Here is a 72,089-nt window from a genome sequence, read left to right as displayed (position 1 = left end):
GCCTTCTCTTTCAAGTCCAATAGCCTAAAACTTCCAAAACCATAAAATAAATGGACTCTTCTACAAAAGCTGTTTTATGGTATTTTTGGCATAGTGATTGATGCAAAGTCTAATATGAGTCTCCATTGTTTATTGTGCGTTATGTATACAAAACTTTATTTCATTTTATCCTGCCACTAATTAGTTCTCTGAGATGGACTGTATAAACTGGGTTATGGTTTGATCTACAATGCCATCTACCAATTCATGTTTTAAGCGTTTCTCCTCCAGGGGTGGTCCTGCATTGGCAGGCTATGGAACTTTTAGAAGGTAGAGCCTTGTTAGTAGAAGTAGGTGACTATAGATGGACCTTTAAAGGTTATAGGCTGGGCCCCAGTTCCTACTCACTGTCAGCTTTATGGTCCACTATGATGTGAACAGTCTGTACCATGTGATGAGCTGAACTTCTCCATTGTGCCTTCCACACCCATAACAACTGAAATCCACCAAAACTTGAGACAAAAATAGACCTTTTCTCATTAAGTTGCTTTTATCAAATGTGTAGGCACAGTGATGTGACAGTAGCTAGTACAAATCAGATGCATTTTATATTTCGTTATCTTCTGTACATAGGAAAGCATATGTCGCATTGCCAGTGTGTTTCCTAATCCTCTAGGAAGTCCAGGTCATGGCTTAGTTTCACGCTGTTAATGTGAACAATCCTGGTCCTTGTCCCTCATTTCTATATACAACACAACAATTTCTTTTGGAAAACACCTGTCTCCGGCCATGTGCCCTGGATAACTATGAGGGTTCCTACATCTGGCTGACCAGGAAATTCGCATATCTTCCTAAGCACTGTGATTACCTGAGGGCAGGCAGCTGAAACCAGCATGGTAGTCTGTCATGCCAGTCCATGAGCTGCAGTTACAGGTAAACAAATGCTTATTCTGGTGACCAGGAATTGGGAAGCATTAAGCAGCCCCTTTACCTTCATATATGATAACTTTAACTGCAGGAGGTTGGCCTAGGGTCTTGAGAAAAAGATTCTTAAACACCTTAGGTGCACTTCTGAAGCCATTTTTAATTGAGATAATACGTAATAGATGAGACACTCGTCTACAGTAAACACTGAAGCTATGATTTAACACAAGTAAAGTCTAGTGCCTTCTGGCCCAAACCAGTCCTTCTCAGTCTCACGGTGCCCAGCCAGGCCTGCTAGACCTAGACCATCAGTCCCAGTTGCCCCCTAACCAGGCTGTAGCATATGTCTTCATAAATTAGAACTAAGTGTGTGGTGAGAGGCTAAGAGCAGATCTCGGCCCTTTCCACAAAGAGAAGCTTCACTGTGGCGAACATCAGATTTGTGATGATTCCCTCCTGGTGGGATTGGCCTGGATATAGAAACCAAGTTTTTCAGGCTCCAGTTAAATACTTCAGCGGCGAGAGTGGGGACCCCAAGTTGCAGGGGCGTTTTATTTTTGCACTGCAGAATGTCTGGGATTAGGTGAGCCGCACCTTCGTGGCCAGAAGCCGCAGAGGCTAATGAAAGCTGAAATGAGCCCGGCGCTGGCATGCTGGGAGAGGGGAAATGGATGGACTTGGGAGAGTGGCTGCTGCAGGGAGCCTCACCCAGGCAGCCACCGCTAATTGTATGAGCAATAATGCTGGCCCAGTGGGAGGGCTGGATGCTGGGCAGACATCGTGTTGCCTGAATGCGACCGTACTGACTTTTTAAACTTCTCACTTGGTCAATGAGTCCTAGCTGGTACAAGGACAGGACAAGGCTGAAGTGGATTTACATAAATCATAGAGCAAATTCTATTAGAAAGTTCCAGAAGGCTGTGACTGCTAAGGACATGAGGACACTCTTAAAGGACCAGCAGGCAGAATTCCCTCAGCTTCCTACCATGTAGGTACCAGGTTTCTGGAATGATTTAAGTTTGCCTCTAAATGTATGAACTTCCCTTTCCCTGTGTTTCTTTGAACTGAGGCCTCTCTTGCTGAACCACGTTAGTGAGAAGTAATAGAGACAGAGTAACACATTTTTAATGATGTGAAACAGAGCTTTAATCACCACAGTTATTTACAAAATAATGTCTTCCTCGCATTTGGCTTAATAGCACTTTGTCCACAGCTTTCATCAAAACAACTACCCATCTGACTTATTGGGGGATTGTATTAAATGTCAGAGGCTCTCCCCAGACTCATAAACGGCTTTCTCACCAATCAGAATTTTAATTTTGAATGGGGAAATAATAAATACAATAATTATTGAACACTGTGACATTAACTGATAAGAAAACCTGCTTCCCTTGAATTATCAATTTCACATTGGCATAAAAAATAGATTAGTGACAATTTAATCCCGCATCTGGTGACCTTTAAGTAATGCTGTTAACACTTGGCGGCTTTGTCTCGAGAATGTCACCAGCCCTTCCAGAAGAAACAACACCTCACTACTTCATTTTAGAGCTGTCTCCAAAGTTTGCTCATGTTTTGTAACCGGTAATGAACCTACAGGAGCATGAAAACCCAGATGTATCAGGCAACTTACTTTGCCCGCAGTGATTTTTAAACTAATCCTATCATACTCTGTGATGCAGGAGGCAGAAACTCAGAGAGCCGAGAAGGAGAAATGGTCTTACCCAGAGAACAACACACCAATTGGTTAGCCAATACCAAATGGTCAGCCCTGAAAATATATATACAAAGTAACATTACACGGACTGAGCAGGTTGTGTCTAAGTATTTAAGAATGGAGATACACGGGCTGGTGAGACGGCTCAGAGGTTAAGAGCATTGACTGCTCTTCCAAAGGTCCTGAGTTCAATTCCCAGCAACCACATGGTAGCTCACAACCATCTGTAATGAGATCCAATGCCCTTAGGCAAGCATGCAGGCGAACACTGTATATATAATAAATAAATCTTGAAGAAAAAGAATGTGTGTACATAGATACACATGTATATATGTGACAACAATTCATGAAAAAAAAAGAGGCCACGAATTTGAAAGAAAGCAAGGAGGGATATATTGGCAGGTTTGGAAAAAGGAAAGGAAGGGGGAAATTTTATATATATATATATATATATATATATATATATATATATATATATATATTCAGAAAATAAAAACTTTAAATTTTTAAAAGTTTGTATGACAATAACATACTTTATGTCCATGGGGACATATGTTCCATATGGTGCTCTCTTAGTGAGCAGCTACATTGGTACCAGCACTGGGGACCCAGTTGGCTGAATCATTGAGCCTATTAATGAGTCTTTCTCTCTATTCAACTTCTCTGTATCTAGACTCCTATCTATAGAAGTATGTATACATACAGAAATAAATATATTCTAGACTCCTATTATAGAAGTATTTATACATATAGAAATAAATGCATCCTAGATTCCTATTATAGAAGTATTTATACATTGGAACAAAAGACTGTTCGTTGTAACATTGCTTGTAACACCAAACACATCAAAATGTGTGGCTAACCTCAATTTCCATCAAAAGAAGAAAGACTGAATACATCAATGTATCCTGTAGCCACTGAAAAGGGAGCTGCTTAATGTACTGACATGGTGATTTGTGCTCTATTTTACATGAAGAAAGCATTTCACAGGACCACACACACTTCCATTTTAATGTGTCAGTGGAGATGATCAGAAGACCACCAACCTCCTAGGAGTATTGGAGGGTTGCATTAGTCAGGGTTCTCTAGAGTAAGCAAACTTATAGAATGAATGAATATATGTGGTAGGGGGGAGCATTTATTAGAGTAACTTACAGGCTAATCCAACAATGGCTGACTGTGAACAGAAAGTCCAAGAATCCAGTAGTGGCTCCGGCCCCAAGGCTGGATGTTTCAGCTAGATTCCAGTATACACTGGAATCCTGAAGAAATAGGCGGTAATGACAGTGGAAGAAAGGACTTTCAGGCAAGGTGCCATTAAACAAAGGGCAAAAGCTTCCTTCTTCCACGTCCTGATGCAGTCTTCCAGCAGAACATGTGGCCCAGATTAAAGACCTGTCTTCCCGACTCAAGATCTGGATTAAAGGTGTGTGTCTTTCTACCTCGATGGTCCAGATTAGAAGTGGATCTACCTACTTCAAATTAAACAAAAATCCCTCACTGGTGTGCCCTTCGTTTTTGGATTTTAGTTCATTCCAGATGCAGTCAAGTTGATAAACAAGAATAGCCATCACAAGGGTGGCTTGCGTTCATGGAGCATTCAGAAACAGATCCTAGGCGGGATTCCTTTCGCATCGTCTGAGCGAATGCTCTCTCTGGGCTGTTCTTATAGGAAGAGGATGCTCTGTTTGGAGAGAAAGAATCTCACCTTTCCCGCCACCCAATGCCCATTTGCTCCTTTTCTCCTCCCTGCATCCCTCGGTGTGTGGGGCCAGGGAGGAAGGGATGAGGGGGAGAGAGAAAATGCTTGCGTGTTCTTGTGCGAGCAGGTGCACATACTCAGGGTGGTAGATGCCATGTGCAAACCCAAGAGCACCCTTAGCTCTTACTTCTCGGGTGCTGGCCCTTTTCTATTTTTGTACAGGCACTCTCAGTGACCAGAAGCTCGCTGACTCATCTAGGCTGGCTTGCCAGGGAGCCCCAAGGAACCACCTGACTCTGCCTCCCCAGTGCTGGGACTGCAAGCATGCATGCCCACACCCAGAGTTTTTCAGATATAATATTGTGTTTACTCTTCGAGAATGTCATACATGCGAAAGATCTGTTTCGATCATAGTCACCCCACACACCCCGGGCTCCAAATCCTCCCTATGTTCACAGTCAGCCACTCCCCTCCCCATGCCGTCCCTCCTTCCCAACTTCAGGTTTTCACTTTTATTTGCATATAACTCACGGAGTCCAGTTAACGATGGCAATATACACGTTGCACATCTGGCTTTTTTAACATGGGTTCTGGAGATTGAACTCAGGGCCTCGTCTTTATAAGGAAAGCACTTTACCAGCTCAGCTGTTGCTCTACCTGCCTTTTCTTCCTCCTCTTTGAAATCAAACTCCGTGAGCCTTTTGTTTGTGCTCCCTGTCTGGCTCCTCCCCAAAGTCCTTGCCAATCAGATTTCAGCTCACTTTCCCAGTAGGTCATATCTGTTCCCTCATCTGATTGGACCAGAATCCAACCACTTCCCAATGCTTGCCATGAAACAGCCTCCCCCAAGCCCTGCCCCCTGAGTCAGGCCAGGTCATTCAGCATCTCTTACCTCAGTGACTCCAGATCCTACAGACTTACAGATCTCTTGTGTCCACCTCTTCTCCAGAGTCCATTCTCAATAGAGCGGCTGAAGTGATCTTTTCAAGTATGATAGGGGTCAAGTTTCTTCTTGGCATATACACCTTGGAGTGACTTGTCACTTTTCTCAACAGAAAACCAGAGTCCTCACAGGGACACACCAGGACCAACGAGATCAAATCATTTCTCTCAGCCAACAGTTACCGATCTCACTCCTTGTTCCTCTGCCTGCCTGCCAACGCTTGCTTACTCTACACAGCCCGGCTGCCTTTGTGGTTATCCCTGTATCAGATAGAGTCATTGGACCCTCTGCTCTGACTCAGCCTGGAATCCACAGCCCATGTCCTGTTTATTATTAAGCACACCGTTGTGCCATAGGTCAAAGCACCAGTATTACCCTCCTGGCATGCATCCCTTTGTCCTTCTTCTGCAGCATTTATCAGTAGTAATTAGTATTGCAATTTACGTATCTGCTGCATCAAACGCTTTTTTTCGACCTGCACCCTTCCCACTAAGCTATCAACACCTTAAGGGTGGAAATTTTGGCTTATCTTGCTCAGGGATGAATCCCAAGAACACTGACTATATGTAGCCATGGTAGATGTTCAATAAACATTCGCTGGACAAATGGAATGACAGGACATCATCAACTGATGTAATTTATTAGGCACTAATCATAAGTACCAATCAGCACTTCCCATACATTATTCCATTTAATTCTTTCATCAAGAAAAGTCAGAAGGGAGGGGGCCAAGGGTGGAGGGTGAGATATTTGAATTCCCATTCCAAAGCCAAAGAACAGCTCACCAAGGCCACTGTCTACCAAGGCAGAATGAATAGGAGGAGGGACAGGAAGCTGAGAGCCGGTCTGTCCACCTGCACAAGATGAGGTCTTAGCTGCTCCTCTAAATGAACTGTCCCAGTCCAAACCCACAAATGCACTCCGCACCCTGAGTCATTGCCCGGACTCCCACAGTACCAACTACCTAGAGGAAGGTCACTAAACCGAGCAGTTTAACTTTATATACATAAAAATTAAATGTGGCTCTGGGTGGAACACCTCTGCAGCCATAAGTCTTTAGGTTCCCTTCAAGCTTGGTGACTTTATTATTAAGTTCCAAATAACCTTTTGCTTTTGGGAGTAGTGTTTTGGTTTGTTTGTTTTTGCTGTGAGGGACTGTCTCTCTCCCTTTGGCCCAACTTAGTAGCTTTAGTCATAAACAGCAATCAGTGAAACGTGGGGGTTTTATGAGATAGTTAATTCTGGTTTGGACTTCTCTGTTATTCTGGAAATTTTTTTGCTGTCAGCACATTCACTTTGAGATCTACAAATACCATTTTGTTCCAACGGCTTCTATTTTATGGGGGAGATTAATATTCATTGGGTCATTGCTAGAAAGAATATGCTATCTTAAATTTAGCATAATAGGTAAAAGAATAATAATTTTTCCTCTTATGAACTAAACAAGCTCTGACTTGTTTAACTAAGTAGAGTAGCTGGGATCTAGGAAATAAGATTAAGCTCCAATACAAGCTTTAAAAAAAAAAAAACTCTCGGATTTTTTAAGCCCTTTTCTAGAAACAGCAGTGCTAGCAGAGGTTAAACCCTCTACTAGCCATCCTGATTTATAAGCTCACAGAAGTTCCCTTCTCATGGAAGAGTCTCTGGGTATTACACACACACCCTGAGCCGGGCCGCTGCCTTAACACCATTTGAACTTCCTCCACCTCCCCCCCCCCCCCCAGTTCAAATTTACTTTTCCCCAACATAATTTTTTTATTAATTATTTAGAAATTTCATACAATGCACCCCACACTCACTTCCCATTCCTCTCAGGTCCTGCCTCCCACCTTTGTGCCCTCAAAAACAAGTCCAATTATGTTACCCATATACTCATTGGGGCATGGTCAAACTCCCAGTAAACCGGCCCTTTAAAGATAGCTGAGTCCGTCTCCAACCTCCACCACAGGCCATTCACTGTGAAAATTGTGACAAGATACACTTCAGCATCCCTGTCACAATATTGAAGGATTCTGTTCAATAAAATAACTTCCTGTCTGGACTGTTTGTGTTGCGAAGTTTTGTTTTGTTGGTTTTTTTTTTTGGGGGGGGGGGTGCGTGGAGAGAGGGGGCACAGAAGACTTCAGTGTCTCTCATCCTCAGTTAGGAGTCTGCAGTCATTGACACCAGTGCAAACGAAACTACCCCCACCCCAAGCAGCCTGGGGCAACATGGACCACAAACACCAACATGATTTCCGGCAGCAGCGTGAATCACAGATATCATCAACATGATTTCCGGCAGCAGCGTGAATCACAGATACCAGCATGGTTTTTGGGGGGGCATCATGGGCCACAAACTACAAGGTGGTTTCCAGTGGCATCTCAGATGGCAGAAGTCTTTCGAGGAAACTTAACCCAGAAAAGGAGCCGTTCTTCATCCTCGATATCGTATTGTTGCTCAAAGTCAGGGTGATCCCGCAGTTGGGCAGCGAGTCTGGGGACTGGACCTTCAAGAGCTCCAGGCTACTCCAGACCACGTTGCCCTCAGGCCGGCCAACCTACAGGTACTCCAGGCACAACCATCACATTTGCAGCTTGAAGGCAGTACTGCGGGCCCCTTGCTCTTCTCCCCGCCCCCGCACCGCGCCTCCCCCCCCCCCCCCCCCCCCCCCGTAACACCAAGCCCGTGGACTGAGCACAGCACCAGCAGCAGGTCGTGTGGTGGTGGCCTGAGCCTCTGCCCCCAGGTCTGGCCCTACTCAGCAACCAAATGCTCCTTTGTCCACTCTCGTGCCTGTCACCACCCACCACAGCTCTAGTTCCGCTTCTCTCCGCCCATCCTGTTTTTTCCCTGGCCCCATATGGACTTCTAACGGCCATCGTCTACATCTCTTGACGAAGAAATTGCTTTGAGCTTGCTTGAGCCTCTTCATTGCAAAACCACAAGCCGGAAGTCTCAAATACATAACCCACCCCAAGCAGCCCTCGGGGAGGAATGGTAGGAGCTGGTGCATTCATGTCCCAGCTCCCTCCCTCGTCAGATTGCTCTATGCATGCATCTCTCTAGCAGCACCGGAGAAGCTGCAGCATCTCACTTTGGGAACTGACCTAACCACTTTTAGTGACTGCCTTCCATTCCTAAATTCATTCTCCACCCCTAACCAGTGTTGCCTGGGATGACTCAAGTGATCCTCTGAGAGATCTGTATATATGGCACCCCAAAATACACCCCTTTTTGGAAGAATATTGAGTTGAAGACAATTCAGCTGAACAGATATGAGAGAGCTCTCTGCACTCTTGAAGATACCTGTAGATCCTCAGCTTAGAGATGGTTCTGGAGAAATGTACATTAAGGAGCTCTACTAACTAGCTTTATCCCTGTTATTTCTCCCCCCCCCCAAAAAAAATGCTATCCCTAGGGACACAATTTAATTTTCCTTTATCTTGTGTCTCCTCTAAAACTGTTCCATTCTTTGTTAAAGATGCCACATGGACTAGATTCCGAAGCCAGTTTTTGAGAGCCCATTCCCTGGATAGGTCATAGGTGTACTCCATAAATTTGGGTTTGTTTTCCATTGTTTGTCTCCGAGTCTAGCCCGATGAGGAACCTACAAACATTGAAAAATTAAAAACTGTTTTTCTTCCTCTACCCTTTGAAGCCTTCTATCAAGATCTGCTTCTGCAGGAACCCAACAAGGACAGGTTGCCTTCATTTCGGCTGTAGCTATGGTCAGCCAGGATAGTTATTTTCCATATCTGCTTCAGCAAATGGTTATTGAGCAGTTCTTAGGGAACAGATATTGAAACTGTCACTGGGAAAGCAACAGTGACCAAATTAAATTCCCTGTCTTTGTAGATTTACATCCTTGTAGGGGGAGATGACAAAACATGGAAAAATACATTGTGAGGGAGATTTGGGTAAGTGAGGGAAATAGAGCTAAGTGACAGAGTAGAGCATGCCTGTGGCTGAGGTTTACAATTTCCAATAGGTAGCTGGTCAGCAGTGCTGGAGTAAGACAGTAAAATGTAAACAAAGACCTAAGGTGAGCTGCCAGCAAACCAGCCAACAGCGTAAGGCTATGCCGAAGGAATACATGCAGAAGAGACCCACCCAGAAGTGTTTCAGAAGCATCAAGATCATTGGGACCTACAGTGAAGTGAGGAAAGAGAAACATCCAGAAGATGAGTCATTTCCGTATTTTACAATTATGATTATTTGATGTTGTTCTTGTCATTGCTACTATTTAATTGTTTCTTTGGTTTCATCATTTTATTTTGAAAATTACAGAAAAGCAGAATGATTTGCCATGAGCACATGCAAACTCGCCACCTGGGCTCTGTGATCTTGCTATAATTCAAACGTCTATCCTTATATCCATCCCAGTCAGTATTCATCCATCAAGTCCTCTTTTCAATTTGCTTCAAAATAAATTGCAGACTTCTCAGACGTGCAGGCATGATAGAGATACTGTTGTTAAACCTGACAGTGTTGGAAGGTAGATGCTGGATCCCCATGGGACAGTTGAGGAAATGGACTTGGAGACATCAATTAACTCAGTTAAGGCAGTAATATAGAGCTGTGACCTAGCGGTGATTCTAACCCAGGTTTGTTCCATGACAGTATTCAAATCTTTTCTCTTCTTCTTTGTCTTCATTTTCATCTATGTCTTCATCTTCATCTTCTTCTCAGATAGGGTCTCTACATGCAGCCAAAGCATTACAGGCATATACACAATGACCCCGCAGAGCTTATATTATCTCCTCTACTAACTACAACTCACACCTCTAGCCAACACATTCATGTGGAACTGCAGACAAGGAGATGGCAAGTAGATCCGCTCTTCTCTGAAAGGAGTTGGTTCCCTCTACTAGGCTTCTGTGTCGTCTGAAAGGATAAGATCCAGTGATGCAAATGTTCACTAACAGGTCTTTGGATGGCGATGCAGAGGGAGGGAGGCCCTGTTTGCAACATTTGCCAGTTTCTGCATGTATACATACATTCTCTATGACCAATTCCAAGCTCCTAGACTGAAGTCAGATTGTCTGCCCTTGGGAGCTCCAGAAGCCATACCCAAAGCACTCCGTCAAAACTGCTGCTGCTGCACTGTGGATAGCAAGGGTCGAGGTTACACATCACATAAAAGATGGATATCCTATCTGAAAGGCACGCCTTCCTCTCCCCGCTCCTTGAACTGCTCTAACTGGCATGTCCTCTTGCCTTTGAGCATCTCCCAGAGCTCCTCCTGGAAGGGTACTGCCTACACCTTTCTTTCCTCCATGGAATCCGAGGACTTCTTCTACTCTGAATACACTCCACTTTCTTCGATCAAATTCCCTTCATGTCCTTTCCCTGGGGATTCCTTCTGGGCTTTTCCCCCTCATGCCTCTAAGATGACGTCTCTGGTCCCATCATAGAAATTCCCGATCACTTCCCAGAGTCACCTGAGGCCATCACGTTGACTTTGGTAGGGAACCCCAGCTTCCAGGAACATTGCCAATGGTGAGGACATATCACAATCATCTCTGACAGAATCAGCACAAATGAAGTCTGACATTTACGACTTTAAAGCATTTTTTTATAATATAGCAAAGCCCATTACCGTGCAACAAAGAAGAGCTAATTGTTAAGAATTAATAATGAGAAATAAGCGTAGATAATGGTTTAGCTGACACTGTCATATTTTAGTACAATATGTTCTGAAATATTTGCTCCTTTGGGTTGTGAATGTGCTATTTTTGTCACTAATGGCCCAATAGAAGCCGAGCAGAAATGAGAAGTTTTCTTGAGGAAACTTCAGCATTCTGAGATTTCTCTGATAAGGGGAAAGGGTCAATGTGCCTGTAGTTTCGAGGCTTCATTAAAATTCTGCTTCCGTACTGTATAATGTGAGTAATATTAATTTTCTAAACATTCATGTACAGCAGCTGCTAACTAATTTCCATAACAGTGTTCTGATTCTACAGGCATTTTTAAAAGGGGAAAGGAGATGACGACAGCTGACTTTTTGTCTGCCAAGAAGAACGGCTCATGCTAACCCACTCCTGAATCACTGCCGACCAAAGGACCAGAGGATGGCAAGAGGATGGCTGATTCCCTGGGCCAGGCACATCTACAGTTCAATGGGCTGCCTTCGACCCCAGAGCTGCTGTCCCTCTGGGCTCACTCACTGGGGAACAACCTTCCTCTAATGCTTCCATAATAGCCCAGTTCATGGGTCCTGGACTAACTAATGCTCGTGGCATTTGTGCATCCCTAGAAACGCAAGACAGCTGCTTCCCCTCCTTTCCTGGTCCATGCCACTGAAGTTCCAACAAAACAGGGGCTTGCTAAATCTGCCCAGGGTATGTCAGGGAGGGCAGGAGACTTGGGAAACCGTAGCCCCTTGTGTTTCAGAGATGAGAGAAGAATGAAATGCCCAGCTTCAGTGTCAGAAGGCAATTTCTATTTTCTCAGGCTGGACTTCTCCTCCTGGCCTCTGCTAAAATTAAACATCAACTAATACCATGGACTTGAATGCTATTAAATCTCCCTTTAATACTCTCCAGCTACCCTGTCCTTTCAGGGATGGTGTTTGGTTTTGCAGTCATTCACCCTTACCGTCTCCTCATACTTTGTCTGCACCTGTCTCAACAACTTAACGCTTCTCCTTCCCGAGCAATCTCACCATGCCAGGCTGCTGGTCCCTCCCCTATGTAAACCAGATCTACTCAGTCCTCCAAGCCTTGGCTCAAACAGTCATTTCTAGCCTAACTAGCCCACTCCTCTTCAATTCCATACAGTTTTCTTCTCTATGTCACCCTAATTTCATGGACATAATTAAAATTAAGTACGTCAATTTTTAAATGATGTCAGCCATTTTTCCATATGCGCAATCTTGATAGGTGTCTTACTGTTGGTTAGATTGTCAATTGTTGAGTTAGTTTTAGATATTTGTGTTTGCTTATCTGTGATGACTAAAAAAATAGCCAGTCTTGTGTACGCACTGTGCTTATAAGATTAAAGGTACTCAATAAATCCTTGCCTAGTGGGATTTTCTCTCAAAATGGCACCTCCCCAAGAATATGTAGATATCGGGGATCGTGAATTTTATCAACTCATATGTACTCAAATTACAGTAGCTTAAGTAAAACTAAGTTATTTATGTCTTTTTTCTACAGTTGTTACTCCAAACAATGCCTATTTGTAATGATCACTTAGCATTTATATAGATTAACAAGCACATTGGTCAAGGTTCTCCCGAATAACAGAACCACCCAGATACATATTTATATATAAACCTAGAAAGAGACTTACTATAATGAGTTAGATAGCGTAATTATGGAGGTTGAGAAGTTTTTCAGTATGCCCTCTGTATCCTGGAGACCCGGGAAAGCCAGTAGTGTCTTTCAGTCTAAGTGTGAAGGTTTCAGAATGAGGAAAAACTAATCATGTAAATTCCAGTTTGAGTGCAAAGGTCTAGGGACCAGAACCATCAATGGTGAAACTTCCCATCCAAGAGCAGCAGACCGACGCCCTGACTCTCCCACTCAAACACATAAGACAGAAGCTTCCTTACTTCTTCTACCTGTTTGCTCCACCAAGACCTACAACAACTGGATGATGCAACCCATGGTGGGAGAGCAATCTGCCTTACTCAATCTACTGATTCTAATGCCTGTCTCATCTGGAAATCCCATCAGTTAAACATGCAGAAATAATGAGTAACCGAATGCCCAAGAACCCCTTAATTCAGACGAGTCAACACATAAAATTAATCATCACAAGTATTTTAAGTAGGTCAATGTTATTCCCTACCAACAATCCTACACGTTGTATATTGTCATCATCTCCATTTTATAAGTTATGATTTAAAGAAGGAGTGAGTTGGAGCCATTTGGCTTAAACTATAAAAAAAGAAAAGAAAAGAAAAGCTAGTGGGTACAGAGCTATGTCTGAATGTGTCTAAAATCTGTGCATCTCTCATCCTGCCCACTAATGCTTAGCACGGCAAGGCTACCCCTACTAGCCTCATTTCATAAAGGAGTTCAAAGACAGACTCAGGACTTGAGCCAAAAACTCTACTGATCTTTTATACATCCTTCTCTGCAGCATGCCTCTCCTCTGATCGTTTTCTCCAGAGTGCATGGGCAAAGCTACTTAAGTTCAACCACCATAAACAAATCTCGAGTGAGCGAGCATCGATACCGCAGAGAGGACATAACAGGGTTTCCCACAAAGCTCAGCAGGAGCCCAGGAAAAGTGGCATCTACTTTCACGCATGACATCACGCCCTCTCCTCTCCTCTCCTTCTCTGCCTTTCTGACTCCTTTCTACCCTCATCCTATGGCCAGCTACTCTGACTCTGTCGTTATGCCATCTTGCGTTTTCCTTCTCATATTTTAAGGTTCTCACAGCCAGTCTCCAGAGTCTCTGCCTTCTCAAACTGTCAAAATTATCCAAGACAAAACCAAAATTGAAGTGATAAGCAGAAATGAGTTGAACCCCCAATTGAAAACTCTACATGTGAACAGTCAGAAACGCAAAATTACTGTTCTCTGACTACTACCATAGAAGATACTCTTTTCCTTCACTTGAAGTATGGCGCTAGCCTCGATGTACTTTGACATAACCATCACGGGCATTCTACACACACTAGTCCTTGAAAGCCAACTAAGTAACTGATGACAAGCTAATATTAGCATCAGAGCTCCATGTTTATCAAAAGTCACAAGACTAGTTCCCAAATCACGAAAGTAAGAGAGATGCTTCATAATATTTGCTGAAATCTCCGTAAGAATCAGCTGTTGTCTGACGGTGGCAGGTTCTTTTATTTCCTGACTATCATATTTAATACACAGAATTTGAACACCCATACAAAGAGCACACAGGCTGTAAGTGGAAAGGAGTCCAGAGCTAAAGCCTGGGGCCTCCTGGACAGCTACATTCAAAAGATCAAGCATACTCTTGGCTGAGAACATCCCTCCAACAGAGGTGAACTGACTTCAAAAAGATTATGGAAGCTGAGTGGTCGTGGCGGCGGCGGCAGCGGCAGCGGCAGCGGCGGCGCACGCCTTTAATCCCAGCACTCGGGAGGCAGAGGCAGGCAGATCTCTGTGAGTTCGAGGCCAGCCTGGGCTACCAAGTGAGTTCCAGGAAAGGCGCAAAGCTACACAGAGAAACCCTGTCTCGAAAAAAAAAAAAAAAAAGAATATAGAGGAAACAATCCTAGGCATTCTGTAATACCCTCAGTGCATCAAGTTTCCCCCCCAGCAGTTGCCTAGAGTAGATAATATTCATTTGCTCAATGAATAAATAATTTTGAAGACAAAAACATTTAAAGGTTACAAAATATTATATGGCACTTCAGTGATATTTTCCACATTTTAAAAACCTTTGTGCTCGCCGGGCGTTGGTGGCGCACGCCTTTAATCCCAGCACTCGGGAGGCAGAGCCAGGCGGATCTCTGTGAGTTCGAGGCCAGCCTGGGCTACCAAGTGAGCTCCAGGAAAGGCGCAAAGCTACACAGAGAAACCCTGTCTCGAAAACCAAAAAAAAAAAAAAAAAAAAAAAAAAAAAAAAAAAAAAAAAAACCTTTGTGCTCAAGGTTATTAAGCATTCATGAATACCTACATAGAAGTATTAAGGTGCCAATTAAATGCATTCTTTAAATTTCAATTAACAAAAGAATTTTGAGAATGTATTATGGCCCTGGGAATAACCATAGACTTTAGAGGATGCTAAAGTAAACTGGAGGTGGTCCCCACCATCCAGATAACCTGATGACAGTCCTTTCAGCAGCCAAGGAAGCAATCTATCTTGGCTGGCCAAAGGAACAGGTCTCGCTCAACACCATACCCCCAGAACCCCTTGTGGGGCCTTAAATTACACCGTGACAGATGAATTCCTTCAGGTCCTGAGGGTTAATTGAGTCTCTTAGCAAAGGTCAAATACTCCTACGAGGAGTACCTTCTTCAGCCATTAGCACCTGAAATTGGACCCAAGCTTTAGACCCCCAACTTGAAAGCGCACACTAGACAGGGAAAAGAAGGGACGGTGCAGGGGAGGGAGGCTCTTCAGACAGGGGAAGGGAGAGAAGGGGACCTCAGAGCATCACTGATTCACACTGCCTTTGCCATCTCGTCATCCCCATGTCTCACAGAATGGTACAGAAAGTTCATACACGGCAGTACGCCCAAGCCCCCACCTGCCTCTTCAATACCTCGTCAGGCCTTCCTAGCTGGGTTGCTAAGTGTAACACCTGCATTTCCCACCCTGCCTCTGCTTTCTGAGCCAGTTTTCATAATAGTGGGCAACACTTGCTTCGTACTTAGGTTGAGCCCACCAGTGTCCTACAAGAATTATCTCCATTAAGCCTCACAATCACTCTATTCCCATGGTACAGCTGAGAATACTAAAGGCCATAGAAATTAAGTAACTTGTGCCAATCATCCAGCTTTAAATTTCAGAAGCAGAATTTGAATTTAAGTCTAACTCTTTATTTAATACTAAAATAGCTTCTAACTCCGTTGAAATTTTTGCCAATAGTCCCGATAGGTTGGCCCAAGAATCAAGGATCTGGGTTCAAAGTCTGGTTGAGTCTGGTCCTTCACATTCTCATCTCTGAAATGGAGTTAATAAAATCTTCTTCACAGAGTTTGCCTGAGGGTCAGATGAGTTCACGTAGAAAGTGTTTGACACAGATAAGTATTCCCTAAACAGTAGCTGTCAGCGATGAACTCTTTGCATGTGCTCTTTCTCTTCTGGTAATGTTCCTGCTGGCCTCTACGTGGGTCACGGAAGCCTCTACTTCCCGCCCAAGACAGCATCCTCTTGGAAACAGTATTCAAATCTACTAGGAACAAATGTGCACATGATGGGGGGGGGGGGTGACTGGGATTTTAAAACCTCTCAAGTGACTCTAGGGTAGAAAGTTGCTGCAAATGAAGAACTTTTAGAAAGAGCCGAGGCCAAGGGCTTCCTAGAAGTGTTGCAGCTAAGAAATGGATATGTAAATAGCACTGTTGTACGTTCTCGGACCCAAGTCATGTATTTCCGAGTTTAGATTCTGCTCTTTGGGACACTTCATAGTAGACCTCACTTCCTTTTAGGACCCTTCTTTTCGGACTATTCCTAAAAGTCCAGCCTGACTCTGACCTCTGGCTTCGGCACTTGACCCCTTTAGTGGCCAAAGCCTAGCTTGCATGATAGAAGACCTGTGACCTGCTGGGACGTAACCTTGTCTCTGGTGCTCTCTTCAGTTCGAGGCTGTAGCAGTCCTCCAGTGCCCTGCTTCTTCCTCATGGCTGACCCTCCAGCATGAACCCTGGCAAGCAGAGCCGATGCCCCCCCTTTAGCCACCCAAAGAGCATGCACAGACCAGCTTGATTTTGCTCGTTCTGGATAGTTCCGTGCCAACTTGACACAAGCTAGAGTCATCTGAGAAGAGGGAGCCTCAATTGAGAAAATGCCTCCATAAGATGGGACTGTAGGCAAACCTATCTGTAGGGCATTTTCTTAATGATTGATGAGGAGGGCGGGGTCATCCCTGGGCTAGTGTTGTGGGTTCTATAGGAAAGCAGGCTGAGAAAGCCGTGGAGAAAAAGCCAGTAAGCAGCACCCTCCATGGCCTCTGCATCAGCTCCTGCCTCCAGGTTCCTGCCCTGCTGGAGTTCCTGTCCTGACTTCCTTCCGTGATGAGCAGTGATGTGGAAGTGTAAGCCCAATAAACCCTTTCCTCTCCAACTTGCTTTTGGTCATGGTGTTTCATCACAGCAGTAGAAACCCTATTTACATCACGTCAAGTAGAGTCCCCTTTAAATCCTGAGCTGAAGCAAGTTTCTTAGCAGCAGGGGCACAGACTCTTAGGAAAACACACACACACACACACACACACACACACACACACACACACACACACCTACTAGACGGTGTTTATGATTTCTGATTACCCACTAACAATTGCACATCCTGTCTTAGCCCCCCTGAGTTCAGCTGACAGGGCCATTAGCCTGCCCCAGATGGACCTGCTACCCTCCCCTGCCCCCTCTCCAGATTTTTTAATTCTTCATTCATTATTTACAAAAGGATGAAATACCCACAGAGAAAAACTACCTCGCTACTCACCCCCTATCCTGAGTTGGGACTCCAAGGAGTTAATAAATTATCTGGATACAAATCAAAGCCCTGCCTCTTTCTCCTGAGAAGTGAAATGTCCTCCTTCATACACTTGTCACTCAAAGGGGCTGAGCACGTCCTCCCCGAGCTTGGCAGCATTTCATTCTGAGACAGAAAACAAACAGGATGAATTTCTGCTCCTGAGATAATTTTGGCGATGTGTACAGGCCACGGAAAATGAGGGTGTTATGACTTTAGTGCTGTGATAATATACGGCAGTAATTATATTAACAAGGGAAATTACATCCCTCTTCAGCAATTTCTCTCCTACCACCCACATGAATAGTGGGCAGCTGAAAAAAAAATGCTGAAACGGTATTAGTAAAATAGGGGAGATGATATTTGCTGAATTTAGAACCTGGTTTAATCACTTTTTAAAGATGTATTGAGTTCCTACTATGTGTTGGGCACCGTGAGTGCACAGTGGGAAATAACAGAACACGGGGGCCCCCAACCTTGAGGTGCTTGCTGCATAATCATAGAAACAGGAAACACACATAAATCACTGTGCTGCCGTGTAGGCAGTGAGCCGAGATCCGGGAGAGACACGGGGTTCTGCAAGGATTAAAGAGTGGGGGCTATCACTGCTAGGTGAAACTATGATGAAACTCTGGCCTCCTAGAGCACAAGTGGGCCCCTGAAGGTGATAAATAAGTAACATGGTTTCCAACATTGAGATGAGCACAGACAATTAACACCAGAAATTCTGCCTGCTCACCTAGCCCTGAGGAACAACCGTCCACTGCCCTCCAGAGCCAAATGGCCACAAAAAGCAAATCTCATATCCCTGAGCTCCTGGAAGCCGTTAGCTAAGAACTTATAAATGTGTGGATTAATGGACTATAAACAGAGATTAAATGCGTGGACAAAACTCCATTATTCATGTTGAAGTTTTATTGGACCCAAATTCGAAATGATGGCACCGTTCACTTCTCCCAACTTGATCAACTTCCTTTCTGCTCTTCGAATGTGCTGAAGATATCATTTCAAGAGAAATCAACACAGGTCAGAGCCTGAAGGAGCTGAGTCTCAAAAAGGATTGGAAGACGTGTTCAAAACAATAGCAAAGATGAGCTACTGTTTTACTCCCATGATCTGAAGAAAAAAGAAGTGCTCAGTTTAGAGGTGTGTGACGCCTTGGCGGATAGAGTGCTCCCCCGCTTGCCAAAGTGAGTTTGGCTCCCGGGACAGACAAGAAGGTAGCAGGAGAAAAGCAGACCACAGAGTCATCTTCTGACCACCACACACACTCACTCAAAGACACACACACACACACATCTCACACTATACACACACACTGCACACATGCACACACACACACCACACCCCACACATACACCACATACACATGCACACACACCACACACATGCATATACACCATACATAGCACACACACACCACATACACACACCACACGTGCACCACAAACACACACACACACACCACTTACCACACATACAGCACACAACACACACACACAATCACACACACATACACACGCACAGCAATTTTTTGTAATTTTAGAGTGTGTTTGCTTTAGAATCAGCACTGGCTACATTCCTAGTTTTCAGCCTATTTTCATACCAAAAATAAAAATTAAAAATAAAGGTTCTTGGCAGAGTTTCAGTTATTTTATGAGGAAAGCAATTTGTTGGTGGTTTGGTTTGATTTTTTTTTTTTTTTTTGGTTTGATTTGGTTTGGTCTGGTCTGGCTTTACAGTGCTGGAGAGCAAACCTACAACTAGGCAAGTACTCTAGCACCATCCCAGCCCCTGCAGGTTAATAGTTCATCTGTAAGTTGTTCAAATTGCAGGGTTTTTGCAAAGACTAGATGGTATAACATCATGGGATCACTAGTCTTATGTCCACGTTGGCAGAGACTAGATGATAGAGCATCACAGAAGCATTTGGCCTGATGAATCTGCTGAATAAGTCATGATGGGGTTACCATGAGAAAACCATCGAGAAAAGCACAGTTATCCTCAAAGAAATAGATTGGCTTGACTTAGAGGAACTATGGAGGTTTAACACTTGAGCTGAGGCTAGCTCAGGGCTGGCTGTGTGTGGTCTGCCTTGGCTTAGTGAGATGGGATCAGCAAGATGATGAAATGTGACATTGGGTTTTTAGGAGGCTAAAAAGTCTATGTGTCAAAATATTTGGCGATCTGATTCACTCTGGTCAAACCATAGGCTTAACACATGTGGAACCCCCAATACCAAACGGTCTAGTCGAACAACTCATTCTACCAGGAGCTGAGAACAATGGACAGGAGAGCCCCAAAACACTGGCACAGCATTTATGCTTTTAAACATCCAAGAACAATCCGTATACCCATTGACGTAAACTTTATGGAAGGTAATTCAGAAAGGAAAACGCAATAACCAAGGCGGCTTTACTCTGGAGTCGAAGGGAATGCCAGGGTTAAGGATTATGAAACCTACTAAGGAAATTCGAGAAATGGAAAGAGAAGCATCACCATCCCCACAGATGCCAGGAGCTCATTGCACAAAGGTAATCTCTAGTCCTAATTCAAAAGAATGATAGAATATTAATAGATATCTCATTAGTCTGATAAATACATAAACATATGTCAGTCTAAAGTTGATATCACAATGGATGGAAATTCCAGAAGAATTCCATTATATTCAGGAACAAGTTTGTTTGTGCCGTAATACTTCATATCACCCAGCTAACCAGTACAATTAGGTAAATGAATAGATTGAAAATTATAAAACTACCATGATTTGTAAGTAACCCACAAAAATCAATCATTGAGAAATTATTATAAATGCTAAGAGAATTTAGCAAGGAAATGCTAACAAAAAAATTACATGGAATCAGTAGCCTTCATGCAATCACAGAACAATTACAAGAAATAATGGGAGGGGCTGGAGAGGTGGCTGAGCAAAGGTGCTTGTCACCAAGTCTGACAACCTGAGTTGTGGGCCCCAGAACCCACAAAGTAGAGGGAAAGAACCAACTCCTAAAAGCTGTCCTCCGACCTCCACACACATGCACACAGACATACCTTCATATACACACACATATACACATACATACACACAGACATACATACATACACACATATACACATACATACACACACATATACACATACACACAGACAGACAGACATACACACATATATACACATACATACACACACATATATACACATACATACACACATACATACATACACACACATATACACATACATACACACACATATACACATACATACACACATACATACACACATACACATACATACACACACATATACACATACATACACACACATATACACATACATACACACACATATACACATACATACACACACATATACACATACATACACACAGACATACATACATACACACACATATACACAGACATACACACACATATACACATACATACATACATACACAGATATATACATACATACACACACATACACACACATATACACATACATACACACACATACACACACATATACACATACATACACACACATACATACATACACACACACATATACACACACATATACACACATGCATACACACATATGCACACACATACACACATATGCACACACACATACATACACAAACACACACATACACACACATATGCATACAGACATACACACACACATACACACACACCAATTAAAAAACTGTAAAAAAAAAAGTAAGAATGTAAGAAAATAATTTTATTTATAAAAACAAATATGAGGACTGGAGAGATGGCCCAGTGGTTAAGAGCAGTCGCTACTCGTGCAGAGGACCCAGGTCTGGTTCCCAGCACCCACATGGTGGCTCACAACCATCCATAACTCCAGTCCCGGGGGTTGTACCTCTTACACAGGCACCAGGTAGGCACATGATACACAAATATAAGTCTAGTCAAAACACTCACACTCACTAAATAAATCTAACAAAAAATAAAACACAAATATATATCACTCCAAGAAAAGCAATTTTGTAGTATATGTGAAAAAATGTGAATATCTGTTGGTCTTCTCATTGATCCTGTAGATAAAATGAACATTCAGTTATTCACTGAGTATGATCACTTTGGCGTGTGCAAAGGAGGCCATTTTTGACTGAGAGGGCTTTATTGACACATACCAAGTGGATTCATTGAAGAGCACAAGGGGACCTTTATCATACAAGATCTGACAGACAACCCAGCACTGTGACCATCAACTCACAGAGGTCATATCACTCAGGTCCCAGGGGGAAACTTCTCCACACTGGTTACCCCATACCATCAAAATGAAAGACAGTTCCGTCCAAATATTTTAGAGAGTTCGAGTGTGCCACTGGAGGTCAGAAATGACCCCTGCTTCAAAGAGCGGGAACGATGGAGGCTGTGAGGTACTAGTGTGAGGGTGAAGATAATCAACTCCTGGATCGCAGGGGGTCCGTAGGCAGATCTCTGGATTCTTACTTCACTGTAAAACTGACCGTACATCTCTTGGTTTTTGTTTATGAGGGGATTGTAACGTTCAAATCCTGATGGTATCTACAGCTCTTGCTGGGGAACAGTCTAGATGTGCTGCCCACAAACAATATTACTTCATGGTATTCCCAATTTTACTGGAAACAGTTTGACTGTTGGGGAGTTGAAAACCAGACCCAAACATCTTTGCTTTCATTGTAAATTGTATTTTGTTTAAATTAAGGTATTTGGTAATGTAAATACATTATCTAATGTTTAATTAAATAGTGAGATTGTATTACGTTTGGAGAAAAATGTAAGAAATTTAGCTAATTTAAGCTTCTCTCTCTCTCTCTCTCTCTCTCTCTGTGTGTGTGTGTGTGTGTGTGTGTGTGTGTGTGTGTGTGTTAATATTCACATGGCACGCAGGTATGTTGTAAAAATTCCTTCCCTGGGGAGACCTAAATGTCTACTCCTTCCTCAAAAGTACCACTAACAAACCAAAGTATGATTCCAACAGTTTACCCTGGGGATCCAATGAGTTTATTGAGCTTTCTTATGGAGCATGAGTGAGGGGTTACAGGGGTGACCCCAAAGCAGCCACATTGCAAAGTCTTTACCCGGCATGGATGATGCTCCCCTATAACCACATAGATGGAACACTTGTCAATGAATCTTCCTTGGCCTATGTACGCTATCACCTCCAGAGACCAAGCCCACATGCCACGGGGGCAGAATTGCATTGAAGTGGATGGGAACATCATCGTTAATGTCAGGTGAGCACACAATGACCTTCCCCCCTTCCTCCCTCTTTCTCTGAGAAAACATTACAGGCCTGCTTTGGTGGCCTCTTATAAGCAGGCACTGCCAATCTAATGGAAACAGTGGCTGTTTCACTTGGAGAACCAGTTGTACAACAAGTTGCACGTGTGGGGGGGTGCAAATGCATGTGGGGGTGCAAATGCATGTGGGGGTGCAAATGCATGTGGGGGTGCAAATGCATGTGGTCACCAAAGGACATCATCAAGTGTTCTTCCTCAGGCATCATCTACTTTATTTTTTTTTAAGACAGGGTCTCTCACGGGCCCAGTAGGCTAGGCTGTCTGAACAGTGAGACCAGAGACTTCACCTCTCTGTGTTGTCTCCATTGCTGGAATTACAAGGTGTGCCACCATGCCTGGCTTGGCGTGTGTCTGAGATCAAACTTGGGTCTTCATGCTTATGAAGCAAGCACTTTACCAACTGAAACATCTCCCCAGTCCCAGCTTTTGGTGTTAAGGATTATTAAAATTGTTCTTTTTCTTTTGTACTTAGATTGGTATAAAGGAAAAGTAATTTTTAAAATATATGGATCAATTTGAATTAACCATTATTCTATGTATATTACATTTTAATGAAAATGCATACAAATTTCTGATCCTTTAAGTATAATTGCATTTTAATTCTAAAATCATTACTGTCTATATTATGTAAAATTCTTGACTATAATAGCATAATTAGTAATTCTCTAAAAATGAGAATATATATTTGTAGAATATCTATAAAACAATTATTAATTATGTGCTTTATTTTGTTAGTAATCCAAATATTGGTAATGGGGTTTTTTTGTATTTTTTTTATCAGAATGTCCATGTACAAAAATAAGTACATTCAATTTTGGGGGGAGGCTGAGACAGTATCTTACTCTGTACCCCTGGCCTGCCTCAGAATCACAGAGATCCTCCTGCCTCTGCCTCCTGAGTACTGAGATTAAAGGTATGTGCCACCATGCCTGGATAAAGTCAATCTTTGATACTTACTAACTTTAAGTGATATGAAAAGCACAGTTTTACTTTCTTTTTTCCCTCTTCTTGTTATAGAACTATGTTTGTCAAAATAAATACAGGAAGGAGTAGGACCTATTTTGGTTAACTGTTTGTGAGCTGATTTTAATGTCTAAATGACTAGACATGTCATGTATAAACACCATTTAGACTCTTGCCTGTGCAATTACTGCAGAAGCATCTGGTACAGCTCTGTGCAAAACAGAGGAAAAAAAATAAACTCGACCAGATCCTAAGTGTCCATTAACATGCCAATCACTAAATGCATTATGTATAAAATGCTGTATTCATTTTATCTTCTGTAGAAACACTATAACCTTAGTGGGCTTAAACAACAATCATCTCTAACAGGAGGCGGTCCAAGATGGAGATGCAGGTGAGAATCTTATGAGCACTCTCCTCCTGAGCCTTAGATTGCCTTCTTCTTCTCCCCATGCCTCACGTGCAGAAGGAGCTCAAGTTCTCCTGTCTCTTTTTGTAAGGGCACTAATGCCACTCATGAGATCTCCATTCCCGTGACCGAAACACTTTCCAAAGGCCCCACCTTCCATTACCATGACATTGAGAGTGAGGGTTGGGATGTAAGACTTTTAGTGGGACAAAAAATATTCTGTGTATAATATTCTTTTAAGGATCAATGTTATTTGTGTGAAGATATGAGTGTGAAATCCCTAGAAAGATCCACATAAAACTTGTAGCAGCAGTTGCCCCTGTGAAACGAGATTTCCTTAAGGATACAGACTGCAGATTCCCTAACACCAGAAGATTGGCCCTAAACACTAAAAGAAATAAATAAGCATATTGACTGATCGAATCAAAAGGAGAAAATTAGATGAGTATAATTATACGAATTAGCTTTTTGTGTATGTTAAATTTTGAAACATATGTATTTCCCTGATTTGTGAGAGGACCCAGTACATTTTAATATTCTGAATTTCATATTATCATCTTGGAATCAAATAGCATTAAATTTTCCTATTAATTCTTCTGTTCCATGTGCTGAAATTGGAAGTATAAATAGACCATATATATACATACATACATACATACATACATACATACATACATACGTACATACATAATTATTGTTTTATAATCACATTTTATCATACACACAGTGTGGCTTCTTCAAGGTAAGTATAGAAGAAGTCATTATCTGTAGTTTACAGATTATGTGTAATTTATAGAACTGGTGCTGAGGTGTCTTCATGTTCCATATCCTACACAACTGTTACAAAGCCATGTTCACGGTCAACTGTTTCCATCACTCTATGGATCCAACAATAGACCCATTTCTTTATGTGTGCAGTAGTCATCCATTAATGACCCAGCATCCACTGAGTAGAGTTTGGGACTGGTTTGAGAGTCATCATTTTATGTAGAAAAACAGGAAATGTATTTTGCCTTCTCTCTTGTTTATCTTAAAGTCTCCTGGGCTTTGTAATAAACTGTGTTATGTAATTGTCGCAAAATGCAATAGATTTGCCTGAAAATCATTTTCTTAGGTGAAGAAACTGTCACACACAAGAAAAGCTCACGCCTTTGTTTTTATTTTTATCCCTTTCAATCCACTCTCCTGTGTCTTTTTATTTTAAAATGTTCTTTCTGTGTGATCGCATTATCACATCTTTCTTAGTTCCATCATCTTTTCAGCTCTCTGATCTTTTGTGCGCCACTTTTATATCCTTCCCCAGGCCTTCTTCATGTTTTGTCTCTCTTGTTTCATTTCCATGAGAGCATCTCTTGTCTTACTCTTTGTTCTGAGGCCTGACCTTCCACCAAGGAAATGGAAAGCAGGGGAGCATCTCAGTCACTCAGCAGTGGAGGGGTCAGCATCTAGCAAAGGAGGGAACATTTTAAAAAAAAAAAAAAAACACAGGGCAAGAGCCTGATTCTCCTTTTTTTTTTTAACTCCAAGGTATAACACCTTAGAATATGAAAAATAATGACATTTACACAAGCCCCTATATAAAAACATGACTTGCCAAACAGAAATGCCAAAGAAGACAGACTCCTTTAATTAGAACCCTGGCTCAGTGTCCAGTAGCCTGAGTCAAATTGACTTTGAAGGCGTGAGTCAGAGCATCGTCCTGTAGGAAGCCAAATCTGACAAATGAACTCTGTCTGTCTTGAAACCACCTCCCTTGTAATTGAGATTCAGAATTCTGCTTGAGGTTTGTTAATGTTGATTTAGATGAAGCAGACCGAACTCCTTGATGATATCAATTCAATAAGTCAGTAAGGGTGGACACGAAGTGACTCTCTACACAAAGATCGACGGTCGATATTAGAAATTTTGACAAATGGTTTTCCGCATCTCTCTTTAATAGGCACTTTTGTGTTCCAGATCTAACTGTTGATTTGCCCTCTTTCCTGGTTTGATTTATCTTGCACCTGCCTGCCTCCCTACAGGCACTGCCTGGCTCTTTCGTCCATCTATAATTCTGCCCCACAACCCTAAGAGCAGCTACAGATCAAAAAAAAAAAAAAACGAACAATTAAAATAAGAAACGGGTCTTCCTGGGTGGGAACATGTATATTTTATAGTGTTTTTGTTACCTTTGCAGTGAACCAAACTAAATCTGAAATTTTATCTCACAAAGACGTCAAGAGAAAAAGCAGAGCCATGGTGGGAGTGGTGTGTGTGTGTGTGTGTGTGTGTGTGTGTGTGTGTGTGTGTGTGTGTGTGTCCCATGAGTGTACATGCATGTATGTAGGATTAAATGTGCCTGTATATCTGTATTTGTATTGTGCCATGGGAAAATAAAAAGGATGGAAATCAGTAAATTGGTTTTTATCCATCTAGCACTAAATGTCTAGTTATTTGCAAATAATAAGATTGTCCTTTCATTTAAAAGATGAAAACTGAAATACTAGAGATGCAGGAGATGGGGTGAGCTGGCTCCCCCATTGCCCTGCACTCCTCTGCTCATCTGTTTCTTTTCCTTCTCTCATCTTCCAGCCTCTCACCCTCACTTCCTTTTCCTGCCTGGTATTTGGTATGTGTTCTGCTCTGCTCAGTTTAATCTCTCCAAAGGTCACACTCGGTGTCTGGCTGTGTCTCTACCCCATACCTGCTGGATTGGCTGGATTACTTTTAGATGATCTGCACCCACTCCAGCTTCTACCAGCTGCTTCTCCTCCTCCCCACCTCCTCGTGCTGAGGTCTGGCTCTAGGTAAGAGACAGAGACCAAGCCCTGGCCAGAGCAGTTCCTTCATCATTCCAGACTTCACCCATTTTCCATGCTTGAGCCTCTCATACACAGTCATCCCATCTGGATCTCACTGAAAACGCTGGTTCCCTGCAAACCGGTAAAGTAGGTCAGATGTATGAGCTCTGCCACACTTACTTCTTGTTCATCCTGTCCCCTCCTGATGGGTCCCTCACACTCTGGACTTTCTGTCTCCTTCTGTAGGGGTCCCCACACTCTGGACTTCCTGTCCCCTCCTGCAGGGGTCCCCACACTCTGGACTTCCCATCCTTTCCTGCAGGGGTCTCCCACACTCTGGACTTCCCATCCTTTCCTGCAGGGGTCTCCCACACTCTGGACTTCCTGTCCCCTCCTACAGGGGTCCCCACACTCTGGACTTTCTGTCCCCTCCTGCAGGGGTCCCCACACTCTGGACTTCCCATCCTTTCCTGCAGGGGTCTCCCACACTCTGGACTTCCTGTCCCCTCCTACAGGGGTCCCCACACTCTGGACTTCCTTTTCCCTCCTGCAGGGGTCCCCACACTCTGGACTTCCTTTACCCTCCTGCAGGGTCCCCACACTCTGGACTTCCCATCCTTTCCTGCAGGGGTCTCCCACACTCTGGACTTCCTGTCCCCTCCTACAGGGGTCCCCACACTCTGGACTTCCTTTTCCCTCCTGCAGGGGTCCCCACACTCTGGACTTCCTTTACCCTCCTGCAGGGTCCCCACACTCTGGACTTCCCATCCTTTCCTGCAGGGGTCTCCCACACTCTGGACTTCCTGTCCCCTCCTACAGGGGTCCCCACACTCTGGACTTTCTGTCCCCTCCTGCAGGGGTCCCCACACTCTGGACTTCCCATCCTTTCCTGCAGGGGTCTCCCACACTCTGGACTTCCTGTCCCCTCCTACAGGGGTCCCCACACTCTGGACTTCCTTTTCCCTCCTGCAGGGGTCCCCACACTCTGGACTTCCCATCCTTTCCTGCAGGGTCCCCACACTCTGGACTTCCTGTCCCCTCCTACAGGGGTCCCCACACTCTGGACTTTCTGTCCCCTCCTGCAGGGGTCCCCACACTCTGGACTTCCCATCCTTTCCTGCAGGGGTCTCCCACACTCTGGACTTCCCATCCTTTCCTGCAGGGGTCTCCCACACTCTGGACTTCCTGTCCCCTCCTACAGGGGTCCCCACACTCTGGACTTTCTGTCCCCTCCTGCAGGGGTCCCCACACTCTGGACTTCCCATCCTTTCCTGCAGGGGTCTCCCACACTCTGGACTTCCTGTCCCCTCCTACAGGGGTCCCCACACTCTGGACTTCCTTTTCCCTCCTGCAGGGGTCCCCACACTCTGGACTTCCTTTACCCTCCTGCAGGGTCCCCACACTCTGGACTTCCCATCCTTTCCTGCAGGGGTCTCCCACACTCTGGACTTCCTGTCCCCTCCTACAGGGGTCCCCACACTCTGGACTTCCTTTTCCCTCCTGCAGGGGTCCCCACACTCTGGACTTCCTTTACCCTCCTGCAGGGTCCCCACACTCTGGACTTCCCATCCTTTCCTGCAGGGGTCTCCCACACTCTGGACTTCCTGTCCCCTCCTACAGGGGTCCCCACACTCTGGACTTTCTGTCCCCTCCTGCAGGGGTCCCCACACTCTGGACTTCCCATCCTTTCCTGCAGGGGTCTCCCACACTCTGGACTTCCTGTCCCCTCCTACAGGGGTCCCCACACTCTGGACTTCCTTTTCCCTCCTGCAGGGGTCCCCACACTCTGGACTTCCTTTACCCTCCTGCAGGGTCCCCACACTCTGAACTTCCCGTCCACTCCTGCAGGGGTCCCCACACTCTGGACTTCTGTCCCCTCCTGCAGGGGTCCCCACACTCTGGACTTCCTGTCCCCTCCTACAGGGGTCCCCACACTCTGGACTTCCTTTTCCCTCCTGCAGGGGTCCCCACACTCTGGACTTCCTTTACCCTCCTGCAGGGTCCCCACACTCTGAACTTCCCGTCCACTCCTGCAGGGGTCCCCACACTCTGGACTTCTGTCCCCTCCTGCAGGGGTCCCCACACTCTGGACTTCCCGTCCACTCCTGCAGGGGTCCCCACATTCTGGACTTCCTGCCCCCTCCTGCAGGGGTCCCCCATACTCTGGGTTTTCTAGCTCTTTCCTTTAAGCCTATCTCTCCAAAGATCTGTAGTCAATGTTCCTTTTCCCAATGAGTCATTTCTAAGGGAAATCTGGTAGGAAAATTCCATCAAAATGTTACTCACGAACAATAAAAATGTAATATTTCATCCCCTATGGAATGAGCTTGGCAATTTGTGTTTCTGTGTTCCGCTGTTATACATCGTGCGGGCAGCACTGGAAAGTTAATCAGCTGTAACTAGTTTGACACACTTGTAAACAGTTACCTGCTCTCTTCCATGCTAGCTTCCATGAGACTTAACAGCATTTTTAAAAAGCAAGGAAGCCAACATTTCCCAAGATTTTTCTATGTGCCATATACAAGCTTAATATTGCCTCCTTTTTAAGCAATGGAAAGCTAGGATGCCTGCCTAAGGTGAAAAGCCAAGCCATATGGACCACTCCAGGATAACCTCAAGGCTCTTTGTCTACAATAACACCCCCGCTGCTTGGGAACAGAACCAGAGAAGTTAACTTTCTCAGGGATTTCCAAGCATCCAACTGTACTGTGTGTTGTCAAGACAAAAGAATGGCATTGAGAAACATCTTGGAGTGGACACGGAGATGCTGACAGAGCATAAAATCTGGTCAGGGATAGGGCCAAAACACTCAGATGGGACTCTGTCTTGAAGGCTTGATAGCTCATCCTCTGAATCTCAGACCAGACATAAAAGATATTGTGAACTAATCATTCTAGAATAAGATACGGGCTTTGAGAGACAGAACCCTGAATTGGGGTGACATTGTCCTCTGGACAAGAGCTGGTGGTGAAAGACTACTTCAGAAGACAGTGTTGTTAGAACGGAGTGGCCATGTAGATCTGGAGAGAAAAGGAGAGAAGGGGATCACAAATGTGCTTTTTCCTTGGTGATATTCTTATGCCCCACATACTTTTGTAATTCAAAGGAAGCTATCATATTAAACTGGAGTGCCTAGAGCAGATCCCCATGTTAAATTTACAAAAGTAGAGGGCTGGCAAAATTATGCCTAACTTGACTGGTAATGCATTTGGCAAATATAATTTTTGATCAGAAAAATATTGCACCCCACACAATTAAGGTATAATATATCTCCAAGAAACAGCGAGAATTCTGACTCTCATTTCTCCTCTCTTTTCCTACCTCAAGAGGTATTGCTAACAGAAACAGTCTTTGTAGGTCTTGCTTATTTCTACTGCAATTTGATTTAAGAAATCATTTGAAAGACAAATATTTCCACAGTAAATATTCCCAACTGCCATCTTTGGAAGGAGTAATTTGATCACTGGTACTATGTTGAATTGCATTACAATTGGTTTCTTCAAATAATGTCTATTACCTACTTTTTTTAAAAGGAAAAAGAAATCATAAAGTAATGTTTAGGTAATCTGCTTTGCAAAAAAAAAAAAATCCTGATATCAGGCTGCGGTGCAGCTGTATTTATGGAGACATGGAAGGGTATGATGAGTTCTCAAGTTTTGATGTTTATTAAAGCGTTTATTGGAATCTCATAGAGCAATAACAAATGATCTAATAAAACAAATAAGATTAAGCAGTTCCAGTAAACAAAATTATAATAAAACTCTAGAAGAGTAGAAGCAAGTCATTTTTATTTGTTTAATTCCCACAAAAATCATATTAATATTTCCAAATCTTATAAGAGGTTTTGGGATTCAAAACCCATTTGCGCCTGGGCATAACTGTTGGAGTCATGATTCATGCTGTTCATGAATTCATTTATTGGACTACTTAACATGTTAGCAAACTTTTGAAAAGAAAATAACTTTTCCTGGCATGAAATAAAGAAGGAAACAGTGAAAATGCATGGGATAAGGTGGTACCGTTTTAAGAGAAATAAAAAGCAAGTAAACAAATTCAAACTAAAGAGAGAAAGTACTGTTAGTTGAGTTCAGAAAAAAAATAATGACCTGAAGGCAGAAAAATGGTTATTGAAGGAATGAGACATTACAATGTATTTCTAGCACCTTCCTTTTTTTTCAGATATTTTTAAAGGGAGTGAGTGGAAACAGAGCAGAGGTAGGCGGCCAAGCCATCAACAGCCTCAGGAAATCCCATATCTAAGGTGACCCAGAAGCAGTAAAATGATGACCGTGTCCAAAACAAGAACCGGGATCATGGAGCATTGAGCTTGAAAGAGCCGGAGCCAGATGGACAGTTCAAGAGACATCGCAGATGCAGAGGGATGGAGCCATGTCCTCAAGCAACAGACATCTCAGTGGGCTTCTCTGCACCCAGATAGCACTGGAGACAGATGTTCATTCAATACACTGATGCTGTGAGAAGTTCCCCCGGAATCTCAGACTTGGCCCTACACCGATAGAGCCTCTACTGCCCTGACACAGCGGATACTGGACATTAAAACTGAGACGTAAGAAAACAAAGGCCACTCTATTTCTTGCTCCCCTCGACAGCTGACTGGGACCCACACCTGATACATAAGGAGATGTTTGCCCCAAAGGATTGTGTGCCACACAGCCGGTTGTGTGGTGTCTCAGAAGCCACTGCTGATTTTAGAGCAAGAGAGATGGAGTTTTAAAGAGTCCCACAGAAGGCTTTCAATAGTCTGGATGGATGTGGGCAGGCTGGTAGGCAAGAAGAGAAGGTGACTGCTGCTAAGCCACAGACCAAGGAGATTTCTTGAGACCTGAGAAGGTGCTGAGAAAAGGCAGCAAGCAGGAGAACATGTTTTCTCTTTTTTCTCCATCCTCTGGCCCTTACAATATTTCCATTCCTTCTTTCACAACGTTCCCTGAACCTTGTATATATAGTAGTGTTTTCTAGGTATCCTTTGAGACTGGCTCTGAATTTTACTACTAGCCAGAGACTGAGCTCTGAGTTTTACCCAGGAGCCTCCTGGTACCCAAATATGAAGAAAAATATAAATGCATGGCTCAAAGATTTTAATGTTTTACTTTTCATTTCAGTGTTGAAGATCAAACCCAGTGTACCAGGCTTTTTCTTTTGGGTCACCAACAAGCTCCCGAATCATGACACAGAAACTTACTAGTTTTGAATGTTCGGCCTAGTTTAGGCTCATTTCTGGCTTGCTCTTTTAATGTAAATTAAACTGTTTCTCTTTATCTACCTTTTGCTCAGGGCTTTTCACTTTTCTTTCTGTCTATCTCATTTCCACTGCTTCTCATGTCTGGCTGGCAGCCTGGCTTCTTGCTCCGGGTGTCTCCCATGTTCTCCTCCTCCTTCTTACTCATTCCTCCTCCCACTCTTCCTCCCAAGCCTAAATTTATCCTCCTACTTATTCTCTCTGCCTGCCAGCCCCACATATCCTTTCTCTGCCTAGCTACTGGCCATTCAGCTTTTTATTAGACCAATCAGGTGTCTTAAGCAGGCAAGGTGAAATAGATGCAATGTATCTTTACATAATTAAACACATGTCTTTACACCGTTAACCAACTACAGCATAAATAAAAGTAACACACCTTTCCACAGTTAAAGTAATATTCTGCAGCATAAACAAATGTAACACATCTTTGCCTAGTTGAAATAATATTCTACAACAACACCCAGGGCCTCGTACATGCTAGGTAAATATTTTGCCACTGAACTACATACCCAGCTAGACCCAAAGCTAAAAATAAAAGAAAGAAAGAAAGAAAGAAAGAAAGAAAGAAAGAAAGAAAGAAAGAAAGGAAGGAAGGAAGGAAGGAAGGAAGGAAGGAAGGAAGGAAGGAAGGAAGGAAGGAAGGAAGGAAGAAAAAAGCAACACATACTAGTTCTTGCAGACACCGACCAAGAATTAAGAAAACATTATTTTGTCCCTATTCCATGAATATTGCTCAAAAGATGCAAAGCTCTCTGTAACAGAAATGCATCTTTTCTGCTGTTTTTTTTTTCTTTTTCTTTTTTTTTTTTTTGTAGAAAATAAAGGGAAGAGTTCCATAAGTTCCTTTTGTTAAAACCTTAGATCTCAATGTTGCCATCTGTCTCTACCACAGTTAGGAACTCAATGTTTGACTATGACTTCTGAAGAATAGATCACATGACTCACTTCAGAATCCAAGTTCCTACCCTGTCCAGGAGCAGTACATGTGAGGGCTTCATAAATGTGTATTCAACAGTAAGTGGAATCGTGGAATTACTTGTGATGGAGAGAATGTGCTGGAAGGAAATAATAAGCTCCAGGTATGTGAACTTGGGTGATCTGTCTTATTTAGTTCTGGCTGCTACAGCAAAATGCCACAGACTATGTAGCTTAAAACAGTGACATTTATTTCTCACATTTAATTCTGAAGTCCAAGCTCAATGTACCTGGAGACTTTCTTGGTAGGGGGCCTCTCTCTGACTGGTAGATGCCTGTCTTATTGCTATATCCTTGCATGGTGAAAAGGGAACTCTAGTATCTCTTCCTCTTCTCCTAAGGGCACTGGTCCTATCATAGGGGTTCCACCATGGTGACCTCATCCATATTTAACTCCCTTTCAAAGCTCTCAGCTAATAATGTATTATGAGAGCTTGGGACTTTGACGTGTGATTTTGTTTTGTTTTGTTAAGTTCTGTTCTATTCTTGAGACATGCTCTAATGCAGCCCAAGGTGGCCTTAAATTCACTATGTGATTGAAGGCAACCTTGAAATCACTGGTCCTAACACTTAGGAGATGGAGGCATGTGCCACCATGACTGGATTTCAACATATGAATTTGCAGGATCATAAAAAGTATATGGTCCACAATAGCATCTAACTTAAGCTATCAATAAAACCTAAAAAAGAGGCTTTCTAAGTAGATGGCTGTTCTGCAGCTATTTCTTCCTTTCTGAAATATTCCCTGGTAGAGGGAAGCTCTTAAGACTCAGGAAGCACATAAAAAGAAGTATCAGGAAGCTCCTGAAACTTATAGGATTCACTAGTCCCGCCTCTCCAAGGTTATATAAACAGTCACAATTGCTGGAGGGAGGATACTCTGACTCAAGGAACTGACTGTGATGATTCAAGGAATTCCCTTTTAAGAGCAATCACCCACCAGGCTGTGGTGTCACGCACTTTTAAACACAGCACTCAGGAGGCAGAGGTAGGCAGATCTCTGTGAGTTCGAGACCAGCCTGGTCTATACAGCAAGATCCAGGACAGGCTCCAAAGCTACACAGTGAAACCCTGTCTCAAAAAACAAACAAAAAAAAAAGCAATCACCCATGTCTGGGGTGAACTTTTCAGTGGTACAGCTTCCTTATAGTTATCCATGTCCCTGTAAGTAACCCCTCAACCATATTCCTATAAGTAACCCCAGTTAAACCTATTGGTTTATTAAGCTAGGACTGAATGGACTTACTTCTTTGGTCTGTTTTGATTGCCTTACCTGGGGTGAATAGATGTTTGCCCATGTTGTCCCAGTAACAATCGCACAACAACAGCTCTTCTAGACCACACTAAATAGGGGCATGTTTTATCTACAATTTCTTCTCTATGGGTGTAGGAATGATTTATTATTTTTCACTAGGCTATGAACTATGACTATTTCCCTGCATTTTTGGATGTTCTTCTTCATATGACTCTTGGGCTTGTTGGTAAAATAAGAAAACACTATTTGTCTTAAAAAATGAAACCAAGTCACTAATCTAATAACTGAATGTGCAAAAGTTTCAACTTGCAAACTTACATTAATTACATGCCATGGTTATGCACTGATCAGAATGGGTATCAGCAGTCAACAAACACCATGATCAGCTGTGTGTACTAGGGAAATATGTGTGGGGTACCAATGGATGGAAAACCCAAGCTCCTCAAGAGCTTTTTGTTGGGTGACATTGAACTAAACATTAGGCTATCATCCTGTAATATATGTAAGGGCAGGAACTGGATTTTGTCCATTTGGTCTCACTCTTAGTACCTAGCACAGCATCTGGTAAGAACTTCTCTAACTAAATCATCTTCTCCTCCTCTAACATTGTGAATTTTTAAAATCATATTATTTACTTTGCAAACATCATCTGAAAAAATGTTAAATAACATTCTCATACACTATTTGATTATTAAAAACTTCGATCCTTGAAGAAAAGAAAAGATACTTCAGTCATTCCCATTATGTGTCAAATTGTAGTAATGGTAAATGGCAGATAGTGAATGAATCAACAAAATAAATAAATTTGATTTTATTCACAAAGAGCTTTCTAGAAAAAGAGCTATAGGGCTGTCTTTGCTCAGGTAGTAATTAATTTTTAACTGTTTAAACCACCTACGTAGCCAATGTAGATATGCAGTTTCATTCAGATTTTCCCAATACAATTAAATGTTGGGACTAATGAGGCAGTGACAATATTTCCTTATACAAACAATTTTTCAATTATACAGGACAGTGGCATCTAATGACTGCCACCAACACAAAATCACTGGGTGGCCAACTTCTATTTTATGCAGTGAGGTTAGCAATTATTCTGTAACACTTAATTTCCTGTTACTAATGCTTTCCCAGAAGCACTTAAGCATGATGGCCTTATGAATATAGTTATTAGTGGAACCGCATTTGGTGTTTGGATTCTTTCGGAAATCTGATAAAAATAATATTCTTTCAAAGGTTACTGTCCAGATAAGAAGTCATTTTACCAGCAGGCCTGAGCTTCAGCCAGCTGTCATTAAGAGTGTCTCGTTAGCCAGTGAAGGACTTTGCAGCTGGGTCAGGGCTGTGGAAGTCTGGGGCAAGGTTGCTAAGGTAACGAATCTGTCCAAAGACTTCTCTCAGCTTCACCCTTTCATCTTGTTAAATTTATATAAGCAAAGCACTGTGAGAAGAATGCTAATATACCAGATGACAGGGACAATTGTGTAGAGATATTTCCAAGCTTGATAGGTATGTGTTTCAGCTCTTTTCTAAAGCTACAACAACATTATGTGGGCTCGGTGATGTTCATGGAAATGAGTTAAATTATCCTGGGTCCATCTACTGTTTACATTAGCATGTGAAATGCATGGTGCTACAAAGCGGGATTTAATTCAACAATACACATTGATTGAGTGCCTGCTTGGTACCTGAATTCATTTTTCACCGTAATATGCGAGTCTAAGAAGAATTAAATTCTAAAGAAAATGAAGCTTAGACTGCCTTCCAGAGAGTTGAGATTCAGTGAGGTAGAGTAACTTCCGTTTTTTTGGGGGGGGGAGTGGCAGAAAAGGTGGTATATACTTTAAAATACACAGGGCAACAAAAGCTGTGTCAAAAAGACGCAGCCACCTGGAACAGTTCTCTCTGGTCTGGATGGGACAATTGGAACATTAAAAAAATATAATAATAATGACAACAATGTATCAGTGCATATTAAACATGTAAAAGTCCATGAGTTCATAACTATACTTAAAAGACACTGGCTTCTAGGGGAGATTACTATCTAAGACCATTATTGAAATTTACAAATAGTGGCAAATTTCAAGATATTTACAAATATCTTTTTTTTCTATATGACTCACAGTTCTTTATAATCAAATAAAATACAGTTTGTGAGAGTAGGCTCCTCAAAACTTTTTTCAGATGATGTTTACAAAAGAAATGATGAGGCTTTAAAAAAAAATCACTATTTTAGTTGCTAGGGAGATGGCTCAGCCTGTAAAATTCTTGATACACAAATGGAAGGCTCTGATTTGCATCCCTAGCACCTGAGAGGAAATCTGGGCATCACAGTACATGCCTGTAATCACAACACTGAACAGACAAAGACAGGGTGGCCCCTGAGGCTGGTTGGCCAGCCTAGCCAAGTCAGTGAGCTCCAGGTTCTTTGCAAGACTATGTCTCAAAATATAAGATGGAGAGAGACTGAGGAAAATACCAACATCTACCTCTGGGCTCTGAAAACAGGTACATATGCACTAACATGCACACATACGCGCATACACACACACACACACACACACACACACACACACACACACACACACACAAACCCTCACCAATTTGCAACTCATAATGAAATGATGAGTCTTAACAAAACGTACCAATGAATGTCAAAACTAGCCAGAGAAATGTCCATGGGGAAAGTGACAAGATAATGTTGACAGCTCCTGAACTTTCTAATCAATCACAACGTCATTGGAGATGTAACCATCGGACACCAGATACTTCTTGGTATTAATACTTTGTGGAAGAGCACACATCACCTAGGAAATAGCTTTGCCTGAAAACGCTGAACCTGACTTGAAAAACCAGTTTTCTAGCCCCAACTACAAAGGGTAGAAGAGGAAGCTAGACAGCAACACAACCTAGAAACTGGGACATTTTAAAGACAAATGACCCAGTTTCTCTAATGAAGCTATAGTAGAAGAAAAACCCTAGGAATAAAACTACTTTGGAATCAAAGCTTTAAGAGACATAACAGTCCGGTACGATGGATGGAACTTGTTTGGATTCTGAGTTGGATAAATCAAATTAAGACAAAATATTTGAAAGAAGGAGGAAATAATATATAACGGATTCACAGGATATAAAATCATTTGCTATTTGTGCACTCTATGATAAAATGGGTTGGTTATGTTCAGTGTGCAGACGTGCACACTGAAGTATCTGCACATGAAATTAAATGGTGGCAGAGTTTGCTTTAAAATACCAGGAGAAAAGCCAGGAAAAGACTCAATGAAGTTTGGCTAAGTATTTGCAACTGTGGAAAGTGTGGAGTCAAGACACCTGTGGGAAACTGTGTTGGGATGACAGTGCTGGGTCAGCCCAGATTACAACTGTGTAGCTGGAATTACAGTGCTGTGGCCTTTAATGCCAAGAGAACCAGTAGGCCCTGTCTACGGTTGATGTAAAATGTGTGTGCCTCTAACAAGGGTCTGTGTAAACAGAACATCCAAACTGACAAGATAAAAAGTTTAAAGTCATGCTCTCCTTACTCAGTTTCTAAGGACTGTCTGAACTCTAAAACTCATCTTGAGCTAGAGATGTGAATAGCGGAAGTGTTTGGCATGCTGAAAAACACTGTCCCCATGGAAGCATCCATGATTTGGAAACTTACTGGGTACACCTTGAACTATGAGTAGTAACTCTAAGAGTCCTTTGCTGCCTGCTACTTTGGGAACCTACCAAGCAACCATGAGAGATACTCAGGTTTCTACAAATAAACAAGAAGCAGTAGTCTACAAGGCCAAATCCACTCTTCTTATAAAGGTAAAATGAAATTATAAAATACATATTCATGACTTGTTATATAAGAACACAAGAGCTTTTAAAGAATTAATTTGCCAGGTGGTGGTGGCACACACCTTTAATCCCAGCACTTGGGAAGCAGAGCCAGGTGGATCTCTATGAGTTTGAGGCCAACCTGGTCTACAGAGCGAGATCCAGAACAGGCACCAAAACTACACAGAGAAACCCTGTCTCAAAAAAAAAAAAAAAAACCAAAATAAAAAGAAAAAAAGAAAGAAAGAAAGAATTCATGTGTATAATGACTATGCTAATATATAATGTTCTAATAAATCAACAAAAAGATGAACACCCTGTTAGCAAAGTACACAAAATTAACTGGAAGAAATAAAAATAACCAGTTGTTCATCAGGAAGGCCCCACATGCACAGGATGTTGCTATTGATCTTGGTTGTACACCAGAACTAACCATATTACTAAAGATACCACATGCCTTAGTTGTTTTACTTAAGAAATCAGGCTGGCAGTCAGCAGGTAAGAGTCCTACAGGCAAGCTGTTCCACCATCATGGTTACCCATGGATTCTGTAGCCTACAAGACCCATTCCATCACTAAAACCCACCGAGCCTATTATCCCCCCACTCACCAACCATCCCCTGCAACATCCGCAACCCCTAGAGGCACAAGCACCACCTGCACCAATTGGAAGAAGAGGTAAATGACTGGTCCCCCAGCTAAATTGCTCCAATCTCTAAGCCCTAAGCCCCAATGCACATCCCCATGCCTCTTCCCCATCCCATCTCAGCCCCAGCAGCCAGCCAGCAAGTAAAAGTCCTGTGGGCAGGCGCTCCACCACCGCTGCCACTCATTGGACTCTGTACCCTACAAGACCCACTCCGCTGCCCAACCCCACTGAACCCATCATCCTCCCCCTGGCCAAACATCCCCCCCCAACATCAACAACCTCTAGAGGCACAAGCACCACATGCACCAATTGGAAGAGCAGACTCCTGGTGAATAACCATCTCCAGCAACATCAGCAGACCCTGCAGGCACAAGCCTCACCCACACCAGTTGGAAGAACAGACACAGGCAAAACCTACATCAGTTGGAAGAACAGATCCAAAAGGCAGAAGTAAAGCCCACACCAGCCAGAATAACTGGATGATACACTGGGTCTAGGCACCAAAACACCCACAAACCTCAACTGAGACAACCCTACTCAACCTGACAACCAGCCAATCATGAGAATCCTTGGCCATTCAAGCCAACAAACAATGAAGGAGCAAAAGACCCATTCAACAAAGACATCACAAGAATCAACACCTGTTCCTACTATTATTCCAAACCCAGATGGGTAAATGGCAGTATAAGAATACATTCAGTGCAGGCGGTGGTGGCGCATGCCTTTAATTCCAGCACTGGGGAGGCAGAGCCAGGTGCATCTCTGTGAGTTCAAGCCCAGCCTGGTCTACAGAGCAAGATCCAGGACAGGCACCAAAACTACACAGAGGAACCCTGTCTCAAAAAAAAAAAAAAAAAAAAAAAAAGAATACATTCAGCAACATAAAGTGCAATATTGCACCACCAGAACCTTGTGGTTCTACAACTGCAAGACCTGAACATCTCAACACAGATGAAGCAGAAGATAACTACCTTAAAAATAACTTTATGAAGTTATTTAATAAAGATAATAGAGGTCCTTAAAGAAGAAATGAAAAACTCCCTTAAATAAATTGAGGAAAAGACAAACAAAAAATTGAAAGAAATCAATAAATCCCTTAAAGAAAGCCAAGAAAAAGAAATCAAACAGGTGAAGCAAACAGTTCAAGACTTGAAAATTGAAATAGAGGCAATAAAGAAAACAAACCATGGGAATTCTAGAAATGGAAAATCTGGGTAAACGAACAGGAACTACAGGTGCAAGCATAACCAACAGACCACAAGAGATGGAAGGGAAAATCTCAGGCATTAAAGATATGACAGAGGAAGTAGATTCATCAGTCAAAGAAAATGTTAAATACAATAAATTCTTAACACAAAACATCCAGGATATCTGGGACACCATGAAAAGACCAAACCTAAGAATAATAGGGATAGAAGAAGGAGAAGAATACCAGCTCAAAGACACAGAAAATATTTTCAACAAAATCATAGAAGAAAACTTTCCCAACCTAAAGAAGGACATGACTATAAAGATACAAGATGCTTACAGAATACCAAATAGACTATATCAAAAAAAGAAGTCCCCAACATAATAATCAAAACACTAAACATGCAGAATAAAGAAGGAATATTAAGAGCTGCAAAGGAAAAAGGCCAAGTAACATATAAAGGCAGACCTTCCAGAATTACACCCTAATTCTCAATGGAGACTCTGAAAGCCAGAAAGTCCTGGACAGATAATTTGCAGACAATAAGAGACCACGAATGCCAACCTAGACTACTATAACCAACAAAACTTTAAATCACCATAGAGAAAACAAAATATTCCATGAAAAAAAAACAGATTTAAAACAATACCTATCCACAAATCTAGCCCTACAGAGAGTACTAGATCCTCTGGATTTCCTCAGTGTCTGTTGTTATCTCTTTTGATTAATTTTAGTTTCAAGTCTGTTTTGTTAGATACTAGGATAGCTACACTAGCTTGTTTCTTAGGTCCATTTGATTGGAAAATCTTTTCCCAACCTTTTACTCTGAGGTAATGTCTGTCTTTGAAGTTGAAATGTGTTTCTTAAGTGCTGCACAAGGATAGATCCTGTTTCTTTATCCATTCTGTTAGTCTGTGTCTTTTTATAGGCTAATTGAGTCCATGGATATTAAGAGATATTAATGACCAGTGATTGTTAATTCCTGTTATTTTTGGTCTTGGTGGTGGTAGTGGTAGGGTACCACCTTCTTTGTGTTTCCCTCTTTGGGATTTGCTGTTGTGAGATTATCTATTACCTGTGTTTTCATGGATGTAGTAACTTCCTTGGGTTGGAGTTCTCCATCTAGTACCAAAAAAAACCAAAAGCTGACAGCCAACATCAAATTAAAAAGGGGAGAAACTCAAAGCAATTCCACTAAAATCAGGAACAAGACAAGGTTGTCCATTCTCTTCATATCTATTCAATATAGTACTCAAAGTTCTAGCTAGAGCAATCAGATAACAAAGGGAGATCAAGAGGATAAAAATTGGAAAAAAAGAAGTCAAACTTTCTCTATTTAAAGATGACATGATAGTATACATAAGGGACCAAAAAAAATTCTACTAGGGAACTCCTACAGCTGATAAACACCTTTAGTAACATGGTGGGATACAAAATTAACTTAAAAAATCAGTAGCTCTCCTATATGCAAATGATAAACAGGCTGAGAAAGAAATCAGAAAAACAACACCCTTTACAACAGCCACAAATAATATAAAATATCATGGATTAACTCTAACCAAACAAGTGAAAGATCTGTACGACAAGAACTTTAAGTCTCTGAAGAAAGAAATTGAAGAAGACGTCAGAAAATGGAAAGATCTCCCATGCACTTGGATAGATAGGATTAACATAGGAAAAATGGCAATCACACCAAAAGCAAGGTACAGATTCAATGCAATCCCCATCAAAATCCCAACACAGTTTTTCACAGACCTCGAAAAAACAATACTCAACTCATATGGAAAAACAAAAAATCCAGGATAGCTAAGACAATCCTGTACAATAAAGGAACTTCTGGAGGTATCACTATTCTTGACTTCAAGCCCTACTATAGAAATTATAAAAACAGTCTGATATTGGCATAAAAACAGACAGATGGATCAATGGAATCGAATTGAAGACCCTGACATAAATCCACACAGCTATGAGCACCTGATTTTTGACAAGGACGCCAAAAATAAACAATGGAAAAAAGAAAGTATCTTCAACAAATAGTGCTGCCATAACTGGATGTTGACATGTAGAAGAATGCAAAGAGATCCATATCTCTCACCCTGCATAAAACTCAAGTCCAAGTGGATCAAAGACCTCAACATAAATCCAGTTGCACTGAAGCTGATAGAGGAGGAAGTAGGAAATAGCCTTAAACACATAGGCACAGGAGACTACTTCCTGAATACAACACTAATAGCTTAGACATTGAGGTTGACAATTAATAAATGGGACCTCCTGAAACTGAGAAGTTTCTGTAAGGCAAAGGACACTGTCAATAAGACAAAACAGCAGCCTAAAGAATGGGAAAAGATTTTCACAAATCCCACATCTGACAGAGGGCTGATCTCCAAAATATATAAAGAACTCAAGAAGCTAGACATCAAAAAACCAAATAATACAATTTAAAAATGGGGTATAGATTTAAACAGAGAATTCTCAACAGAAAAATCTCAAATGGCTGAGATACACTTAAAGAATTGCTCAGCATTCTTTTTTTTTTTTTTCTTTTTTTTTTTGGTTTTTTTTTTTGGTTTTTTTCGAGACAGGGTTTCTCTGTGTAGCTTTGCGCCTTTTCCTGGAACTCGCTTTGGAGACCAGGCTGGCCTCGAACTCACAGAGATCCGCCTGTCTCTGCCTCCCGAGTGCTGGGATTAAAAGCGTGCGCCACCACCGCCCAGCTGCTCAGCATTCTTTAAGACATTGTTCCTTAGCTATAAGGGAAATGTAAGTCAAAACAACTCTGAGATATCATCTTACACCTGTCAGAATGCCTAAGATCAAAAAACATTAATGATAGCTTATGTTGGAGAGAATGTGGAGTAAGGGGAACACTCCTCCACTGTTGGTGGGAGTGCAAACTTGTACAGCCACTTTGGAAATCAGTATGGCAGTTTCTCAGAAAACTGGGAATCAATCTACCTCAAGACCCAGCGATACCACTCTTGGGCATATACCTAAAGGATGCTCAATCATACCACAAGGACACTTGCTCAGCTATGCTCATAGCAGCATTATTCATAATAACCAGAACCTGGAAACAACCTAGATGCCCCTTAACTGAAGAATGGATAAAAAAAATGGGGTACATTTATACAATGGAGTATTACTCAGCAGTTAAAAAAAATAAAAATAAGAATAAAATAAACGACATCATGAAATTTGCAGACAAATGGATAGAATTAGAAAAAAAATCATCCTGATTGAGGTAACCCAGACCCAGAAAGACAAACACAGTATGTACTCACTCATAAATGGATACTAGATGTAAAGCAAATGATAACCAGGCTATAATCCACAACCCCAGAGAAGCTAGGTAACAAGGAAGACCCTAAGAAGGACACATGGACAGCCCTGGGAAAGAGGAATAGATGAGATCTTCTGAGCAAGTTGGGGGTGGAAAGGGAGAGAAATAGGGGAGGGGATGTGGAACGGGAACATGAGGGATCGGGATAGCCAAGTTGGAGGAAGGATGGAGAGGGGGAGCATTGAAAAAGCAATGAGAGAGGGTACTATTATGGAGTTAAAGAGAAACCTGATGCCAGAGAAAACCCCAGGAATCTGTAAGGATGACCCCAGCTAAGACTCCTAGCAATAATAGAGAGGGTGCCTAAACTGGCCTTCTCCTGTGATCAGATTGGTGACTACCGTAATTGTCATCATAAAAAAACCTTCATCTAGTAATTGATGGAAGCAGATGCAAAGATCCACAGCCAAGCACTGGGCCAAGCTCCATGAATCCAGTTGAAGAGAGGGAAGAAGCATTATATGAGCAAAGGGGGTCAAGATCATGATGGGGAAGACCACAGACACAGCTGATCTGAGCTCGTGGGACAGACAGATAGGGAGCCTGCATGGGAATGACCTGGACCCTCTACATGTGGGTGACAGTTGTGTAACTTGGTCTGGTTGTGGGGTCCCTAGCAATGGGACCAGGATCTGTCCCTGGTACATGAGATGGCTCTTTTGGAACCTGTTTCCTATGGTGAGATGCCTCGCTCAGCCTTAATGCATAGGGGAGAAGTTTGGTCTTGCCTCAACTTGATATGGCATGCTTTGTTAACTACTGTGGGAGGCCTTACCCTTTCTGAGGTGTGGACAGGGGACGGGGGAGGGGGGCAGAAACAAGAGGAGAGAAGGGAGGGGAAACTGTGGTTGGTATATAAAATAAATAAATAAAATTAATTAAAAAAAAGAAATTAACAAGACATACAGTCAGCTGCTAAACACCATATTCTCAGAATAAAAAAATGAGTCTGGTACAATTTAAAGAAAAGAAAGAAAGAAATCAGGATGGAACTGAATGATCCGAAAGCATTCTCCCTGATGGCTAGCTTCCATTGTACAGAAGGTACTACACAAGTAGCTCAGGAAGATGAGTTATCAACATTCTTCCCCAGCTGTGGACCAAGATGTGACCACTGGTACAACAGCACCATAACTGTTAGGGAAGTAGCCAACTGCTTTCTGATTGAATCTGAGGCCTCCCTCCACAGACAGGAGTTCATGTCTGGTGCTTTGAACATGTTAAAAGCCCGTGGATGGGGAGATCATAGGACCTAGGGGTGAACCTACTACTTCTATTTCGATAAATGAGCATGTTATCAAACTACCTCTTAAATAATATATATATATATCCACAGGCATGTGCTTCTCTCCACCTTGATCAGGGAAGCTTCTTTTTTGCAGCAAATGATAGTTAATGCAAAGACTCATGACTGCCCAGGGTACTAAGAATAAGTACCTGTAGAGTGGTCAGCCCTAAATGAGACATCTTTTTCACCTCCAAGGTATAGAGAATATCATAGAAGAGGAGGCAGAAATGTAAGATCTGGTGATGAAGAGAAGAGCTAGGAAATGGTATCTTCTGGACATGGCTGTTGTAATCATAGGAGCTGAAATAGCCTGTGCTAGGTTGACACAGACTGAGCCTGTCAACATCCAGTCATGGGGGCTCATGGACTATGCAGGAACTATTGGCTGCTAAGGACTTCTGGGGCAAGGGAGTAACCAGCCACTGATGAGCTAGTCAGCAAGGGAGTAACCAACCACTGATGAGTGTGTCTCCCACACTTCCATGCTCATGAAGTTGGCCTTCTCATTGGGTCACACCACAAAGAGATGTGAAAGTAGGAGGTGGAATTTCTGGAAAGAGCGAGTGTTGGCAAGGTATTGAATAAAGGGGACATGGGGGGGTGTAAGGGGCATGTATGATGAGACTGCATAATATACATATATAAAACTGACAAAAATAAATTCAATTTAAAAGAAAAGTATAAATGAGCAGTAGACTTTCTTTCTGGTACTGGGGATCAAGCTCAAGGTTCTACAAAGTTAGGTAAGCACTCTACCCCTGAGTTACAGTTCAGCCCATTCAATCACTTTTTAATATTTAAACTATCAACCTAATGAAAACCCAGATAAGCTAATCCCATTCTTTCTATTTAATGGGAAAATATTTTAATAATAAATAGTATCTTTCTATAATAATAAACAAACTTTTTTCCAGGAAGTAGTTTTAAAAATTGGTTCAACATTTCCAAAGGTCAACTTATTATCTTGAAACTGGTCATTTGACTTTGTGGAATTGATCCAAAGGAAATAATAAAAGACATGAATGAAGATTTGGGTAGAACATAGTCCATCTCTGCATTGCTTATAATAACAAAACATATATGTGTGTGTATATATATATATATATAGCAATATATGATATATACCACATATATATAATATTTTGTAATAAGCTAGATATCAAATAACTGAAATTGGTTCAATAAATGCTAAGTAAATAGGATACTATGTTGTTACAAAAATACCTATACAAATAAATAATTATCCAAAATTATGTTTATATTAGACTGTTTATGTTTTTAAAAAGGTAATTAATATGCATCAGCTTTGTTTATATAAATACATCCCAAATATTTGTCAATACTAATTTACCACAAAATGAAAACTTATATCCTCCTCAATTAACATGAATGTGGTTATTTTATTCTCCGTCATATCTGCCAATACTCTTTACAACTTTTTACAGCAAGCGTGTAAGGCTAAGAACTATGCTTTTAAGACTTAGGAGAACTTTCTAAGCACCAACTTCCACTACTCCAACTGTGCCCAATTGTTCCTTCACTCAATCTGGGCTTATTGTACCCTATTTCCTCACTGATGGAGCACACGCAGGAAGCCTCCGCCCTACAATTTCTACCTGCTGGCTCCACCAAGAGCCCTGGGGAGGAGGCTCACTGAGAGCTGGTAACGAAGTGTGGAAAGGCTTTATCACTCGGGTTGCTGTACTTAGTGTTTCATTTCACCTCAAGACTATTCCAGCTGTACCAGCCACTCTCGTTTTTGTGCCCGACTCAAACTCAAGCAGCCACCATGGAGCGACCCCCAACCCGGCCCGTGCCCTTTTCTTCCCTGCTAGTGGTGCCCTGTCAGAATATCCTGACACAGAAAGACTCATCCATCTAACCTGATTTTCATCCCAATAAAAGTTTAGTCTACTGGTTGCAATTTTTCCATAACATTAGTGCGCCTATATCCAGGGCAAATCTATACAACTTCTTAGCTATACCCATTTGGGGCCTTGTGGCATAATCTCCTTTTTTCTCATTCACTAAATTCATTCGAAACTTATAGGGTTATATGAGCAGCTTTTAAATTAAAATAATAATTATTATTATTTGTGGCTAGAGTTTTCCTGTCTTGCCCGCCAGTCCCACAGCCACTCAGACCCAACCAAGTAAACACAGAGACTTATATTGCTTACAAACTGTATGGCCGTGGCAGGCTTCTTGCTAACTGTTCTTATAGCTTAAATTAATCCATTTCCATAAATCTATACCTTGCCACGTGACTCGTGGCTTACCGGCATCTTCACATGCACCTTGTCATGGTGGCGGCTGGCAGTGACTCCTTCCACCTTCCTGTTCTTTCTTTTCTCCTCTCTGTTAGTCCCACCTATACTTCCTGCCTAGCCACTGGCCAATCAGTGTTTTATTTATTGACCAATCAGAGCAACACATTTGCCATACAGAACATCCCACAGCAATTATTATTATCTCTTCATCCAAAAGTACCCCATTTCCAACTCCAGGCATGGTTTAGACTTGTATAGTTACTCTATAAGCCTGGCTAAGTGCTGATAAGACCCCTCACCATGGAAGGGTTCATGCTACCAAACCTGAAGACCTGAGCTCAATCTCTGGAACCCGCGTGATGGAGAGAACTGACTCCCGAAGTTGCCCTCTGATCTCATCCCATGCGCACGTGGCATGCACATGCCCACACATAGACCCCTGCACACTAAATAAAAAAAAAAATTTTAAATGTGACTACAGTCATGAAAATTAATAAAGCTGGACATTATGCAAAGCAGATGAAAGAAGCTCAGTCACTCTCTTCTCAGATCATAGCATTTCAGACCCATCACATTTGTGCACTATGAATATAAAATCTCACACTCACCCAGTGATCATTTGTTGAGTGCCAACTAAAAACCAGGGATTTCCTTGCAACCCACATCCTGGGGGTGCAAATATGAACAGATATGGGCATTCTCTGAGGATCTCACAACTGAATCAGGGACACGAACACACAAGCAAGGGATATGCACCAATGGATGAGGGTAATCGTGGAAATGGGTAGAGGGTAAAATGGGAATAGTTGGTCATGTATCATCACGAAAGGGGGGTTCCCCAAATTAGGTGTTCCTCTAGGTGTTAGCTGATGTTCCGTAATTCTTAAGTTTCCTATAAACCTGAAACATACGAGGTTAAATGGAATTCAACATACCTCTTTTATTATTTCTTACTGATTTGTTGAGTATGTGCATGTGTGCAGATGCACATATGTGTGAGGGTGCATGTGTGTGTATCAAAACACAAGGACAACCTGCCATCCCTCAGGAGCCATCAACCTTGCCTCTTAATTAAAGTATCTCATTAGCCTGGGGCTTAACAATGGCAGCTGGCCAGCAGGTTGTAGCAATCCACCTGACTCAGCCTCCCCAGGGCTGGGATCCCAAGAGCGAGCCACCAGGCCTGGCTCTTTTCCGTGGTTTGTTCGTCTTCTTTACATAGTTTCTGAGGACTAAACGCAGGCCTTCGTGCTTGCATAGCAAACACTTGAAACTAGGCTATCTCCCCTGCCCCGGGGTCAGCATCGTCCCTTGCTGTGTGACTTATCAGAGCTTCTAATTAGTGTTCACTGTGCGTTTTCACAGAAGAATTTCCAAAGACAGTCTGTATGGCTTTCTCAAGCTTGTTAAACCACAGAACCCTCACTGCACAGATCACCCCGATGAAAGAGTTTCAGGGGCTGAGACTATAGCTTCAGGTACAGCCCTTGCCTGGCACACACAGAGCCGTGGGTTCAATCTGCAGCAATCAGAGACAAAGCTTTCGCATTTACAAGGTGCACCTCTGTAATTTTTTTGGGGCGTGGGGGGGTTCAAGACAGGGTTTCTCTGTGTAGCTTTGCGCCTTTCCTGGAACTCACTCTGTAGACCAGGCTGGCCTCGAACTCACAGAGTTCCGCCTGCCTCTGCCTCCCGAGTGCTAGGATTAAAGGCGTGCACCACCACCACCGCCGCCGCCGCCACTACGACCACCTGGCATAATTTTTAATTTTATATACTCAAGACTACGAGCTTCTTAGGAGGAATCACAAATAACTGGGAGACTAAGAAATGCAGATGTAGCCTACTTATTCTTCTGTCTTGCAGTTGAATGTGATGTTCACCGTACACAGTATTTAGTAAACAGGTATAAATCAGTGATCAAGGGCACGGTCTCATTTGCACCTCCACCACCTGGTTCAAGCACATACTATCCTCACGTTACAGGAAAGAAAACAGAAACCAAGCACATTAAGTGACTCATCCAAGATCAGAACAGGCTAGTGATACAGCTAAAACTAGAAACCAGACTCACTTCAAGTTCAGTATCTCTATTCTTGTACTCACACAACCATACAGCCCAGGGTCCCAGCCAGAGCTAATTTCAGATATTCTGTTCCATTTTAATCCAGGCAAGGTAAGGGCTTCTTCATTTGGACTGTTGGGGTTTGGAATTTGGCTTTTTCTGTGTGTGAAAAACATCTCCAAAATTTCTATCTTCTGGGGTTTTTTTTAGAGATGGAGGATATAAGCTTCTACTAACGATGACAGAACCGTGAATTAAACCATAAGCGAATTCTCCATGGTGTCAAGTATGAGTAATTAATAATGACCTTGGCTATGGTTTGGTGATCGTGAGAAGGGTGCTCTGGATCTGTTTCAGTGAAGGTTCCAGGTTGGAAGGGCCACCAGCTGGCAAAAAGGCCAGAGTTTCCTCCTGCATAGACAATATGTATGTCTGAATGTAAAGATGCCCAAGAGAACTGGGTGCAGATTCCCTCAGGAACACCAGAGACCCAGCACTGACAGGCCATGCCTCAGCCAGAAGCCCATGGTGGCCCAAGACTGCAAGTCAGGACAGCAAATAATGGCAAAATGAAGGTAGAATGATGAATGTCCTGGAGCATAAAGTCCCCTAACACAACACAGCCTTCCTAAAGGACAGTCCATTGTCTAGCACTAAGACGGTTTACTTGGCTTCATAAACTTATAGCTGTCACTGGGTCCTGAGAAGAAGGACAGAGATGGCCATCAGAACGTCCCTCAGTTCAGACATCAGAGACCTGAACTGTCCCCTGCCTCTGCTGGAAATCCTCAGTCAAATAATTCAACCTCTCTGAATCTTCATGTATAAAATGAGATTAAGAATTTTTTAGATTATTCACAGGATTTTTTTTACAGTTTATATGAGATAAAAGGGTTTAGTGTGTCCACCAGAAGACCTAGAACATGGCGAATATTCAGGATCTTATCCTAACAGTATTGCTTTGATAAATTCCCAATTCCATTTTCACTGTAATACATATCAGACCACACAACACACTCTTTCTCATTACATAATGCAGCATAATGACTCTCCATAAAGCTCCCCGATATCTCCACAAAGTTTCCAGCTCAGCCGGGCAGTGGTGGCACACGCCTTTAATCCCAGCACTTGGGAGGCAGAGACAGGCAGATCTTTGTGAGTTCGAGGCCAGCCTGGACTACAGAGCGAGTTCCAGGAAAGGTGCCAAGCTACACAGAGAAACCCTGTCTCGAAAAACAAAACAAACAAAAAACAAGTTTCCAGCTCAAGAATATTTCCAGGAATCAATAAAGAAACTGAAGTAAGTGGGCCTCTGTATGGACGGCAGAGTTGAGAGACTGGCATGGGGGTTCACACCTATAATCCCAGCAAGAGGAGGCTGAGGCAGGAGGACCATGGGTTTGAGAGCAGCCTGGGCTACATAGAGAGATCCTGGCTCAAATGAAAAAGAAGTAAATGAATTAGAATGTCATCACAATGGGACCCCAGGGAGCAGAGTCACAGGCGCAGCCAGGAGCATATGGAACCCCATTGTCAATAAGCCTTGGCTCTGAGAGGAAGTTCTGAATGATTTACAAGTGCTGGTCCAGATGACTGAGCATGCAAATAGATCAGAGATGGCCTAGCCAAAGCAGAGGGCCTCTCTGGTCATTCCCCTCAGCATCCTCTCTGGTGATTCTCCTCAGCATCCTCTCTGGTCATTCCCCTCAGCATCCTCTCTGGTGATTCCCCTCAGCATCCTCTCTGGTCATTCCCCTCAGCATCCTCTCTGGTGATTCCCTCAGCATCCTCTCTGGTGATTCTCCTCAGCATCCTCTCTGGTGATTCCCCTCAGCATCCTCTCTGGTGATTCCCCTCAGCATCCTCTCCGGTGATTCCCCTCAGCATCCTCTCTGGTGATCCCCTCAGCATCCTCTCTGGTGATTCCCCTCAGCATCCTCTCTGGTGATCCCCTCAGCATCTTGCTCTTCATCCACAGTTGCAATATGAGCAATCAGACCATTTCTACGAACAGGATGCCTGAACCACCAGGGTCTGTCTTACCTTAGTAGACCGTGTGTTTTGTTCTTAAGTCTCCTTATCTGAAAAGAAATACCTGACAACACAACTTATTAAAAATTAAGATAACAGGTTAAGGAGAGCGGCCTCAGTCAATCACCATAGGATTCCAGCGGAGTCTCTGGAAGCCAAGCTGCGTGTTGACTCATCAGCACCCCTATCACACGCAATGTCTGTATGCTTCATGGAGTTATTTGCAAGTTAATATATATTAAAATCACATATGCCCACACACATTACTTCTGTGCGTCAGAGGACCCCAAGAGATAATGCATCCATCTTCATTTGTGACAGTGTATGCATCCATAGTTCATAAATAGTGACAAATGAATTGTCACCCCATCCCAATGGAATAATACACTCATCCCCTATTCTTGCCATAGTAATGTAAGTTCATTCCAGCACCAGAAAAAAAATCTTTAAAATGAGTGAACCAATATTTTGCCTCTCGTTGGTAACCACAGAAGAATGCAAATTTCACCTCTCAATGGCATAATTTATTTTGTATGTAAATCGACAGCAGAATAGAAGAACAAAAAAAGGTAATAATAATTTCAACACATTACACCTTTTTGATCTGCTAAGCCACAGAGAGACCAAAAAAATACTTACTTGGCTTACATTTTAATAAATCCCAAAGGAGACAGCCCTTGAGTACCTGGCCCACCCTAATATATGGACCGACAGAAGAAGAAGGTGGGCAAATTCCAGAGAACATTTCAGACTGACGAACATACCTATGAGCTGTTTGTAAAGCATTTTAATCGATGTGCTTATCACTTTAGCATCTGCCTTGTATTAAATGATAATTCATTAATAATTGTCATCCCCGCCTTGATTTTCACAGTCAAGTCTCGATTTTTCGGGAGTACTGGTCACTTGTAATTTAACTGCCTATGGCTTTTTCAAAAGTCTGTATTACCTTTCAGCCAGTTCCGGACCCTTCAGCATCCACGCTCAATGAGCACAAATGACAGAGAAAATCTATAGCCTCATCTCAAGGGGCCCGGGGACTGGGGTGGGTCACTGACAGACCACCCAGCCCATCTCTCTCTACCTTTTCCCTTACATTCCACTTTCTCTCTTTCCCTCCAAACTTCTCATCTGTTTGACTGGTAGAATAAACTTTAGGAATAAAATACTATGACAAATGCCTGGGTTGAGGAGTTACATCAAGAGTGACTCTTATTAACTAGTTCTCACTAGGAAAGATGCTTCAGCACTAATTTTTTCCCCATTTTTTTCGATTGGTCTATTAATCAGGGTAGGTCACATTCCCAGGCTGCCTCCTTCTGGATTTACTGAAATATAAATCAAGTACGCATTTTAGATCTCCATTTGTCTTAGCATATCAAAGAGGCATAATGAGTTGTAATTATGATTACTTTTTTCATACTTCTAGTCTGCTATTGATTTGCAAGCCATGCATTTCATGATTTAAAAATGTATATGCCAAATATATTTATAAGCTCTATGTACAGTCCCAATCTTGTATCTATTTAAGCAAATACCAAAAATAAAAAATGAAAGAGAAAGAATTCCTTTTTTTCTTTTGTAAACACACGAACAGAGAACACAAGCCTATTAGCCACCCCCTTCCATGAGTATTTCCCAGGTGTCTTGGGAGAAAGACCTCTGGTCAAGCTTCCTCCTTTGTGGAGCTTGGCAGACCCTGCAATGCGCGTGGTTTAATCCTTTGTTTACCCTGGGTTTTCATTCCACAGTAATGCTCTGTTTTCCTGTGGATATGTGGAGTGAAACTCATTCAGAGTTGAGCCTTCTAAAAACTAGGCTCACATTAAAAATGAATGCTTTCTCAATCACCTCTCTATGCGGGACTAACAGGTGGTCCCAGGAAGAAGCCAGGGCTGACTTCAGGCTTCAGTCAAAACCAAACAAAGAACAGGTGAGGCTCCTCCAGGGGGAGGTCTCTGGGGTCGCTGTCTGCACAACTCTCGGAAAAGAGAACGCTGGAGGAAAACACGGAGCTGACAAAGTCGGTGATTTATAATCTCTCATTCCCATAAAATGACTCTCGTTATTCTTGGGAGCTTAGATCTAAAGCGTGCTGTAATGGGCCACTGGGCTAAAAATGAAGTGCAGATTTATTTCTGTAATCACTGCAGCCAAAGCCTTCCCTGGGAAATAACTAACTTGGCTTTTAAAGTGCCGAGATACCTTCGGAAGGGTGGAGATTTATCTTTGGGATTGAGCGCTTGTGTAGCTCCGGGAGATGCTAAGTATTTGAGTTGTGGATGCCCCCCCCCGCCCCCGTCAGTGTACTGGGGGCTGTCAGAAAGACAACAGGAAAGCCAGACTCTGCCTCGCCTTTCACACTCGCTTCTAAGAAAATTCTTGCACCTAAGAGATAGTAAGTAAACAGCAATTACAAACACATCAAACATTGGGTTCCGATGCCTAGGTGCTGTCCAGGAGACTGGGGAAAATCAGCATCAATGTCAATTTAAATTCTGACATAGGATGTGCCTCGGGATGATCAGAGAGTACCACACACAAGACTGTATCTCCATGGGTTGGAAGGGAACCTCTCTTGTTGTTCCAAGGATCATTAGGCCCAGGAAATACTCTGATACAATTGTAGAACCACAAATCTCAAGGGTTAAAGTAAAAAACTGCATGTTGAAAAATAAAACCTAAATAAATATGAACCACAGGATTCTTAGCATAATTCTAGCTACCTACGTATTCTAGAATACCACCCCTGCTCCACATACACAGGTGAATAAGCGGCCATTACTCTTCCCCACAATACCTCTTGGCAGAGGTCTTAACTCAAAGTAAGTCTGTTTATTATAGGCGTGCAAATGTTCTCTTCTTAATTATCTCCTGACTCTTCCCAGTTCTTGATTTTGGATAATAGTGAAGGATAGCTTACCCAGTCTCTGGAACTAGAAACCACCTATGCCCATTTGTGGGGCTGCCATTACATTCAAAACACAAAGAATCCTGAAACTAAAAGGATTCTCGAGGAACATTTTCAGCCCGTTCTTTGACAGTAACATTGAACCCTGTCGAGGAAAAAAAATGAGTTGTTCAAGGTCATGCAGACAGTTGCCAGCAGGATTAAGAGAAAAACAGGGTTCTTCCATCTCTCCCTTGACACCTCCTTAAAATAAAGGATTAAAGTCCCTGAGGAATGAGACAAGAAGAAAGACATTTCTTCACTTTGAAGGCGCCAAAGGTCCACGCAGGTCAAAAACTGTTCCTAACAGCTAGAGCATTCGCCTATAACAAGATAGACTGCCGCTATTTGCTCTAAAAACGGCCTCTTCTTGCACCAGCCAATTAATTTTTTTTTAATGATTTATGGAGATTCTCAAAGAAAATGCTCTTCCTGCAAGAGGAATTAATATGCTGAACTTAAAATATTTGCACTAATTACTAAAGGTCAACGTGGGATTGTACAGAGATATTTATCAGGGGGCCCAAGGGAAGGGGGAGGCATTGGACAAATGGTGTGAAATGCTAATCAAAATGAAGGCAAGTCACTGTTTCCTATGCAGTTACAGACAAGGGTAGGGATATAGTCCCTTAAATCTAGACCATGTGCCACCCATAGCTGGCAGACAAATACCGTGGCTCTGGAGGTCCTTCCAGGAACAGCTACTAGCGTGGTCAATGAGGCTCCTGCTGGTCCTGCCTGCAACATGGCTTCCCTTCACCACCCCATCTATTCTCTCCCTCTCTAAGTCTCATGGGGTGGCCGGGCTCCATGACGGCAAGCTGCACCTCTCGCCTCAACCCTTCCTCCCATCACTGTCAAGGTAGTCTCACCCCACTGATGGTGACAGAATCATTCCCCTGCCTTGAAATTGGAGTCCGTTCATGTGATTCTTTTCAGCTAATGGGATTCTCTCTGTGTCATCTTTACTAAAGGGTAAGTGATAACCCTGAATTTGTGTGACTTAAGTAGATATTCCTAACGCTGACCTGTTCACTGTCTTCAAAGGAGCTCACGTTACCATTGTCTGCGAGGCCTGTACTGCTTGCTGAAGGGACTTCTCACTGTAGGACACATGGTGTTGAACTTGGTTTATGTACTTTCCTGACTTGCAGCCTTGAGGGAAAAGGAACAGTGTGCCAGCCCTGAGCCTAGGCAGTAAGAAGTCTTGTGTCTTTCTGTTTGTATTCTTTGCCTCTGCCATAGCCGTGAGACATGTCTGAGATAGCCTGACGGCCCGAGGAAAAAGATGAGAGAGCAAAGCCACCCAAAGGAGCTTTAGCACAGTTCAGCTATTCCCCGAGGTGACCCAGAGTAAGGTTAGAAAAGATCCGCAGAGTTCCACAGCCTGGGTCGTCCAACCCACAGATACGTGAGAAATTATAAATGATTGCCGTTTCAAGCCATTGAATGTGAAATGGTTGGCTATACAGCAGCAGTACCTTTCCCATAATAGCAGTTACCAAACCTTATTAAAATCCTTGGCTTAACTGCCTCTCTCTTGAGGTTTCTGTATCCCGACACAATGCCTATCTTATTCACCATATTATTTAAGTTTGAATACAATCTATAGAGCACAGCAGATACCAACTAAGTAAGTGGTTATTGAGTGATTACCTTATCACGGAAACACATTTTTTCCGCATCTCTCTCTCTAGCCCTGACAGCAAACTGCCCACCTACTCTTTTCAAAGCCTCTCAAGTAGCTAGAGCGCTCTAACCTGACAACTATTCCTGCAAAGTAGATTATGCTTATCTGATCACATGCTAGACGGAACGATTGTGAAGCGAGGCCCGATTTCGCTCATCTCTCATTGTTGGTCTCATTGTGGTTTCGCAGTCAGTCCTAAACAGATGGGTGAGCATTTACAAATAAAGCTTATTCTTACGTTTGGCACTGTCTTTTCTGTTCTCCAAATCGCTCCAACCTGTATAAATTAAATTCAAATCCAGTGTTTGAATACATGCAAAGCTGTCAGAAACTAAACCCCTGCTCTGCTAAAAATGGCTATTGGAAACCTGAGTACAGTGGGGCCCGTTGCCTTTCAACATTCGTCAAAGAGCCCATATAATGCACCTGTTTCCACATGGTGCCTTGGAAAAGAGGGAGATGTGGAGAATTTTACAATCCTCGCTAAGCCCCTGTGCCTTATATTGCATCCCAACTATTTGTTTGCCCTGACGATGCCTGGTTGTGAGAGTCTGGCATTGTTGAGGGCTCTGATTCCATCAGCCAGGGGAGAAATAGATACGTGATCCATTTAGCCCATCTTCTAAATATCATCGTCATTATTATTGAAATATGGTGGATGTATGTAATGCCATTTAACCACACGCTCACTGAGCCTATCTTTGTTACTCTGGGGTTGTCAGCCCTTCCTTCACGCTATTTGTTGAAGACAAGGGAAACTTGATTATGCTTAACAAATACTGCTGAGCCCAACTAGTGGACAAACTACATGTTTTTGTTATTTTGGGTTTTTTTTCTCTTCCACAAGCTCTACTCTATGGCCTGCCTCCCATAAAACTGGGCAGGGCAACACAGACTTTGTGGTAGCCTGTTCCAGCCAACCACGAGGCTTTCACCCTCTTGATACAAACACCAGCACCAGATAACAAGCTACTCATGTGGTCGAAGGCACTGTGAGGGCCAGTCTTCATGGTCACCTTGGCCAGATTAAGAAACATCTAGACGGCAGGCAAACACTGTGTGCTTCTGAATAAGGAGTTGTCCCTAGATGGATTCATAATTAGTTAAAAACAAGAGGTGGGGTCTAATTGGAGGAAATAGGTCAACTCTCCCATCTTCCACCTCCCACCAAAAAATTCCTATGTGTACCTGGAAATAACATCGATACCTGCATCATAGTATGAATATAAGAGTTACATAAGCTTATTACATACGCTATAAAAGCACTCAGAAACTTGCCTGGCATGTGGAAGCTCGTCACACCTATTGTCATTGTGTGGGGCTTTTTATACAAGGTCAAATGCTGAGGCTAAGACAAGTCACCAAGTCACACACCAGTCATGTGTGAAAAGGCAAAAAAAAAAAAAAAAAAACCTGGACTTAAGATCCGCCCCCCCCCATAGGTGAAAGAACTCTTCTCCCTCCCTTGCCTTGGGTATTGATTTCTCAAAATTCTTTTTCACATAAGCCTCCTCTAAGCGGTGCCTCCTGTCCCCAGGGCAAATCCTCCCCTCCCTGGGGTTGCCCTAGCACTCACACTCACTCCACCACGGGCTCAATACTCTCTGCTGGAACACTCTGTGGCTCTGTCTTTCTCCCGTCTTGATTGTGACCAGCTCCAAGCGAGGCTCATTATTTCTTTAAACAAATACTCCCAGGCATCGACCTGCACATCCCAGGTGCCCAGTACTGCACCTGGGACCCAAAGGTGCTTGACGAATATTTGGGGAACAGTAGAGAAACAGACGGCGACACTTACACTAAAGAGGTTTGGCACCGTAGTGGATGTAGCGAGTGGAAGGATGCGGGGAAACTTGAAGATTCTAGGTGGAAAAGCCAAAGTCTGCGTCAGTCCGTAAACTAAAGGGGGACATAAGATGGAGACACTCAGATGAGGCATGTTGGTTTAGAGTGTGGGGAGGGAGGGGCGCTGGAGCCAGCCCACCTGAGCTTAGATGTAGGCTCCACCCCTTGCCAGCGGTGTGATCACGGACTGCTCGGTTACATCTCTGAACCCCAATTTCCTCATTTGTGAAAATGGAATTAAAACATTGCTACACTGATAGGATTCATGATAGGGCTAAGTTAATTAAATAATAATTAGCACGTAGTTAAGTCTTCAGTAAAGATGCGCTGTTGTAATTTCTGTTACCAGTGAGTCAGACAGGCTTGAGCTTAAATGCATGTCCTGCATTTGCAAGTTTGAATGTCCTTGGGGAAGTTAGTTATATTTTGGAAATCTCATCAATAATGTGGCAATAACACCTGCGTTGGGATAGTAGTGTGTTTACAAACAGGTTAGCACCACAGTCCCAGTGCCCTTCAAGTTCTCCATAAAGGGCGACTGTTGACCCCAATGGTTGAACAGCTCTCAATCCCAACACTTGAAGTCTTAACCCTGGGTTTAATTCTTAGACTACATCTGCATTATTTCTTTGGCTTTAAGAATTTTGGAATGATATCAAATAGTTTCAAGTCATCAATAGACTACATAAAATTTCTGAGGTCCTCAGGGAAAAAGAGAACAAAATGGATAGCCAGGCAGTGGTGGCACACGCTTTTAATAGCAGCACTGGGGAGGCAGAGGCAGGTGGATTTTCTGTGAGTTTGAGGCCAGCCGGGTCTACAAAGCAAGTTCCAGGACAGGCAAGGCTACACAGAGAAACCCTGTCTCGAAAAACCAAAGAAGAAGAGGAAGAGGAAGAAGAGGAGGAGGAAGAGGAAGAAGATGAAGGAGGAGGAGGAGGAGGAGAAATGACTTTTATCCCCCTTCCCATCTCCATTCCTCTCCCTCCAACCAAAAAGTCAAGCGATTATCAAAATGACTTATTTTGTTTTGTTTTCTTTGTCTTGAGGGTGTTTTTTGAGACAGAATCTTGCCATCTATCTCAAGCTGCCTCCAGAGTCCTGGGATTACAGGCAGACACCCCTGTCATCACACCCAGCTTTTAAATGGATTGTGGGTTTTTTTATATATAAAGTTTTCAAGTCTGTTTTCCCAAAGAATAGGGGGAAGGAGAAGATCCCATGCTTCACAATCATCTATGCATATATACATACACAGAGAGAGAACTTAGTTCCCGCTAGTCAAGCAAATCTCTGTGTATTCGAGAAAACTCAATTTGCAGCTGGGGAAAGTGATATTTATTTGAAGGAGCTTCTTGCCAAAAGTGAATCATGAGTCTTCTGGCTGTGGAGACTTCAAGGCAGGAAGAACAGGGGCAATTATTAGTCTGAATGTTCCACGGACGATATGAAATCTTTGTCTTTCAAAGCATTTGTTTAAGTAAGAAAAAGTTTACCCTGCCTGGAGAGTATTCCATTGTGGGAAATGAAACTTCAGAGGCCTCCAAAGCTTATTTATATATTTGCTAGGCTTCTCTCTGCCAACTTTCTCCTCTCCCAGAGCGTCCGTTAATGCTAAGAAAAGCCTCAGAAAGGCACACATTATAAGCAGGGAAAAATCTTAATGAATGTAATATATTTGGCAAATCTGTTTTATCTACTGAGATTTTCTTGCCCTCTCCATCACACTCCCCCCACCTTTTTCTCTGCCTTCCCCCTTCTCCTGTCTTCTTGCTTTGTCCTATGATGTTTATGTTTCTCTCCTCTCAAAGAATTAAAAATAGAAACTCCATCTCCTGACTTTCATTCCTTGCTGTCATTTCTATTTCCTCCTCCTAATTCTTTTGGGAAATGCTAGGGGCAGAGAAGGACCTTGAGAGCCCTGTGTTAATGTCCCCTCTCTAGTCTAACCAGAGAAGAGACATCCAATGCAAACCCAGCTCCCAACCCTGCATATGAGGGCTCTGGAAGGTACAGATGACCTTTGGTCAGTTGGATGCCAAGCTCCCTTCCCCTGCTACCCAGCATGCCCCTCTCTTCAGCTGATGTGGTCTCAGTAACTATTAAGCCATGTGAACAGACACCCGAACAGCCTGATATCAGCTCTCTGCAGTAGGAAGAAAAATTTCAATCACATAAAAGCATTCCAAAGCCAGATCCAAAAGATTAGGAGTTACCTGGACAATTTCCTCTGACATTGGCGAGGTTAAATGGGAGCCGGGTGGCTTTGTGTATCTTGGTATATAATTATTCTCCTTGTGACCTAAGATTCTCTTAACACCCTCCCAATCAGGGAAGCCTTAGCATTACCTGGAGAGCTCTAGCCCCAGACCTATTGAATCAGAAACCTCATTTTCACATCTCCAGGTGGCTTGCATGCACATCCATTCGCAAAGCTCTGTTAACATCCAGTTGCAGAGAGGCGCCTGGAGTCTGGGCTGCTGGGGGTGGGGGAGGACTGCACCTGCTAAGCCTGCTTTGTGTACTCTCTTCAAGGGGTTCCTACCTCTGGGGTGTCACCAGGCTCCCTGCACCCACCCTTCCTCATCTCTAATGGGCTTTCTCTCTCCATCTGTTTGCTTCTCTGAACCAGAGAGCCTCGGTCTAGGTAACCACGAGTGAGTCCTGTGGAAGGGCTGCCCAGCTCTAGCCTCCTGCCCTGGGAATCTTCCTGAGCCCCTGTGAGCTGATTGCCGAGACTGATGACTTGACATTTACAGTTCCTTTCCCAGAGAGGAACACATGACATTTCACCAAAGCTATACATAATCCCCCTCGATCCTTTGTAGGATGCTGAGTGGAAAGCACATTTTAAAATAATCCCATCTTACCCATCCCACCCCCATGATATTCACCCTTGTCTTCAGTGGTAGGTAAACAAATAGCTAAAATACACTGTTCCTAAAGGTGGGGGGGGGGGGGAGAGCATGAACACACACAATACTTTTGAGCTTAAGAAAAGGCTTATAGGTGGAAGCAACTTAGGAAACAATTTCAAGTTCATCAAAGGGTCTCTTTTGACCCTTTGACCATAGGCACTTTGTGGATATTCCTCTACATCTCAAGACCTGACTCCTCCCAAGAGGCCTATATCTACAATCACTCATATTCCCCGAGGGTGCCAAGGCTGGAGACCACGTGTGGTGGTGTGTGGGTGAGTGGGTGAGTATTGGTGTGACAAAGCACTCTTGAGCTTTGTCTCAGCCATGCATTGAAAACATAGACTACCACTAGCCTTTCAGCAGACACTGTCCGTGTTCTGAGCCCTTCCCCACATGCATGCTGTGGTTTCTATTCACTTTCTCAATCTATCCCTCACATTCCCAAGAAGCCTTCCCCACTAGGCATTATGTTGGAATCCTGGGATGCTTCTTTGTTTTCTTTTTTATTGCATTTGTCTATTTATCAGGGAGGGTGCATGCGCACCACTGTGGAGGTCAGAGGACAATTTGCTAGACTTGGTTCTTCTCCTTCTACCATGTGAGTCCTTGCAGTCACACTCAGGTCATCAGGCTTGATGGCACACGTGTTTACCCGCTGAGCCATCCTGCCAGACCTTTTCTCTTCTTTTAGTTGTTCAAGAATATGGCAGGGCAGCAGATGGCTGCTTCATCCATGGTCAGCTTCTCAGACAGCAAGGGTTCTAGGCAGCTTCCCATGGCTTTGTTCTCCTGAGCAACCTCACCTATTCCTCAGAGGCCACAGTTTATCTGCAGGACCCTCAACACCTCATCTAGCTCAGTGAGCAAAGTAGGGTCTAGAAGTTTCCAGCTTGACCTTACCTCCTGGTAGGCCACTGTCAAACATGTGCTCCTCCTCCTAGTAGCACTTAGAAGTTATGTCAGAGTGCATGCTTCCCCCCAAGGTTTAATAAATGCTTCCAAAATCAAAATCAGAGGGGTGATTGCTCCTTCCCCCTTAGCACAGCCAAAGACACAGTTCTGGGCCAGCCTCCTCTAAGTGCAACAGTAGAGGAAATGTAAGATTAGAACTGGGCATCCCATAGATGGGTATTGCCAAAATTTCTTCCCAGGGGAAGATGTAAGCAATGTCTACCCCTTCTCCTAAGGTCCCAATGACAAACCAAGGCATGATACCTCCAAAGTTTACCGTAGGGAACCAATGAGTTTATTGAGCTTCCTTACAGAGCATAAATAAAGGGTTACTTACAGGGTTGTGGGTGCTATGGGGGGAACATCTGAAAAGCCTTACCCAGCAGGGATGGGAGCATCCTACAGATGGAGCCCCACACATCACAGCTTCTGGGTCTGTATATGCAGATTTTTGTACAACAAATGATAGGAAGCAGCTGGATACTTGGTGAAGGTCTCATGACCCTCTCTGCCCTCTACTATGAGGGGTGTTAACAGTCAACAGTCCCAGCTGAGGTCTTTTGCAAGGAGGTACAGCTGAATGTGGTTGCTCAGTCTGAGGACAGTCATTCACGACCATTTGCAGCTCATGAATGAAGCCTTTGGGACTTCAGAGAACACAGCAATACCTGAGGAGTCAGAGCTGAGCTCCTCACCATTTGTGCTCTGGAACCCCGCCCCAGCTTCCCTTAAGAATCCAATTGTTTGATGAAGGCTCAATGACCAAGCACCAGACTGAGCTCCAGGAGTCCAGTAGAAGAGAGAGAAGAGGGATTCTATGAGCAAGGGGCACCAAGATCATGATGGGGAAACCTACAGAGACAACCAAACCAAACTAGTGGGAACTCATGAACTGTGGACCAATAGCTGTGGAGCCTCCATGGGACTGGACTAGGCCCTCTGCATAGGGAGACAGTTTTGTAACTTGGCCTGCTTAAAGGGCCCCCTGGTAATGGGATCAGAATCTGTCACTGTATGTGTATGTGCAGGCTTTTTGGAGCCCAGTGTCTATGGTGGGACACCTTGTGCAGCCTTGTGGGGGGGGGGGGGGACGCGGGCTTGGGCCTGCCTCAACTGAAGGTACCAGGCTCTACTGACTCCCTATGGGAAGCCTTGCCTTGAAGGGGGTAGGAATGGGAGGTGAGTTGCTGGGGGAAGGCTGGAGAGCGGGAGGAGGGAGGAGAGAGGGATCTGTGGCTAGTATGTAAAATTAATAGAAAATTTCTTAATAATAAAAAAAGAATGCAAAAAAAAAAAAAAAGAATCCCCTTGTAATTCTCAAATGTCCTGTTGCATTCTCTAGTCCATCCTGTAGCCCCACTGAATAAAAAAGCAAAGCTAGGAATATGCTTTGTTCCACTCATTGTACTCTTCATTAGCTCCACAGTTAGATGTTCTCAGCTCAGGGGGCGCACAGTCTTAGATCACCGGTACGATAGTTCAGGACAATGGGTATTTGCCAGGACTCTTAAGCATTTGAGGACATTGTGTGGAATACCAAAGTATGAGACTCAGGCTGCTCCATATGTAGAGCTGGCCTGACCTTTTCTCACATAGGAGACAGCCCATGCCTGGGATCTTATTCAAAGAGATTCAATCAGAGATAACCAAGAAGCCACTTACATTCTTACTTGAAATCTTTTGAAAATTGTCCAGAGAGATTTCATTCATAACACCCAGCAACACTGGCTTATAAAAAAACAGCTTTTCCTGACACTTTCTATCTACATAAATATCTTATTTGTGCAGGAGTATGAGCATTCGTATGCATCGCATCTACCCCCCAAAGATTCTCGTCTCTCTTCAAGCTCCCAAAAGCTTTCCAGCTCAACTCATGCAAGATTTGGGCTCTCTCCCTCCCCTGTGTCTGAACCTGTGTTTTTATCTCCTGCCTGTGGCTCTCTGATATTTTTAGTCTTGTCCTGGGTGGCCTCTCTCAGCTTCTTGTCTCCCTATCCCAAAGTCAGTCCCTAGTTGATAAAAAGAGAATTCTCCTGGGAGAGGCAGTCGGGGCAGAAGTGTAAGCCAAGGTGCTTCTCTTGGCAAGCAGAAGGGAACTAATATAAATAGTTCAATGCTAGTCTTCCCTTGTCTGAAGGGTCTGCTTAATAAATATTAACTGAATGCTTATTTCTAAGTACCTGCAATACAAACTTTATCAAGAAAGCCTGGGTAGCACCATTATCAAGAAAGAGTATCCAAACAATGGAATAATTTTGATTTTGACCAGCCCTGCAGCCACCTTAAGATGTCAGTTACAGTGGCCAAACCTGTTCCACATCCAGCAGTAAGTCCAGAGTCCTCTATAAGATGAAAGGAAGATGGGAGCATGGGGTCCATCTTCCCAGCTCTGCTGAGTTCTCTCTCACTTCCTGCTTCTGCCAAATACCTGTTCTCTGCTCAGCTCATGCCTTGAGGTCAATCCTTTATCCTCCTCAGATTCCCCACTCGGGTATCAAGGGAACAAAGCCTGTGATGTATTGTAAAACTTTTGCTGAAGTTTTCTAGGTCACTGCCAAGAAGTTATATTCCTGCATAAGACAGCAAATGCTCCATCACATCTCATCTTGAGAGTCCTTTGGCCATTGTCACTCGGGGGATTTCTCACAGGTCCCCTACTCTAGCTAACACCAGTCTTGGGCCAGCTTGTTCTTTCACACTGGTGCATATGATCAGTCCCTCAGTAGCCAAAGGGGACTGATTTCTAGACACCAGCACCTCCAGACAACAGAATCTACCAGGCACAAGTTCCTTATGTTAAAATGATACAGGCTTTGCATGTAACCTATCCACATCTTCCCACATCATTTAAAATACCTCTAGATTGCATATTGTATAACAGCTGATATAATATTAATGTTCTATAAATAGTTGTTCTTCTATATTGTTTAGAAAAATAGTGACCAAAAATTAAGTATGATCATATTTAATGCAGGTGAAACTTTTTTCCAAGTATTTTCCATCCACTGTTGGTTAAATCTGAGTTTGCCTATGTCAATTGGTATGGAAGTCCCATTGCAATTTCAAATTCTTCTCACCCTGTCATGCATAGAAATTCAGCTCCCCTGAGTAGCTAAAACCTTTAGGCACTCAACAGCCAAAGATGCAAGTTGTGGTTTAACAACAAAAATAATCTCATATATGGTCACTCTTGAAACAGGATCCGTCCTCTTTATTAACATGAAAATCATGCCAACATAGAAAGGGATCTAAAAGTTGGCCCTGCCTATACAATAATAAGATGGAACAAAATACCCTCTACACTCAACTAGATTCTTAAGTTCAAAATGAGTAGGGACAATCTCTTTGGGTTTCTTCTGTATCTAGAATCTTAAGGCCAATGCTAACTTTCTCAACAAATAAGTGGTTTTTGAATAATTTAAAATCCCTCTCAGGCTAGTATTCTATGATTCTTTAATATTTGCATTTTTTGTTTTCACAAAGACAATTTATTAACAGAAAAAAAAAAACAATACCTGAGAAGTACTATTCACTGATGGTGACCATGGCAACCCCCACTTTATACGTTCTCTGTTGAAAGAGTCAGAATGATATCAAGTCCCTGATCTTCATACCCAGCAGGCAAGAGCTCTGAGTACTGAATGTACCCCAAGCCCAGGAATCTTGGCCCAGTTTCCTTCTGTGGCCCAGAGACTCATGTGTAGGGCAGGAACACTCATCTTCTTGGACCTGTGGGCCACAACTGGGCAGCCAGTAGAGAGCATATGGCAAGGATTTATCTCCACATACTTTACCTTCATCCCACTAGTTACATGACAGATGCTGTCTTCACTCTAAACATCAATACCATAGATAAATGAGTCATTGAAAGATTCAAAGATACGGCAGACACCAAGAACATTCTCTCCTTCCACCACTAGGGGTCTGAGACTGAGGACCTGTCAGGTTCCAATTTCACAGATCTCTCCCTGAAGCAAGACATATGAACTTGATCCTGGTGGGCCAGGCCAGGTTGGCCAGCTGAGTATCTATTACCCAGCACTTATGCCTGATCCCTATGTGGCCTTCCTGCCCCCAAGAATACTCTGTAGTTCTTTTATCTAGTTTCATTTCTCATATCAAACTTTTCTCTTGTTTGAAGAAAGTTCAGGAGAAAAATCTTTTTGTAAAAGGCAAGTGTTAAAATAGACAAGTACCACTTGACCCTACTCATATATAGGATCTAGGACAAAGCCATCTTATAGAAGGTGACATTTGAATGGTGGTTTCTTGGGAGAGCAAAGTAAAGGAGAAAATAGAAAAGTTTAATAGGTACAAACTTACAGTTACATAAAGTGTGAAGTTCCGGTGTACTATAGTATATAGTCCGAATACCGTAGGAAGTAATAATAAACTATATGTTTCAAAAAGTCAAATGACCAGGTTTTTGTTTTGTTTTCATATGGATCACATTATCTTGGCTCAACAGGACCCATTTGCTTCCCTACCCATAGTGCTAGAGTTACAGACAACTGCAGGCAAGCTTGGCTTTTTGTTTGGTTGGTTGGTTTGGGTTTTGTTTCTACTTCAACTTCAACCAAAGTTCCCCCTGTCTCCCCTCCCCCCAGTTCCTCCTCCTACCTTCCCTCCCCCTCCCCATCCATGCCTCCTCCTCTGTTTCTCTTCAGATACAGGCGGGCCTCCCATGGATACCAGCCAGCCATGGTATATCAAGTTGCAGTGAGACCAGGCACCTCCTCTTCTATTAAGGCTAGATGAGGCAATCCAGTAGAAGGAATAGGTCTGAAAATCGGACAACAGAGTCAGATCTCATAGTTAGGGTTCTCACAAGAAGACCAAGTTACACAGATGTAACATATATGCAGAGGGACTAGGTTAGCTCCATGAAGGCTCCCTGGTTGTCAGTTCAGTGTCTGTGAGCCCCTATGAGCCCAGGTTAGTTGGTTCTGTGGGGTTTTTTGTGGTGTCCTTGACCCCTCTGGCTCACATAATCCACCCTTCCCCTCTTCTGTAGGATTCTCCAAGCTCCACCTAATGTTGGGCTGTGGGTCTCTGCATCTGTTTCCATCAGTTGCTGGAGGAAGCCTCTCTGACTACAGCTGGGCTAGGCACCAATCTGTGAGTATACTAGAATATCATCAGGAATCTTTCATTGACTTTTCTTTTCTCAGTTCTGTTTGGTTCTACCCTAGGTCTCTGGGGTATCCTGCCTCTGGGTTCTAGCCCTTAGGGGTGATGAGCTCCCTCTCAAGGTATGGATCTCCAGCTGGGTCAGTCATTAGTTGGTCACTCCCAAAATTTCCACACCGTCTTATACCAGCACATCGTGTAGGCAGGACAAATTGTAGGTCAAAGGGCTTGTGGCTGGGTTGATGTCTCAGTCTCTCCACTGGAAATCTTCCTTGTTACAGGAGATGGCCAGTTCAGGCTTCATATTACCTATTGCAAGGAGAAAGACCAGGTGTTTTAATATTTTAACAGAAAGAAACAATAAATATTTTAAAACATAAATATGTTTAACTGGATTTAAATGTTACACATTGTCCACATTCATCAGAACATTACATGGTGCTCTATGGACATGCGTCATTTTTACATTTCCATGTGTCACTGGCTAAAAATAAAAGTTAAAAAACTAAAGTTAGGATTAGTCTAGCTACAAATAATTTAAAAGCTAACCCAAAATGATGGTACAATGAGGAAATTTGCCATCCCTCAGAACACAAATACCAAGATGAGGCTGTTCCCAGGGTTAAGCAATTCAGCAGCCTAGAAACATTCTCAGTCCCAGGTTCATTTCATCTTCTCTGACATCCTCAGCAAGACTCTCAAGAACATCGTCTCAAGGCTACAAAATGGCTGCAGCTGCGCCAGTTACTATTGGAGCCATATACAGCAAAACCACTTGCTAGACGCTTCCTGCTTCCTCTGGAACAAAATTAAGCTTTCTGGGAGCAACCCCATGACTTTCCCTCACATCTTGCCCAGCCCGAATCACATTCCATGCTCTTCTCAAAGTCCATTGCTGCAATAGAAAGTGGAGTGACCATGACTGCTAATGGCTGCTTAGAAGCAAGCTCTAAAAGTTGGGATCCCAGGGTCCCTCCCAATAATGGCTATTCCTTGCCTGAGAAAAACTGGGGTTCTAGAAGGATAGCCTAAGAACATTCAGCAATGGTTACAACCACGTTTTAAAAAGAGCCATTCCCATCCTTAATGGGAAACTAATTCCAAATGAAAGAGATGTTTTTCAAAAAGACATGAATGTGGGACAGGAACTGGGGAGATGGGGGGTTGTCTTAGTTAGGGTTTCTATTGCTGTGAAGAGACACCATGACCACAGCAACTCTTAGAAAGGAAAACATTTAATTGGGGCTAGGCTTACAGTTTCAGAGGTTCAGTCCATTATCGTCATGGAGAGAAGCATGGCGGCAAGCAAGCAGACATGGTGCTGGAGAAGGAGCTGAGAGTGCTACATCTTGATGTGAAGCAGAAGGAGACTGTGTACCACACTGGGCATAGCTTGAGCATAGAAGACCTCAAAGCCCCGCCTCCACAGTGACTCACTTCCTCCAATAAGGTCACACCTACTCCAGCAAGGCCACACCTCCTAATGGTGTCACTCCAAGCATTCAAACACATGAGTCTATGAGGGCCATCCCTAATCAAACCACCACTGGGGACATAGATAGGGATAGGTAGAAGATAAGATAGGGGTGGGTGACAGTGATCAGAATACATTGTATATACACACGAAATTTTCAAAAAACAAATCCGATGAAGTGTTTTAAAGAGTAAGCAACTATTGAGCCAGGCGTGGGAGTGCACATCATTAATCTCAGACCACGGGAGGCAGAGATAGCTAAATCTGTGTGAGTTCAAGGTCAGCCTGATCTACAAAGAGAGTTCTAGGACAGCCAGGGCTGTTACACAGAAAAATGCTGTCTTGAAAAAAAAAAAAAAAAAAAAAAAAAAGAGTAAGCCACTGCCTATCCTAAAGTGGCCAAATAATTGATTTAGTTCATTGCTTTCTCTACAAACCTTTAATGAGGTCATTGATTATTTTAGTATTCCTGCTTTAATGGACAACTTTTCAAAAGAATCTATTGTCATTTCCTATACATGGTCTTGAGACAACAAATGCCATATACAACAGACAGCACCAAACACTAGGAGAGTGTCTGGTATTTTTATTTTAAGTATTAGATGGCCCACCATCTTATAAAGTCATTGTTTTATGGAAGCCTGGCTCTTCCACAAAACACCAAAGGAGAACATGTAAGATAACTTATTGACAGCAGTGACCATGACAACAAAAATGTTACGTCATGTCATAAACATGTCTCTACCTTCTAGAGAGGAAGGTAGTGTGTCTCTTCTCCACATCCACTACCTAAATAAATCAAAGACCTCTGGAGACAAGTGGCAGATTCTAGCTTCGATTACCATCTTAAACTGCTCTCACTGTGGCCAACACCTGAAATAAACAATGTCAAGGGAGAAAAGGATCATTTGGGTTCATGGTTTCATCGATTCCCATGCAATGTCACCAGGTCCAGTTGCTTTGGACCTGGGGCAAGGTAGAGAATCCAGGCAGAGGTGCCTAGTAATGGAGGTCTGTTTACTTCCTAGCATCTAGAAACACAAAGGAGGTGAACGGACTGGAGCCTCAAAATACCCCCTTCAAATGCACACCTGCAGTGACCCAACTGCCTTCCATTAGGTCCTATCTCTTAAAAGATCTACCATATCCCAAAAGCACAAAGGGTGGCCACCACCTGCTTAGTATAAAGGCCTTTCAGGGACATTTAAGGTCAAACCATGAGAACTACCTTAACCAACAAGACTTTTATTTACTGAGTCCATTCTCTGTGATTCTCCACAAGAAAATGTCGTTCTAATTTCAATATTGCTCTCATCTTCCTTTTGAAATCTTTTTTCCAGAAAGAGCAAAGTGCTGAAAGGCTTTTTTTTTTTTTTTTTTGTCTGACAAAGAACACAGCATGATAAGTATTGTGGTATCCAAATTACCGTCAGCAGAGTCCCGGTGGCTCACATCTGCTTGTGGCGTCCCTTTTACAATCCATCAGGTGTATTAAAAAGGTCTTTGTGATGCAGAGGGGAACAAAAGTCACCTGTGTTTCTGAGTTTACTCTAATTTGTACACAAGATATAATTTGCTACACTGCAGGTCTCTTGCTCAAAAAGATTCAAAACAACAAAAGCAAAAATAATCACTACGATTCTGAGAGTGAGATAAGTGATAGAGAATCTGGCTGTGATCAGCCGGGAATTACATTAAATCTGAACTACAGACAGCAAAGCAAGGACTTTCTGAAGAGAAAAATGCCTGAGTTTATTTGCTATAACCCCTCATTTCATAGATAAGAAATGAGGCCAATGCCCTTGTAGTTAGCATGGGCAACTGTATACATAGGTTAATTTCCTTCTCTTCTCAAATGTAACCAGGAATAGTAACCTAGTAAAGGAATAGGAAAAATATAAATCCTCAAAGTGAAGAAGAACAAGAGAGGAGAGGAGATGGGAGACCACAGAAGCCAGAGAGCAGTGGTCACTGGCAAAGAAATCTGGAAACAAAGTTATCTACACAGGGAAATCCAATAGGAAGAAAGTCAGCCTTGCCTCTGAACTCTAGAAGAGCTCAGGAATCGCTGAGACCAAGTGTGGTAGTTGGAATATAATTAGTTCCCACAAACTCATAGGGAGTGGCACTATTAGGAGGTGTGGCTTTGTTGGAGTAGGTGTGACCTTGTTGGAGGAAGTGTGTCACTGTGGAGGCAGGCTTTGAGATCTCATATATGCCCAAGCCATACCCAATGTCTCAGTTCACTTCCTGTTGCCTGCAGATCAAGATGTAGAACTCTCAGCTCCTTCTCCAGCACCATGTCTGCCTCCATACTGCCTTGTCCCTCCATGATGATAATGGACTGAACTTCTGAACTCTAAGCCACCAAATTAAATATTTTCCTTTATAAAAGTTGCTGTGGTCATGGTGTCTCTTCATAGCAATAGAAACCCTAACTAAAATACCAGGTTTTTCTTCAGGGATAAGAGGTGTGAATGAAGTCCCAGAAGGTTGACAAAAATCAGGATAATAAACTGGGAAATCCCTAGGTGCCCTTCCCAGCTCTGCTCAACCTGGAGATTGTTCAACCTCCAATCTGCAGAAGATTAGCAGTTTCTATAGTGGACACACCAAACCAGAAACTCCGCTAAAGGACAATAAGGGAAGGACCGAGGCCCTGCTGGGAAATTACTGAATTGTTGTTGTTGTTGATGATGATGATCATAATGATGATAAAAATAGGTAACGTGTTGGACTCTATGTTTTATATTGTAAGCTCTCTGTATGTATTAGTTTATTAAATTATAACAACAGTCCTATGAGCTATGCTCACTCTACAGATGAGGGGACCCTTTATTTCACAAGAGACAGGGAATAGCTTTGAAAGCAGCCATGCTGACTTTTAATTGCTGTACAGGATTCCACCATGCCATGGCAATGATTTCCGGAAAGCAGACCTTCAGGTACTCAGCTCTAAAGCACTGCATTCAAGCATTCATTTTTAGAGACGTTAGGAAGTCTGAGAGAGAAGACCCTGCCTGATAGAGATACCAGTCAGAACCACCAGGCGCCCATTTTTTTTAGAACCTTACAATTAAATAGGAACAGATGTCCAAGGAGACAATGGATGATAAAACATCTGCACCATGCCTAAAAGGGTTGAAAGCAGAGGAAGAAAGGGGAAATTTTAGAAAATAGAATAAATGAATGTGAAGAAGAAAAAGCAAACTAGAATATCCTAGGGACAGAAAGAAATAGAAAAACAGAAGACAGTGTATCCAAGATACTAGCAAACAGTGCTATGTAGAAGGAAGAGACACATGCCGTAAGAAACACATTTTCTTTTAAGAATAATGCCAGAAATTTCAAAAGTTAAATAGAAAGGTTAGAAATTAGAGTTGAAGAAAATAAAAAAATAAATTAAAGGCTAGAAGGAAAAATAAGAAAAGTAAGTAAGTAATATAAGAATTCAACATCTTGTTAATAAGAATATCACAAATTACAAACAGAAAAGGGGAATAGAATGAAATTATCAAAGAAACAATGTATGAAAAATGCTCAGGGCTGAAAAACGTGAAAAACAAAGGACCCTTGTGGGAAGCCAGCACAGTGAAAACAACCCTGAAGCACACCATTCTCCGGGTTCAGAACATCAGGGACAAAGAAAAGCTCCCCAGAACTTCAATAGAAAGAAGCCATACGTAAAAGACTAGGAATTAGAGTCAGGAATTAACAGAGAAATGTGGAAGTCCTGAGATTAAAAAATTACATTCCAAACTATCTCATGACAGTTCTCTGAGCTCGCCTCCATCACCCGCTCTTGACAAATCTAACTTGCAGCGTGCTTCAAATCATGGAGATTCCTGCGGCTCGTTGACTGGTTTCTCTGTCTTAGTTAGGACAACATTTCAGCAGTACTCTGATCTCTCCACTGTTGGGGTATTATTCCAAGGAATCCAGCCAGGGGACTCCTCAAGGGCTTCCTCCCTGGGGATTCTGACATCCTGTCACAGATCTACTATTTTACACCTTTCTGACAGGTTACTAAAATGCTAATCTTTTGGAGCCAGAAAATGAATGTGTGTGTGTGTGTGTGTGTGTGTGTGTGTGTGTGTGTGTGTGTGTGTGTGTGTGTGTCGTCTATTGAA

The sequence above is a fragment of the Peromyscus maniculatus genome, chromosome 18 (assembly GCF_049852395.1).
Source record: "Peromyscus maniculatus bairdii isolate BWxNUB_F1_BW_parent chromosome 18, HU_Pman_BW_mat_3.1, whole genome shotgun sequence".
NCBI classification, from domain to species: Eukaryota; Metazoa; Chordata; class Mammalia; order Rodentia; family Cricetidae; genus Peromyscus; species Peromyscus maniculatus.
This window is presented reverse-complemented; position numbering follows the sequence as displayed.